At 42.4% G+C, this 72,089-nt stretch overlaps 5 protein-coding genes and 1 pseudogene across 5 annotated transcripts; all 6 read left to right on the top strand.

The window, feature by feature from the left end:
- The first annotated feature begins 8,267 nt into the window (after positions 1-8,267).
- LOC125411599 (olfactory receptor 1f45-like) lies at positions 8,268-9,215 on the top strand. The gene has a single exon (XM_048451800.2). It carries the CDS (start codon positions 8,268-8,270, stop codon positions 9,213-9,215), a length of 948 nt encoding a protein of 315 aa, XP_048307757.1.
- An 11,939-nt stretch (positions 9,216-21,154) lies between these two features.
- LOC125411612 (olfactory receptor 1f45-like) lies at positions 21,155-22,084 on the top strand. Its single transcript, XM_048451806.3, has one exon. The coding sequence runs from the start codon at positions 21,161-21,163 to the stop codon at positions 22,082-22,084; it is 924 nt and encodes a 307-aa protein (XP_048307763.3). The 5' UTR covers positions 21,155-21,160.
- A 9,503-nt stretch (positions 22,085-31,587) lies between these two features.
- Positions 31,588-32,551, top strand: LOC148120983 (olfactory receptor 1f45-like). The gene has a single exon (XM_087909605.1). It carries the CDS (start codon positions 31,628-31,630, stop codon positions 32,549-32,551), a length of 924 nt encoding a protein of 307 aa, XP_087765731.1. The 5' UTR covers positions 31,588-31,627.
- Positions 32,552-48,556: 16,005 nt separating this feature from the next.
- Positions 48,557-49,520, top strand: LOC148120982 (olfactory receptor 1f45-like). The gene has a single exon (XM_087909604.1). It carries the CDS (start codon positions 48,597-48,599, stop codon positions 49,518-49,520), a length of 924 nt encoding a protein of 307 aa, XP_087765730.1. The 5' UTR covers positions 48,557-48,596.
- A 14,086-nt stretch (positions 49,521-63,606) lies between these two features.
- Positions 63,607-64,539, top strand: LOC148120981 (olfactory receptor 1f45-like). Its single transcript, XM_087909603.1, has one exon. The coding sequence runs from the start codon at positions 63,616-63,618 to the stop codon at positions 64,537-64,539; it is 924 nt and encodes a 307-aa protein (XP_087765729.1). The 5' UTR covers positions 63,607-63,615.
- A 5,636-nt stretch (positions 64,540-70,175) lies between these two features.
- Positions 70,176-71,098, top strand: LOC148120980 (olfactory receptor 1E2-like; annotated as a pseudogene).
- The last annotated feature ends 991 nt before the right edge of the window (positions 71,099-72,089 follow it).

The raw sequence follows: 72,089 nt of genomic DNA, 5'->3' as shown, positions 1-72,089 counted from the left end.
AAGAAAACTAATTATTAGAAGGTTACTTTTGTCAAGATTCTAGAAATATTAAATTTTAGGACTGAGAACAGGGACGCCCAGGTGGACTCAGTCAGGCACATCTGTTCTTCTCATTAGTGCTGTGTCATTCCAAGTGTCCTTTGCAGTGGGAGGCCGAGGGGACCAACCCTAGCAACCACATAACATCTATCTCTCTGTCTCTCCTTCTAAAGGAGACTGAGGCCCAGGTGAGTTATTTTACTGATCTGACGTGATGCCCGGGTGTATCTTTAAGGGTCAGTGTAGCAGCTGGCACTGTGATTTGGGACTGTATGGCATGTATGAAAACTCTTTGGATATGCTAGATGTTCATCAACACCTAGTGAAGCATGAATCCAATTGTATATAATCAAATATGATTAAACATTTTGTGTAAACGGAGGCTACTCATTCCTTTCCCAACTGCCCAAATAAATAATCACTAAGAAACTATATTAATTACAGTACTGTTTGTCCTGTTATCTCAGGCTCCTTATTAACTAACTGCTACATCTTAAATGAACCCATTTCTATTAATCTGAGTTGACACAGGCTGTGGCTTACTGTCAAAGTTCTAGTGTCCTTCTCCTTCGGCAGCTACATGACATCTCCCTGACTCCGTCTACTCTCTTTCTGTATCTCTTCTAGCTTGGCTATATTCTGCCCTGCCACAGGCCAAAGTAGTTTCTTTATTAACCAATGGTAATGAAACATATTCATAGCATACAGAGGGGAATCCCAACTAGCTATTTATTTCAACAGAACAAATGCCATAGAATTGTTTAAAATGAGTTAATTTTCAAATACTAGCAAAAGAAATTACCGTAAAATTTTGCTCGAGGGCTGTTTATAATAACTGATGTTTCTATATATTAAAACATTTAATATGGTTGTAATCAACTTCTGGAATGATCAAAGATTTTATAGGCTAGAATTGAAAGCCTAGAAATACCCACAGGGCAGAATGGTGGAGCAAGAATGTACAGATGTTCATTCCTCACCCAAAGGAGGGACACAGAAAGCAACAGTCGTAATTATTTCAGAACTTTGAGTCTTGTTCGGTCAGTTATAATGACCAGAAATTTTTTCACGAGGGAGAGTCCTCAGTTTTGTGAACCACTAACCGTCTCTACTCACCAGCTCTGCTGAGCATGTGAGGAGAGCAGCTGCCACATCACAGGGCTCCATGGAGTGCTTTCCTAGCAAAATCTGTGATCGGATGGCCGGGTTGACCTAGCCGAACTCTGAGGCATACTCTGATCACAGCCATCTAGGCTGTAGTGGGTGCCACCAGCAGCCTTTGCAGGAGATTTCAGGGGCTTCTGTAAGAGGTAAGTTGTTAGGGCTCATTTTCAGTCTGAGCAATGCTTAGAGCCAATCAACAAATTACAGGTAAGAGAAGTCACTAGATCCTTTTCGTCCCTAGCCAACAGCTGGCTCCTTTTGACTTCATCTCAGGGTTGAAAAGTTGTAGATAGTATTGAGCCCATGTATCAGAAAAGGGGGGATATCAGACTGCAGGAAATGGTGAATCTGGGGACTATGCTAGATATGAGGGTGTCATCACCCTGCAGACGCCAGCCGATAAGGAATTCAGGGGTCAAGGAAGTGTAGCTAAGAATGTAAAATCTACTGTTTGGCACTAAATCCGCATGCCAGACATTTTTGCCTTTTCTTTTAGTAGACTTGCGACTCTGCGAGGTCCAAAGCTGAGCTGTCCACTTCACTGCTACGTCTCCTCCAGGACTCCCAGTATAAAGTGAGCATCATTATTTCTTACACTTTAACTCTTCCCCTGCCCTTTCTTTTTCCCTTCTGGGCCAGGCATTTAAACAGACACTGATTAAGTCACTACTCGACTGGAGACAGCCATCAGAAGCCTCAAGATTGCAAATAGCCAAGAATACTAAGCTAGAAAATGAGTTCACGGAAGTAAAACCTAGTCAGCTCTGCCGTCCTCCAACAACTGAAGTAGGAGCGGCTGCCAGGAATAACACAGTGTGTACCTACATCCCAGAGACAGTCAAAAGGGAATTAGAATCGTTTTTGAAACAGTTCATCATGTTGCTCAGTCTGCCCTTGAATCTGCTTTGGGTGATGACCTTGAGGTAACCTTGAACTTCGGATCCTTCTGCTTCTACCTCTCCAGTGCTGGGGTTACAGGTGTGCTTCATCTGGTTTTTGTGGCTCTGTGCATCAGACCTAGGACTCTGTACAGGCCTGGGAAGCACTTGGTAAGTTAGCAGTATTAGTCCCATCTCTACTGAGATCAATGTGACAAATTAGATGAAATGGTAGATTCCACGGAAAAAGAAAACTTTATCAAAAGGTGCCCACCTAAATAAAAAGAAACAACTTAGTCACTGTATTAATGGAATTTTAATTATATTTATATCTTCTAAAATCAAAACTCCAGGCATGGATAATTCTGTTGGTATTAATATTGATATTTCATAAACTGAGAAAATGCAACAGCACAAAAGCTTCCTATACATATATGAGGCCAGTATAGTCTTAATACTGAAAATTTAAATACTACAAGAAATCAAGCCACAGACTCACCAATATCATCAGCATCAATATGGATAAAAGAAAAAAAAAGAATGGAACCTATATCTGAGGGACCATTCATTAACGGAATTCATCATTTATCAAACATATCCATTGTAATGGATGGTATTGTGATCATAGGGATTGATACAGGAGAGAATGTAACAAGAGAAAAATTAATAATTATATAAATCTCTAATATATTCCAAATCAAAGGACTCCTCTACCTAATAAAGAGTTTTTATTAAACACATAGAACTAGAGCTAGCAATATAGTTCGGGTGTACAGTGCTTGCTTGGCACACCCAAGGTCCAATTCTCAGCAGGGCAAAAGAAAAGACAAAAAAACCCCATCTAAACAACAGCAACAAAGTACAACGTAAACGTATCTAAGATGAAATACTGAATATGCCTCAAAGGAAAGTAACATCCACAGGTCTTCTCCTCCAAAACACTGGAGTAGAAATACTACCCAGTGCAGCAATACAGGAAAAGATACATAGTGAAAAAGAAAAAAAAATCTCATCCTATCTGTAGATAATGTGACTTCCTTTAACATCTTTACAAATATTGTTTTTATTACTGCAAAGAAAGAAACAAACATAAAGTTTACCAAAAGTCTAATTCCGTAGGTAGGCAGGTATCCTGGTTTAGTTTCTGTGGCTGTGATAAACACCATGACCAAAAGTAGTCTGGGGCTGAAGGGTGTGTTTGTTGCACAGGTTAGAGTCCATTATTAGAGGAGGCTAAGGCAGGAACCCAAGGCAGGACCCTGGAACAGAAAAGGAAGCAGAGGCCACAGAGGACTGCCACCTGCTGGCTTGTTCAGCTTGCACAGGTCCACCTGCCTGGAATGGTATTGTCCATTGTACCTAAATCTATGAGCAATTAGGAAAATGTCATACAGGCATGCCATCAGCTCATTCTCATCTGGGCAGTTCTTCTGTTGAGGTTTCCCCTTCCCAGGTGACTCTGGACTGTGTCAAATGACAGCTGACGCTAACTACACAGTTAGCTAACAGACGGTGGCAGGACGTAAGTCAAAACTCATCATCTTGATACACAAGCAATATTTAACAGATGGAACATCATAGTTTCTTAAGTGATACATTACAATAATATAAAATCATTTGAGCTGGTGTCATCATGCAAGCCTTTAATCTGTCCTTGGGAAGCAGAGGCAGGGGAATCTCTGGCGTTCAGGACAGTCTGGTCTGCATAGCAAATTTCAGGCCAGCCAAGTCTAAACAGGGACACCCTGTCTCAAAAAATAAATAAAAATTATTTTTAAAATATGAAATCTAAGCTAGTACATGCAAGGTCTAAATGCCGAAAACAAACCAAAAGGAAACCTGACAAGTGGAGAAAAAGAGAAAGACTTCAAAACCCCTTATCTGCAGGAAATAATCTATTCTCAAGACAACACACAGGGTTTCCAGGAGTCAAACCACATCACACAGAAGAATTTGTTTTTCAAGATACAGACAAACTGTTATTACTTTTGCTATGGGAAAATGAACTAAAATTGCACAACTTGAAAAAGAACATGACTGGGGATTCCTATCACTGTATCTCATGACTTGCTAAAAAGTCACAGATGGTTAACAAAAGCATAGACACATAGAGCCATGGACCACATTTAATTCACCTGTATGCCCACTCACACATGACCAATGCACGTGATGCAAAGTTGCCCAAGCAATTCAATGGAGGGATATAATTTCTAGACAAATAGTCATAATAATTAAATAAACATATTAAAACTACTCAACACATCTCAGCTTCACATTATATACAAAATTAACTCAAAGTGAAACAGATATAACAAGAAAAGTTAAAATGATACATTTCTTTTCTTCTATAGTGCAACACCAGTTCTATGCCCTACAGGCTATGGGCAAGGAGCTGGAGATTGAAACACACACACACAGACAGAGACAGAGACACAGGTCATCCTTGAAACAAGAATGCCAAGAATGTCCCCTTGAATCAAGAATGCCAACTTTGTTGTATTCCAGGAGAGCTTATATAGGGTCTCCTTGACTAATGTCCATGCCCCAACTCTCAGCTGCAAGCCCACCAGAAACCACTCCCTGTCTTGTGCTCAGAGCAGCTGCAAGCATAGGAAAACAAGTTGTTTACAGGAAATTCAGGGTCTGGGGGTTCACAGTTCCCAACATTCTCCCATTCTTCTCTTTCTTTCTTTCTTTCTTTCTTTCTTTCTTTCTTTCTTTCTTTCTTTCTTTCTTTCTTTCTTTCCTCTCTCTCTCTCTCTCTCTCTCTCTCTCTCTCTCTCTCTCTCTCTCTCTTTCCTTTTTGGGGGGTTTTCTGAGACAGGGTTTCTCGGTGTAGCTTTGTGGCCTGTCTTGGAACTTACTCTGTAGACCAGGCTGACCTCAAACTCACAGATATCCTCCCACTTCTGCTTCCCGAGTGCTGGGACTAAAGGCATGTGCCATCACCACTTGGCCCCAAAATGATACATTTCTAGGAGAAGAAAATAAGAACATATTTTTGATTTTGAATTAGGCAAAGATTTTGTAGCAACATCATCAAAAGTATGATTCAAAACCACTTTTTAAATTACTAATTGTACTTTAGTATAATCCAAAAGGTGTCCTCTGTGAATATTTAAGAAAATGCAGGACTATGAGGGAAGAGGGAGGGGTCTAACAGCAGTGTAGGGGGAAGAACAAGGGAGACCAACAAGGGAAGAGAAGGGTGAATGTCGTATTTCCTTTGACATGGATACAGATTTAAATATATGTGTATATATGACCTGTATATGTGTGTATAATCATATATAAGACCTTAAAGTAGACAAAGACTACTTGAGGGAGGGGTTATTGGCAAGGAGGTAAGACAGGGATGTAGAGGATGATAAGGAAGGTGAACATGAGCAAAGTGCAGTGAAACACATTCTATCATACATATATGATATTATATGCATCAGAATGAAAGCCATTATTTCACTAAAACTAATAAGTTAATAAAGCAAACAATTAAAAACATTCCAGGGAAAGACAGAAAGCGCCTCTGTAGGCCCATTTTCCGAGTCTGGGAAGGATATAAACAGTGACTTCTTAGCGCATGCCCCTAATGAGCACTTCTGAGGCCTCAGCCCAAGGGGCTCTCTGCCTTGGCAGCGATTGAGAGCCAGTGCTCTCAAGGGATGGAGAATCTGCCTATTAGTTTCCAGCCATCCAAGCTTGACCAGAGGGAGTCACATGTTTCTCCAGTGAGGAAAAGTCCCTCGGTTTTCAACGCCAACTGTTGACTTTCTGTCCTCCAGGGTCAAGCATAGAACCAACAGAGATGGGGACTCTGTGGAGGTCCTGACAGCAGCAGAGAAAGGCAGGTGAGAGGGGCAGGGGAAGCAGGGAGGGAGGGTACCTTCACCTCCAACAGCAGATGGGTTCACATAGATTCAAACACAAGAAATGATATTGAGAAAAACAAAGACAGACCTACCCAGTTCCTCTGCATTTGACCAAGCTCAAAGGAGAAAAAGCCAGTGCTCCTTTATACAGGTCAGCATTTTCCTGTCAGGGTGCACTCCCTGCTGAGAGTGCAGCAAAAACACACCCAGGGTGGAAACAGAAAAGTACAAATTGCTAAACAGAGCACACAGCTACCCTTAACCATGGCTAGAAACTCAGAGCCAAGAACCTCATTTCCCTATGCCCTTGGATAGCTCAGGCACACAAGGAAACCTTATTTATTCTCTTATCTCCATGGTTGTGCCCATTGTTTGACCTCTTTTATCCTCTTTAGTGTCAACTATGCAATACAGTATCTCAGAGCCAGGCCACTTAGACGTCCTCCTGAGTCCCACAGAGGTGTCTTGGCTTGGACCTAAACCTGGGGATTAAGCAGACTTGATTTTATGGTCCAGAATAACTAACAATGATGCAGACATGCCTGCTGTCTCATACAGACATACATTTGCTCAAATGTATGGACAAAGCAGAGTACTGAAGTCACACAAAAGCACTATCTTTCAGTGAGGAGGTTGTGGAGGAGGTGGTGGTGCAGAATTCTATTACAGGGTATGCCCAAAGAACATCCACTCATTGAGAGGAGTTGGGAACATGCTGTGGTGTGGTGTGTGACTTCCCATGGAGGGTTAACTTGGTCGGGGCTTAAATCATGAAATGATATATTGTCTAACAACTCAGCCTCCTGTGGCCAATCTACATCAACAGAGATGCTGTGCCAAGAACATCCAGGCTAGTGGAAGTCCCACATGATTTTCAAACACGAGACTCCTCCCTTGAAATCCTACTACCCGTCTCTATCTCTGATAGCACTATGGGATCTAGCCAGAAGACCCGAAGCTAATGAATCCTGAATCAGTCCTCTCCTCTGTGCATGATGTCACCTGTCAATCCCTCAGCCCCCAAAGTCTTTTAAAATTATTCTTATTATGTTGATTTGTGTGTAAGAGTATGTGTGCACAGGCCATGGTACACATGTGGAGGTCAGAGAAGAACATGTTGGTTCTCTCCGTTCATCACCTGGGTCCTGCTGCTTGAACTCAGGTCGCCGGGCCTGATGGCAGATACTTTACCCACTGGGTCTTCTCCCTGACTTTCATCTCTCACCTTCTAAGGAGTATGTTAGCCATGTTTCAGTTTTTTCTAGTACTTCCCATCTTAACTCAGGTCTGGGTATTAATCCGGCTAGGTGACTTTACATCTCAGCATTTTGGCTTAATTCCCCTGACGTGACTCCCGTCAGTGGTTGACTCATTGCTTCCCTAGTCAGTCCTCTCAAAATGTTCACAAGTGCGCCCCGGTCCCAGCAGACAGACCATACCACACATAGCCATCTCTGCCTCTTTCCTTTTCCAAGGGAGACCAATTCCCCTTCGTCCCCATTTAAGCACCCCGAATCTTCACAGAGATGCAACAGTCACAGTCTTCAGCGGCTTTCCTTAACTGGACCGGTTTCTTAGTCTTGAAGCTTATTTTTAGCTACTCTGCATGAGTTTGCTCTTTTTCAGTTTGTAAATCTCTTTCTTCAAACAGAAAGAATATCCAGCGACTTGAGGCATCTGCTCTTCCTTGTCTGACCGCAGGGAGGAGGACAAATGCCTCGCACACAGTTCAGCGCATCCCAACAGTGGACAGGCGACAACGGAAGGGCAGGTAAGACTCTGAACAAAACTGTTAACTGGCCTCTTGACCCCACAAAGATTCCAGTTTCTGAAAAAAAATTAGAAAAATCACAGACAAAATCTTCAGGATTCTACTGTGGCATCAGATATAGATTTACCTCTGGGTTAAAGTTTTAATAATTGATAGTTATTTAAAGCATAGCATAAAGAGACGGGAACAATACATTTCCACTGACTTAAAGCAGTCACTTCCATTGGCTCTGTGAATTTGGATAAATCATCTCTCACCTCATGCTTCAGCTTTTTCACTTATAAAGTGCAGTGTGATTCCACAATTATCAGGCTAAGGAAGGGTTAGCACAGGAAAGACCCTACACATGCAAACAGGAGTGAAGAAGAACACAGCTATTGTAATCAGATCCTATTAAAATAACTATCCTCTTCTGTAAAATTGCTCAGGCAGACTACTCAGTTTTAGTAAATTCCCAGCCAACAATTAAGCTCTTCCAAATTTATGATGTTTTTGCTTAAGAGTTGACCTCCAATCTTACCTTGAGATTGAACTTTCTACCCCACAGATATGGGCAGAAAGAACCAGACGATAGCCACAGAATTCCTCCTCCTGGGATTCTCTGAACAGTCAGAGCAAGAAGAGGTTGTCTTTGGGCTGTTCTTGGGGGTGTACATGGTCACCATTTCTGGGAACCTTCTCATTATCCTGGCCATCAGCTGTGACTCTCATCTCCACACACCCATGTACTTCTTCTTGGCCAACCTCTCCAGTGTCGACATCTGCTTTTCCTCAGTCACCATCCCCAAGGCTCTGGTGAATCACATGGTGGGAAGCAAGTCCATATCTTACACAGAGTGTATGACCCAGATCTATTTCTTTATCACATTCATCAACATGGACAGCTTCCTCCTGAGTGTGATGGCCTATGACCGCTATGTGGCTATTTGTCATCCACTCCACTACACCCTGATGATGAGGCCCAGACTCTGTGTCCTCCTGGTGGCCATACCATGGGTCATCACAAACCTGCATGCTCTCTTGCACACTCTCCTCATGGTTCGACTCACCTTCTGTTCTCACAATGCAGTGCACCACTTCTTCTGTGACCCATATCCTATCCTGAAGCTCTCTTGTTCTGACACCTTTATCAATGATGTCACAGCCTTCACTGTGGGTGGGCTGACCTCTGTCCCACCATTCATGTGCATCATTGTCTCGTATGCCTATATCCTCTCCCATGTACTGAAGTTCCCATCCATTCAGGGGATAAGAAAAGCCCTGTCCACGTGTGGGTCCCACCTCACCGTGGTCTGCCTTTTCTATGGAGCGATCCTGGGGGTCTATATGCACCCTTCATCTACATACTCAGTGCAAGACATGGTGGCCACTGCCATTTTCACTGTGGTGACACCCATGGTCAATCCCTTCATCTACAGCCTGAGGAATCACGATGTCAAAGGAGCCCTAAAGAAACTCATATTTAGGAGACTCAGTTCTTCAAAATTCTACAGCTAGACAGTTTTAAAATGAAGAAGACTAATAATGGAGCAATAGAGGCTGTGTTGAGTATATTCATCTGTTCATCTTGCTGTGTGCAAATACAATGCCAATGAATAGTCATAAAATTATGAATTTATTGTCTACATCTAGAATGAATCCTGTGACCTTTATTTTAGAGAAAAACACAAGAGAGGGGGTTTAGATGAGTCTGTTTGCTGACCTCATGTAACGTCTCAATGTGCCTTCCATGGCTGTGTCTAGCAGTATTAAAAGATGCTAGTAGACATCTTTTAATGCTAGTAGGACTAATATTAAATGCTAATAATTTTTATTTAAATTTTAATGCTAGTAGTACATTAAGAGATGCTAGTATGACTTTGGACTCATATGCCTTCTGAGGGTTACATGAAATAATAAAGTTTTACAAATAATGTTTGCAGCATAATTTTGAATGAAATATATGCTAATAATTATTGAATAATTATAATATGTTACAGATTATCTCTGCATCAGATTTGTTTGTTTGTTTTAAGACAGGGTCTCACTATGTAACCCTGGCTGCCCTGGAACTTGCTATGTAGAGGAGACTGACCTTGAACTCACAGGGATCTGCCTTCCCCTACCTCCTGAGTACTGGGACTTAAGGTGTGTGCCATCATGCCTGGATTATCTCTGTACTATCTTACTTGAGGCTCGCACTTCCCTGTGATATAATCCTCCCATCTACAGTTCAAGGAAATTGAATCACAAAGAAATTAACCTGTCCAGGTCCATAGAATCACTAATGATGCTTAGAAATATCCAAGACTTTATTGAAATAGAAAAATAAATTACCAAATCCTGGGAAGCATGAAGGAAATAGAAAGACGAAAACATCCTATTTTGTTCCTGGCCCCAGTCTGGAGTGAAAGAATACATGGGAGTTGTTTGTGCAGGGAACGGTCAGCTATTGGGGACTGGTTCTGTTTCCGTTTCTGACCCTTTGATGAGCTGCATAACAAGCCAGCCGTGCAGGTAGAGGGCCAAGAATATGTCCTGGAATGCTCCCTGGGCCCACGAATAGCTTCTCAGGCAGGTACTTGGGTGACAGTGGGTGATGGTGAAGGACGACATGCTTGGTTCCTACTTTGAATCACGTCAGTGGTTACTCAAGACACGAGAACCTTTTTAAATGCTGGTGTGCGGTGTGTCAGACACAGAGTAACTGTAATGGGCAATCACTGTGATTGCAGTCTTCAGATTTCGTGGTGTTCATTCAGATGTAGCTCATCAATACGCCAGGCATCAGCAGAGAAGTCTGACAAAGATACTCACATTTGGGGTGCTTCTTGCTGCCAGGACTCCTGGGATGCACCCCTTCCCTCCCTGCCAGACAGTTCCTGAAGCATTAATTCACCATTTGGAGACAGCTCTTAGCAGCCACTCAAGAGCTCCCAGGGCGCCAGTTCAAACCAAGCTTTCTTCACACTTCCCCTCAGATTTCCCTCTGCGACTCATACAACACGAACCACGGGAAGAGCCGGGCGTAGGGACCCATGCCTATGATGCCAGCACATAGGGCACTGAGGCAGGAAGATGCAAGTTCATTGTCAGCTTGAGCTCCGAGGCTCTGACTCTTTCAACTTCTAGGACTGGGAAGGGAAGGAACTCTAGATAATACAATACTGGTCAAAATATGCCAGACACCATAAAGACTGGTACTAAGCTTTCATGGAAATAGATACTTATAATATATTCTGATAGAACACATACTATTCAGTACTTACAACATTTCTGTAACCAGTTTAGTGAATATGCAAAAAGGTTGGTTGATTTGAACAGGAAAGTTCAGAATCCGATCCAGGAGCAGTAGAAGTGGGTTGGAAATCTCTAGGGGCTGATATCCTGCATCATCTAACAGAAGGTAAAGCAGAATGCCAATCACACCACCAATTCAGAACTCCATTCCCTGCTCAAGCATGAAAAAACCCAGTATTGCTTCATGAGAAATGGCCATAGTTCTTTGGTAAGAGGGTGGCAGGCACGAACCACCCACTTCTCAATATTGCTCAGCCCGACTGTGTTTGCATAGACAGCAGTCCGCTTGCCCAGTGGGGCTGGATGTTGTCCCTGAGGGAAGGCTGTTAGTAACTACCTTGTCCCCGACATAGGCAGCAGAGACTACCCTTCCTGAGTGGTATTCACTAGGAGATTTAAAGGGACAGCAACGTTTCCCTATATTTCTTCCCAATTGTAACCAGGGCTTTATCAGTGCACTAGAAGAAAGCTTTGTTGGTGCACCAGCTTACTTCAGAGAAGGCGAAACAGCTCCTTTGAGGACCACACATGCTCATATGCACACACATGAACATATACACAGAGAGACATAAATGTTACACAGCAGTCACCAGACAGTAAACTAGCTTGGAAAATTGACAGGTGGACAGGTCCATTTTTTTTATTACTTTACAAATAATACCAATCAAAATTTCCACTTCCTCCCCTCCTCCCACTTCCCTCACACTCCTCCACTCACACTCCTCCCTCTCCCTCCATTCCTAAGAGAAGGCAGGGTATCCTGCCCTGTGGCAAGTCCAAGGCTCTCCCCTCTCCATCCAGGCTTAGGAAAGTATACATACAAATAGAAGAGGATCCCAAAAAGCCAGCACATGCAGTAGAAACAAATCCCAGTGTCATTATCATTGGCTTCTCAGTCTGTCCCAATTGTCAGCCTCATTCAGAGAGTCCAGTTTGATCCCATGCTTGTTCAGTCCCAGTCCAGCTGGATTTGGTGAGGCCCCATTAGCTCAGGTACACTGTCTCAGTGTGTGGACCAATCCTTTGTGTTCCTGATTTCTTTGCTCATATTCTTCCTCCTTCCACTCTTCAACTCAACCTTGGGGACAGGTCCATTCTTAAACAAGAAGAAATATCAATGACACCCCCAAGTTAGGAGGGATAGCCTAATACCACTAACACACATAGTACTCAGACACAGACAGGGTCTCACTGTGTAGGTCAGGTTGGCCTGGAACTCACAGAGATCTCCTGGCCTCTGCCTCCTAACTGCTGGGATTTAAAGGTGTACACCACCATGGCTGAAAAAAATAGAACTTTAATAAAAAGTAGATCCTAATAAATCTTAAATTAGCTTCATCACAAGTCAGTTGTTACAATTTCAAGACAGCCACTAAGAAAGTAACTTGAAAATAAACAGAAAGAGAGAGGAAGGGAGTCAAACTGGCATGCTACAAACAACTAACTTCTAAAAATATGGCATTGGTGAAAGATATGATGAGGGAGAAACTTATAAAAGAAATACCCAATGACATAAGTAGATGATTTGGTTTTTTACCAGTAACCACACTCAATATAAGTCGATGAATCACTCATATTAAAAGGTAGAGGTTAGCCTAGTGGACAAAATAAGATTCACTTGAATATGCATGTGAGGGGCTCTTAAAAATGGAGAGGCTCTAGAATAACTCTAATGGGTTTATTATCGCCTTGATAACAACTTAAAAACTAGACAAAGTATCTGGTGAAACTCTATTGGTGATTGGAGGTGAAAGAGGGAAACATGTGTGCCACACGAACAGAAAATTTATTTAAAAAATGACATGGTTTATGTTACCATTGGACAAAAAATACACTTTGGGACTATTTCCTAGCCTAAAAAGGGAAGTTTCTATTCATAAGAAAGACAGTGCAAGCTGAAAATGTATGTGCACTCAAAATTAAAGCTCAAAATGCATGTGAAATAAAAATTGACAGAAACAAAACTCTCTCAGTAATTGCACACATAAATTAAAAGGCCAGCAATGGTGGAAAAGAACTGAACACAGCATTAACCAGTTCAATATCACTTGACATGAAACTATACTGTACTTTCAAGTGTGTAACATGAGGGCTGGCTTGTTGGGGTTTCTGTCCCTCCCAGTACCCCAACAGCCGGCAAGCAACAAAGAAAAGCACACACAAGACTCCATATGGTTATACACTGATTGGCTCATTAGGTCAGGCTTCTTGCTAACTCTTATAACTTATATTAACCCATTATTCTCATCTATGTTAGCCATAATGGCTCCGTACCTTTTTCAGCTGGGCAAGTTACATGTTGCCTCTTCGGTGGTCTGTGCAGGAGTGGCAGAAGAAGCTTCCTGCTTCCCAGAATTCTCCTGTTCTCATTGCATCACCTCTACTTCCTGTCTGGTTGACCCACCTATACTTCCTGCCTGGCCAATCAGCATTTTATTAAAATATGATTGGCAGAATACAGATAATTCTCCTGCACCATTTCCCTCTCTTTTTTTTTAAACAAAGGAAAATACCCATAGTCCATTTGTTGGGAATGTGGGCGTAGTATTTCAGGCTATTTCCTGCTGGTTGGGGGCGCTGATAATCTTATGGGGACCTAAAGAAAATTTAGAGTTATAATCAAGTTCTGACTGGAGTATCCTGTGAGTCTTGATCATCTCAGGCAGCAGTCTTGAACCTGTTCTGGATGAAGAACTCAGACATCTGGGCCATCTATTCCTGTTGGAGATCTTTCAGGTGGCCTCCCTTGGTCAAAGGTGATTTTTCTTAACTCTGAATGAATCCAGAGCCTCTCGTTTTCTGTGGAAACAAAAGCAGAATCTCTTCTCCAAAGTAGCATACCTTTTGACTTCAATTTTGAAGCAAAGGTATTTTCAAAATATCTATCTTGGATTAATTCAGCAGCATTTATAAGCAAATATCTTTTAGCAGCTGTTGCTCCTTCCTCAGCATTCAAACAATTCAAAGAGAGCATAATAACACACAGTATCAAGATTCTCTCTGTATTTTCCATCTTTATGCAGCTTTATTTCAACCTCTATTTCTTTTATTTTTACTTTTAACTTTTGGCTTTTTGAGACAGGTTCTTTGTATATATCTTTGTCCTGGAATAACTCTGTAGACCAGGCTGTCCTTGAACTCACAGAGATCCTCCTGTCTCTGCCTCCCCAGTGCTGGGATTAAAGGTGTGCACTACCACACCTTGAAGTCACAGAGGTCAATCTACCTCTGCCCCCCAGGCATTGGGATTAAAGGTGTGTACCACCACACCCTATGTCTCCCTGTTTTTCTTTCTTTTTTTAATGACTTTAACCTTTAGCCTGCATATATTTTTAACATACTGTAAACCAGTTAGTGGTTTTCTTCCTCTTTGAATCTCTCTTTACTGTATATCTCTCTTTTTCTGATTACATGAGCCTTTAATTTACTAAGCAATATGGAGAGCCGTGGCTTTGACGGCTAGATCCAGTCCATTCCTTAGCTTTCCAGCCTCATGGCTGAGATACCAGCCAGAGCTGTGTTCACTGCCACAACTCTAAGACATTTCAAGGTCCTTGCTAGCAAGCAAGCTGTAGTATTCTCCTCACAGACCACACTCAGTCAGACTGCCTGCCTAAAAGAGTCAGAGTTTGCCCTGGCAGGATAGCCCAGAAAACCAGCATTTTAAAACAGTGCAGCTTTTTTCTTGCTACGACTGAAAACTGAAAAGCATGCGTTCAGCTTTTCATCAACACCGTTTAAGTTTTTTTTGTGGCAGGACCTCTTAAAAGAGCTGCAAGGTTTTGCAGCTAAAGCTGAGTCAGGAAGCCTCTCTTAGATGAGAGTGCTTGCTTGCCTCTAGCAAGCAGTGCAAACCTGAGAAATTGCTGCCACCAAGAAAACATGCTTTACTCTATTCTTTCCCAAGCTTTCTCAAGCTTTCTGTGGATTCAGTTATCCACATGGGCGCCATATGTAGTACGAGGGCTGACTTGTTGGGGTTTCTGTCCCTCCCAGTACCCCAACAGCCAGCAAGCAACAAAGAAAAGCACACACAAGACTCCATATGGTTATACACTGATTGGCTCATTAGGTCAGGCTTCTTGCTAACTCTTATAACTTATATTAACCCATTATTCTCATCTATGTTAGCCATAATGGCTCCGTACCTTTTTCAGCTGGGCAAGTTACATGTTGCCTCTTCGGTGGTCTGTGCAGGAGTGGCAGAAGAAGCTTCCTGCTTCCCAGAATTCTCCTGTTCTCATTGCATCACCTCTACTTCCTGTCTGGTTGACCCACCTATACTTCCTGCCTGGCCAATCAGCATTTTATTAAAATATGATTGGCAGAATACAGATAATTCTCCTGCACCACAAGTGGACACAGATCACATGACTTTACCGGGCTCAGGGCAAAGCAGATGGTTCAGTGGGGAAGAGTGCTTGCTCCGCAGGTTTGGGGACCTGAGCTGGAATCTTCACATCCCCAGACCCCACAAAGGAAGGCAAATGAGGCTGTGAATGCTCTAACCCCAGCTTTGCAAGACAGCAGCAGGTGGGTCCCAGGAGCTTACTGACCAGTAAACCCCCCTGAAATGGCAAGCTCTGGTTTAGTGAAAGACCTTATCTTAGGACAATAAACTAGAGATTTATAAAGGAAGACTGGTGTAGGAGGGTCATCTGTCTATGTGTTACTTTCATTGGTTAATAAAGAAACTGCCTCGGTTTTTTGATAGGGCAGAATTTAGATACACAGAGTAGACCAAACAGAATGCTGGGAGAAAAAAAGCAGAGACAGGCAGACACCATGGCTCTCCTCTCCAAGACGGACGTAGGTTAGACTCATCCCGGTAAGCCACAATCACTTGGTGATATACAGATTATTAGAAATGGGTTAATTAAGATGTGAGAGTTAGCCAAGAAGAGGCTAGATATAATGGGCCAGGTAGTGTTTAAATGAATACAATTTGTGTGTTGTTATTTCTGGGTATAAGCTAGCTAGTCAGGCGGTTGGGAGCTGGACTGCAGGAAGTGGCCCACTGCTCCTTTTACAGAAGACACTAGACATCCTGCTCTGTCATCCATGTGTGGACACATATGTGTATACAAAACACACACACGCAGACACACATTGCGTGCGTGTGCGCGCATGAATGCACACACACACACACACACACACACACACACACACACACACACCACAGCTCACATATTATAATTTTTGACCAAATAAAAGTCAATCAAGAAGAAATACCAGTAATATATCTAGAAGTAATACTAAATATTAGAAATTAAGGACAGACTCCTAAATTATGCATGGAAGAAATGGTAGTTCCCAGTAGCATTGCCAGGGATCCCAAACAAACCTAAGAGAGCTGCCAGAGTTTCTTCTCACACACCACACACATAAGGAGATGGGGCCTTATCATTCTCAGTGTCCCACCTACGAAATGACATCCACATTGTTTCTGAAAATGCTGAAAGGACCATTCTTACAATAAAAATCTCTTTGTCCAGTGACTACAACAAAGGCAAGAACAGGGGCAGGCACAGTAGAGAAGGAATCATTTGAGTTATTAGGTTGTCTTGACAGCCCCCGCCAGCCCTGATAATTCCCTGGAGATAGAATCTTCCCATCTTAACTTGCACAGGAAATGAGGAAAAAAATCAGAATCTCCCTGTGCTAAGAGATCTGAACTTGTTTTCTGATGCTCTGATAAAACCTCAAGACCAAAGCAGCTTAGAGAAGAAATAGTTCATGTTGTCTCACAGTTCCAGAGGGAGAGCCCTTAAAGCAAGGAAGGCAGGGCATGGCAGCAGGAACAGGAAGTTGGCTGATCACATTTTCATCCTCACACAGGAAAGAGCAAGCCAAAGTCTTTCTCTCAGATCAACAATAGAAACCTTCCTTCCCTTTAACCACACCATGGAGTGCTGATGTTTGCAGTTCTTACTGCTCCCCTCTGTATAGACTGAGATCTTTAATTCCAGCTCTTGGAAGCCTGAGACAAAAAGAAATAATTTCAAGGTCATCATGGGCTATGTGGTGAGACCCTGCAACAAAAGAGAAAAAAAAAAACAATTAAAAATGTATTAAATGTCTTTATGTTAATATCTACAAGACTTTTTTTTAAAGAATTACATTTTTCTTACTTTCTCTCTGTGTCTGTTCATGTGTTCCATGGTTGCATATGAAGGTCAGAAGACAGTTTTTAGGAGTGACTTCTCTTTTCTGATCATGTATGTTCTGGGGATCAAACAGACTTGGTGACAAATATCTTAACCTATTAAGCAATCATGCCCCCCTGACAAGACATCTTGACTTTTTCTAAGGGTCAAAAGATGAGAGATCCATGGTGTTGAACATTCAGAAGACTCAGTATCAGTAGAAAATGCATTACTTTTAAAACAGTAATTTTTAAAGCAGTAATGGATTTACTGCTGCCAAATCAAATACCTTTAAATTTCTTCTTGTACATGGATGGGCTTAGTCTAACAATTATATGAATGGGGACTAATAAAAAAGCAAAGTCATTTGGAGAAAGAGCAGTTGAAATACATGACAGGTAAAGATTAATATTGGGCATCTTACTGATTGTAATGAGATCTTTTTGTAAAAACCATTCATCAAATTGAGGAGATTTTGATTTGGAATTTTTACATAAATTAATATTTTTATAATCTGCCAAGTGCTGTTTCTACATCATTCACATAATTGTTTTAGAAGTCATTGCAGTGGGGCTTGGTAATTGATCCATACTGGATAGTGGGCTCCAATCTTGTTTTTAAGCCGTACCAATGATGACAACATTAATTGATTTTTGGTCTGATTTCTAGTAATGTATTCACTAGGTTTTGGTATCAAGCTGATGCTGACCTTAACCTCTACTGTAACTTGATAAAATTTTATATTGTATTGTTCTGTGATATGTAATATTTATATATTGTGATATTATGCATTATATATATTGTAAACACCATCTTATCAGACATGATTAACTATAAATAATTACCCAAGGATAGAGCTCTAGCAGTGAGCACTTGTATAATAACTGACTTTCTGAGAATCCTAATTTTTGTTGCCCAGACAGAATGCAAACTGTGAACACCTCACATGTGTCTCTAATTAGAACCTCTGAGAAATCCCCCCTAGGGGAGCACACAGTTGGCACCATCTTCATGGCAGCACCACCTCCAGGGATGGAACATCAGTTTATTCACTCCTAACCATCCAAGCTTGGCCAGAGAGAGCCACATGCCTCATTCTAGATGTTCTCTTCTTGGGGAAAAGGTCCTTCCCATCTCAGCTTCAAGTGTGGATTTCTCAAAACGCAGTTTCAACCATGGCACCAGCAGAGACAGAACTTTCCTGAAGACATCTGATAGCAGCCAAGAGCACTCAGGTAAGGAGGGTGGGGAATCAGAAGAAGGCACCCCCACAACAGGCAGACTTTCATGGCCTTGAGCCCATGGGATGACTTATAGAGAAAGAACTTCATTCAATCCCTCTGCAACTGACCAAGTTCAAAGGAGGAAATGTGTCTCATTCCTCCATGTCCATGCCTTGTTCCTACGTGAGGTTCTCTAACTAGGGACACAGGGGAAGCTGCTATGTGGGTAGAGGGAGCAGAAGAAATCAGAACAAGAGGGAGTTTGGAGGTTTAGGAACATAACTGCATGGAATTAAAAAGCTTTATCAGAAGCAGAGAGAGAGGGGGGAAACAGAGACATAGAGAGACACAGAGACACAGAAAGAGACAGAGATGTAGAGACACACACACAGACAGAGACAGGAAGAGACAGTGAAACAGAGACAGAATGTCATTATTTTATCCTGGTCCTCATATTTGTTCTGTGTCTGTCCCCTGGAGTGTGTGGTTGTATAATGAAGGTGTCTCCGACTGTGGCTGCTTGGATGCTACTGAAACCGGGCACTAGAGTGTTGACTGTTGATGGAGTCCACAGACAAAGCAGCCTTTAAGGTTCAGGGTCTCAAATCCTAGTGATGCAGACATGTCGTTACATTTGGCATCTCAGACACACCCCACAGTCCCTGTCTCACAGAAATCATTCAGCAAACCAGACTCACAGTTAGGTGTATGTACATATATGTAACATACATACATACATACATCATGAAGGTTCTTTTTTGATTAGTTGTGGCAGCTGCATTCTGTCTCATAAGAAAGCTTAAGGGGAAGTGGAATAAAATCCAAAAGCTGGAATTGAAGAGTCAATCAAAGAAAGGGGCATCCATGCATGGTCCTATGGAAGCTGTACAGCTAGGGCTTAACCTATGATATGTTAGTATTATTCCCAGCAACTGACTATTGCAATGTCCACCATCTCTTAATGCACAACATGAGAAAATATGGAATAACTGCAGCTTAATGCTGTCAGGAGTGATCCTCAGCTGTGGTCTTTCCCCACTGAAGCAAGTTGCCTTTAGATCCCATTGAGCCTCATTTTCTATTTCTATCTGCCTTTAGGATCATTAGCATCTACAGGCAAAGCTCTGTTTTGTTTGTTTTTTTTATGAACTATTGATCATTCTGTCTCTTATCTCTCTGCTTCCATAGTCCATTACACAGTGACCCATTAGAAGCTTATTCTAGCTTTATAAATTTTATTGTGTGTAGGTGTCTATGTGTGGGTCCATGTATGTTTATGGGTGTAGCTGCACATGTGTCACAGCACTCATACAGAGCTCTGTTTCTCACTTCACCATAAAAGCCCTGGGATAGAAGACGTGCTCTATGATATGGAGTTTTAGGTGGGTTCTGGGGATTTGAACTCAGGTCTTCACACTTACATGGCATGTGCTTTACCCACTGAGCCATCTCCCCAGCCCACATTCTAGCTCTTTGCTGCTGATGTTGTCACGCTGGTCTACATCCATGGCAACACTTTGGAAGTCACCTTGGATTCCCATCCCAGCGCTGTGGTTAGCTCCACTCTCACAGCAGCAGTCAGTTCGCTGTCTGGACCACACAAGCATCCTGTAACCAACGCCATCAATTTCCATGTCATGTTCTGTCCCTGCAGCCAGGCCATTTCTCCTGACACCTGTCTCCTCTCTTCCCCATGCCCCAGCCAGGCCTCTGATCACCCCAGGGCGACTCTCCTCCCTCCTCAGCTGTAATTGCCTTGCCTCCCTCCATGGGCCATTGCAGTCCAGATATTTTCCTGACCTCCTGACCATGGAGATGTCTTAGCCTGGGGACTGTCTTTGAGATGCACATGAATCTGCATTTTATCCACCTGAAAAACCTCTATCCTCCAGTAGCAGAACAATGCTCTTAGAATCTGTATGCCCCCCTCTTCTGTGTGCAGAAAGGGGGAACACTGCACACAGGGGTCTGGGCAATGGCTCAGGAGGTGACCACATCTTAGCAGATAGATTGCAAAGGCCCAACTGCCAGGCAGGTTTGTCAAAGCCTCTTGGTCTTCCCAATTGTGCTGAAACAGATAAATTACAGCAGAACCACTGGTTTATAATATATGACAACTAACAGTGACTTTATTTGATTAAAATTTAATAAATGGAAGCTAACAAAACATAAAAATTTCTGGGGACTTGGTACCTGCCTATAGTTCCAGCCGACTTAATGTTAAGGCAGGAGGATAATTTACACCCAGAAATTCCTGGTCAGAGAAAAGTTAATGTAAGAAAAATTGTGTGTGAGTGCGCTACAAGATATCCATGTGTGTGTTTGTGTATGTGTGTGTTGTGTATGGTGTGTGTTCATGAACCTAAGTTTGGTTGTGTTTGTGTATGTGTGAGTATGCATGTCTTTGTGCATACATGTGTAACAGAGAACAAGATTATTAGCTTGTTTTGAATTTTCACTGTTTGATCAACCTTTTTTACTAAAGAACTAGCTGTCCACTTCTCAGTTTTTTTCATTTTTACAGTTAAATGTAGTAGTCAATTCGTAGACTGAGTTAACTATTGTGTAAAATGTACATATATGTGTCACTAAGCAAACAACAGAATTAATAAACTCATACACATTAGAATTCTGTCCTTTCAAAATGGACCACTTGTTGCTATAAATATACATTGTAAAGGAATTTACTAGCAGTTAATTCTCAGCTAATGAGTAAAATTTTCTAAACTGCATCTTTTCTTCAAGTGTTGGTGAATGATTTCTCTATGTGCATCTGTCTTTCTTCTCCCGAGACATGGATGGTGACAATCACACGACAGTCACAGAATTCCTCCTCCTGGGACTCTCTGAAGAGTCAGAACAAGAAGAGGTTGTCTTTGGAATGTTCTTGGGGATGTATATGGTCACCATCTCTGGGAACCTTCTCATCATCCTGGCCATCAGCTGTGACCCTCATCTCCACACACCCATGTACTTCTTCTTGGCCAACCTCTCCAGTGTCGACATCTGCTTTTCCTCAGTCACTGTCCCCAAGGCACTGGTGAATCACATGGTGGGAAGCAAGTCCATCTCTTACATGGAGTGCATGACCCAGATCTATTTCTTGTTCGCATTCGGAAACATGGATAGCTTCCTCTTGAGTGTGATGGCCTATGACCGCTATGTGGCCATTTGTCACCCACTCCACTACACCCTGATGATGAGGCCCAGACTCTGTGTTCTGCTGGTGGCCATATCATGGGTCATCACAAACCTGCATGCTCTCTTGCACACTCTCCTCATGGTTCGACTCACCATCTGTTCCCACAATGCCGTGCCCCACTTCTTCTGTGATCCCTACCTTGTCCTGAAACTCTCTTGTTCTGATACCTTTATCAATGATGTCACAATCTTTACTGAGGGTGGAATGTTATTTATGACAGCATTTGTATGTATAGTTGTTTCCTATGCCTACATCTGCTCTAAGGTCTTGAAGATGCCCTCTGCTCAGGGGCTAAGAAAAGCCATGTCCACTTGTGGTTCCCACCTCACTGTGGTCTGTCTTTTCTACGGGGCGATCCTAGGAGTTTATATGCACCCTTCTTCCTCCTACTCACTACAGGATGCAGTGGCCTCTGTCATCTTCACAGTGGTGACCCCTATGGCCAACCCCTTCATCTATAGTCTGAGGAATCGTGACATCAAAGGAGCCCTAAGGAAGATAATTCTTAGGTCCTAGAATTTGTAATTTCTACAGCTGAGAGGATTTTTAGACATCATGAATATTTTCCTTTTATAGAGATTTCCAGACAGGTCTAGTGCTCAACCTGACCATGCCTGATTTTGTGGCAGATGTTAGTAATCATGCTTTTGATTGGGATGCTGACTAATGCTCTCTATCACACACTGAACTTTTTCTCTTCAAAGGGATGATTCTAAGATGCTCATTTCACAGATAAGAGAAACTGAGAACACTTGGAAATGTTTTGACTGGGATTGTGTTTAATATCCCCTGAGATACTGACTGCCACAATGATCAGAGGATTTTAAGAGATGGGATCACTTGACCCTATGACCTCAAGCAGAGCTGTGGCTATGCTAGTAAATGACCCACAGGAAGCTTAACTCACCCATGTTAGACAACTAGAGGTTGTTGGCAACTGAGGTGTTGGTGCTTCCCCTTTTCCCAACCTGAGGTCCCTGTCATCCATTCTACAGCCCACAACACTTCCTCTCCCCTTCCCTTCCCACCTAACATTTTATGTATTTTTTTTCCTCAGCATGACTTTTAGGAATGCCTAGACAGTGCCAGGGAGCCTTGGATAGTGGCTGTGATGTGTATGTCCCTTCATGCTATCATGGGCTACAGCAACCAGAGATTTTCTTATAAAGCTGAAGTGTTTAGAGTCACGGTCATGCCTATTATGTGTGGAGTTGAAATAATGTCAGGAATATAATTGGTACTCAGAATTTTGGAGTTGAAGTCCAAGTTTATTCAGGAACATGGGCCATAGTACCCAGAGTTCCAGTCTTCTAGTCGATAATATAGTTCAGTTGCGCACAAAGTAAGTTGTCTGTTATTTCTCTCATCCAGATAGTTTTGCCTGCCAATTTCTGGATGGGGCAGTGGTCACTTTTCAGTAGTTCAACACGGCTTCTAGGTCCTCACGTCTTTTCTCCCCCATTCTCCCTACTTACAGGTCCTTGCTGTCCTCACCCTCGGCTGCTTCCAGACCCTGTCCTGCCTCTGACTGTAGCGATCTGCATCCTGGGGAATTTCACCAATTTCTCTCCCTGCACATCTTTCTCCTCCACACAGGTGCCATTTGTTCCTCCTCAGCTGTCGCATGAGTCCTGTCACCCAACTCTCTCAGAACCATAGGGGATATAAAATATTTTTTCTTCATGTAATTTCATGTAATAGACTAATCAGTGATTTGGCACAGGATTTCCCTAGAGTCACTAAACTCTCCTTCTGGCCCTCATGAACCCAGAGTGTAGTACCCACAGGGTCCTGGTGACTCAGTCTCCAGTCTCCCCATGGTCTCCTCAACTCTGGTGACAGAAATGGCTCATCCTGTGTTTGTCACTGTAACATATAATGGCCTTTGTTAAGATAATATTGGAATCAGAGTCCTAGGACAGATGGTTACTGTAGTAGTTTGAATAAAAATGTCCCCCATAGGCTCTCACATTTGATGGAACTATTTGTGGAGTTTATGAGGTGTGGCCTTGCTGGAGGCAGTATGCCACTCGGGGTATGTGACACTTCTTTTTCACTCTCTCTGCACCATGCTTGCCTTTGAGGATGAGTTCTCAGCTTCCCCATCCTGCAGCTGCCATGGTTCCTGCTATGATAGACTCTTATTCCTCTGGAACCATTGGTCAAAATAAACTCTCTCTCCTGTCAGCTGTGTGGTCATGTGTTTATCACAGCAATGGTAAAAGAACTGCTGTAGTTGCTCTTCTGGGAGATTTCCTTTTCCTCTGTGCGGCAGGAATTGTTAGAGTAGGCAAGGAGTTAAGGAGCAGAGAGAACAGGCAAATTTTCAAAGGGACAACTTCAAAAGTTAAGATCATCTTCAAATTTAATTGACAAAGTTCCAAAACATAATTGAGCTGTGGAAAGCTGATAGCAATATTATATTAGGTTCTGTCATTCAGGCCAATTTGTTCTGGTTACTAAAGTGTTCTGTTTCTTTTTCTTTAAATCTTTGTTTATCTTCTGTAACTTCACACAAGATTATGGTGTGTTTGATTCATATGCAACTTAAAAAAAGGGAAAGATAAGATTTCCATATGGAATCCTCAAAATAACAAGTGAACAGCTGAGCACTAAACTGGCCCTAAGCCTGATGGGTAAACTGATGGCTGTAAATAAGATTAGCTGTGATAGTGTACATATAATATGAAAGGTATAATTCAAAGAAAAGCTAAAAATGACAAACTTGCTGCTGGTGCGGGACAATTGTCTCTATTCTGCCATTTATGTTGTAAATAAACGCTGATTGGCCAGTAGCCAGGCAAGAAGTACAGGTGGGACAACCAGATAGGAAGTAGAGGCGGGTCAATGAGAACAGGAGAATTAGGAAAGAGGGAACCTCCCTAAGCAGTACTGTCCAGACACAGAAGAAGCAAGATGTAACTATGCCGCTGAAAAAGGTACTGAGCCATGTGGCTAATACAGACAAGAATAATTGACTAATATAAGTTGTAAGAGTTAATAAGAAGCCTGAGCTAATGGGCCAATCAGTTTATAACTAATGTAGACCTCTGTTTGATTTCTTCAGGACTTAATGATTTTGGAAACTGAGTGGAACAGAAACTCCGACAACATGCTGCCATATATATGATTATCTGTCTCCTATTCCAGCACACATCTGGAGTTAGGGGCCATGAACAATAGTCTTGGGGTGACTGCAGTGGTAAATTATGAGAAAGAAAATGCAGTTATTTCTACACATGGTCGAGAAGGAGGAGCCTTTCCCACACCCAAGGCTCAATTCATTGTGGGCAGAGCACACTTCCTGCTAGGACCTATAGACTGGTCCTTGAGTCTTTTCTTAAAAGTAAAAAGTTTATTGCATTTATTATAGGTATTTATTCTTGGTCCCACTGTCTCCCTTCCTCCCTCCCTCCCTTTCTTCTTCTTCTTCTTCTTCTTCTTCTTCTTCTTCTTCTTCTTCTTCTTCTTCTTCTTCTTCTTCTTCTTCTTCTTCTTCCTCTTCTTCTTCTTCTTCTTCTTCTTCTTCTTCTTCTTCTTCTTCTTCTTCTTCTTCTTCTTCTTCTTCTTCTTCTCCTCTCTCTGTCTCTCTGTCTCTCTGTCTCTCTGTCTCTCTGTCTCTCTCTCTCTCTCTCTCTCTCTCTCTCTGTGTTGTGTGTGTGTGTGTGTGTGTGTGTGTGTGTGTGTCTTTGCCAGCATGCATGTGGAAGTCAGAGGATAACTTGTGGGATTCAGCCCTCTTCTTCTGTGAGAGATAAATCATTCTGGTCCATTTTCAGTATGGTACTCATCAGGGAATCCCACCCAGCAGGAGACACTGGGCTCCCATCTTCCCTATCAAGCAGCTGGTGCCTGCTTGCAGAGTGCTTTTGAGTTTACTCTAGGGTTGAAAAGTTGTAGTTGACTTTGTGACTGAGCCCTGCTATCTGGAAAGGGAGGGGGCATCTCAAACTCCAGGAGGATGGAGAGTTTGGTGGGGACTGTGCTAAGATTGTACCTCCCTGAAAAATTCACCCAATGAGATATTCAGGGGCAGGGAAACACAGTTGGGAACCTAAGTACCAGATTATTTCCCATTTTCTCAGGCTGATGCCTGCTTTTCAGGTTCATCATAGCTCACTTACTGCTCTGAGTCTCCAGTGATCTTTTTCAATGTTTTCTGATAATTTTATTTTATGTGTATCGTGTTTTGCCACATTTACGACTGGGCATTATCTCTGTACAATGTTCAGTGAGCAAGGAGGTCAGAAGATGACATCAGATCCCTTGAGACTGGAGTCACAAACAATTGAGCACTTGTGGGTGCTGAGAATCAAATCTGCATCCTCTGTTAGAAGTGCCAGTGCTCTTAACCACTCAGCCCACCTCTCCAGGCCCTCTAGGACTCTTAGTATGAAGTGAGGATCATCATTTCTCACACTGTTGCCACGTGGGTGCAGGGGACTGAATTTGGATCATCAGGCTTGCTAGTAATCACCTTGAACCAATGAGCCATCTCATTGTCTCTGGTTCTTTGGTCTTGTCCCAGCTTGCCTGCCCTGCCTACTTTACTATATTACTGAACTCTTTTGTTTTTTTCATGGAAGTTTCCTTGGCCTTCCTTTGGGTCTCTTTGGGTAATTGTTCAGGGACAAACCTTGAACCTTAGGCAGTCTTACCAAAAACCAAGGTATTTTTGAGCCTTCTTGTGTGTTTCCCCTGCTGTTCTTTCTCTGTCAATAGAATCAGCATTAGGGGAAGACATTATACTTTTCCCTTTATGTTAAAACAAACAGGTGGCTCATGGGTCCTTTGGTCAACACAGATAGCAGTGGTGAGTGGATGAGGAGCAGCCTCCTGTGTGTCAGCCTTGGCCCTTGAGGGTTTGTGACTACCGATGTGGACACATACTGTTCTGGTCCATGAGACCTAGAGTCTATTTTTTCTTTTTCTTTTCTCTTTTATCCCTTTTCTTCTTTTTGTTATTTAAGTTTTGGAGACAGGGTTTCTCTGTAGTTTTGGAGTCTGTACTGGAACTAGCTCTTGTAGACCAGGCTGGCCTCAGATTCACAGAATTCATCCTGGCTTTGCCTCCTGAGTGCTGGGATTAAAGGCATTCACTACCATGGTCTGGCTGAAGGCAGTATTTTTAAAAGTATACTTTATAATAGTATCATATATGAAACCAGTCCTGGTAGTGTGTCAGATCCAAAGGAAGCTCCAATTTCCCGACCTCTGGATACCATGTACCCAGAAATGAATTCAAACTGGACTAGAGCATTTCTGGCAGTTAGATAAAAGCCAGCCTTCCTCAGGAATTTGTGAAGTCAGTTCTCATGGACTGAAAGGGGTAATTTCTCTTATCTCTAGCTGAGGAGACATATGGCTACCTGTGGCGCCTATCAGCATACCAAAGCATGTGCTGCCTTCCAGGCTTCTCAGTATCCCTGTTCCTTGCTGGCATCCTACCCTCTCACCTTCTTCTCTACCCTAAACCCCCTCCAGCTCAGGCTCCCCTCCCCCAGCTGCTCATCCTCCTTACAGCTCAGCTCTCCTCACATCCTCACTCTTGCTGCTCTGCTCTTCTCCCTATGCTCCTTGGTCTCTGTCTGGTCATTCTCTCTTCTCTCACAGGTAGCCCTGGCCAGGTCCATTCTGCTGCCCACGTTCAGTCTACTGCTTCCTCTGTCTGCTCTGACCTCTTCCAGATCCTCTGTCTGTTCTCTCTCATAGCAGAGGAACCCTTCCTTCCCTTTAGCCACATCAGGGAGTGCTAATGCTTGCATTTCCTTTACTGCTCCCTTCTGTATTGAGTGAGATCTTTAATTCTGGCTCTTGGAAGCCTGAGACAAAAACATGGGATTTCAAGGTTATCAAGGTTTATGTGGTGAGACCATGCCACAAAAGAGAAAAGAAAGAAAACAATAAAAAAATATGCAGTGTCTTTATGTCAATAATATAAGATAATCTTTAAGAATTACATTTCTCTCTGTGTGTGTATGTGTTTGTGTGTGCGAGTGTATATGTGTGTACATATGTGTGTTTATATGTTCATGTGTTCCATGGTTGCATGTGAAGATCAGAGAACAACTTTTAGGAGTCAGTTCTTTCCTATGACCGTGTATGTTCTGGGAATCAAACAGACTTGGTGACAAGTGTCTTTACCTATTAAGCAATCGTGCTTGCCCTACAAGTCATTTTGATTTTTTCTAGAAGCTAAAGGGAGAAAAAGAAGAGTCAAATGACAAGAGATCCATTGTCTTGAACGTTCAGAAGACTCAGTGTCAGTAGAAAATACATTACTTTTAAAACAGTGGATGGGTTTACTGCTGCCAAATCAAATACCTTAAAATTTCTTCTTGTACATGGATGAGCTTAGTCTAACAATTATATGAATGGGGACTAATAAAAAAGCAAAATTATTTGAAAAATGAGCAGTTGAAATACATGACAAATAAAGATTAATATTGAACATTTTTCTGATTGTAATAAAATATTTTTGTAAAAACCATTCTTCAAGTTAGGGAGACCTTTGATTTTGGATTTATTGGTAATTTTTACCCTAATGAATAGTTTTACAATTTGCCAAGTGCTGTTTCTACATCATTCATATATTTGTTTTAGAAGTCATAGCAATGGGGTTTGGTAATTGATTCATACTGGGTAGTGGGCTCCAATCTTCTTTTTAGGCCATACCAATGATCACAGCATTAATTAATTTTTGGTCTGGTTTCTAGTAATGTATTCACTAGATTTTGGTATCAAAGTCAGCTGATACTGACTTTAACTTCTACTGTAACTTGATAAAATTTAATATGTATTGCTGTGTGATACATAATATTTATATATCATGATATTATGCATTATATATATTGTAAACACCATCTTATCAGACATGATTACTATAAATAATTACCCAAGGATAGAGCTCTAGCAGTGAGGACCTGTATAATAACTGACTTTCTGAGGATCATAATTTTTGTTGCCCAGACAGAATGCAGACTGTGAACACCTCACCCGTGTCTCTAATTGGAACCTCTGAGAAATCCCCCCTAGGGGAGTGCACACTTGGCTCAATCTTCATGGCAGCACCACCTCCAGGGATGGAGTGTCAATTTATCCATTCCAAGCTTGACCAAAGAGAGCCACAAGCCTCATTCTAGATGTTCTCTTCTAGGGACAAAGGCCCTTCCCTTCTCAGCTTCAAGTGTGGATTTCTCAAAACCCAGCCTCAATCATGGCACCAGCAAAGACAGAACTTTCCTGAAGACATCTGATAGCAGCCAAGAGCACCCAGGTAAGGAGGGTGGGGAATCAGAAGAAGGCACCCCCACAACAGGCAGACTTTCATGGCCTTGAGCCCATGGGATGACTTATAGATAAAGAACTTCATTCAGTCTCTCTGCATCTGACCAAGTTCAAAGGAGGAAAAGTGTCTCACCCCTCCATGTCCATGCCTTGTTGCTACACAAGGTTCTCTGCACTAGGGACACAGGGGAAGCTGCTATGTGGGTAGAGGGAGCAGAAGAAATCAGAACAAGAGGGAGTTTGGAGGTTTAGGAACATAACTGCATGGTATTAAAATACTTTATCAGAAGTAGGGGGGGAAGGAAACACAGACATAGAGAGACACAGAGACGCAGAAAGACTGATGTAGAGACACACACGAGAGATAGAGACAGGAAGAGACAGTGAAACAGAGACAGAATGTCATTATTTTATCCTGGTCCTCATATTTGTTCTGTGTCTGTCCCCTGGAGTGTGTGGTTGTATAATGATTGTGTCTCAGACTGTGGCTGCTTGGTTGCTACTGAAACCAGGCAGTGGAATGTTGATTTCTACTAGATTCCAGAGACAAAGCAGCCTTTAAGATTCAGGGTCTCAAACCCTAGTGATGCAGACATGTCTTCACATTTGGCATTTCAGACACACCCCATAGTCCCTGTCTCACAGAAATCATTCAGCAAACCAGACTCACAGTTAGGTGTATGTACATATATGTAACATACATACATACATACATCATGAAGGTTCTTTTTTGATTAGTTGTGGCAGCTGCATTCTGTCTCCTAAGGAAGCTTAAGGGGAAGTGGAATAAAATAAAAAGCTGGAGTTGAAGAGTCAATCAATGAAAGGGGCATCCGTGCATGGTCCTATGGAAGCTGTACAGCTAGGGCTTAGCCCAGGATTTGTTAGTGTTATTCCCACCATCTGACCATTCCAATGTCCACCATCTCTTAAAATACAGCACGAGAAAATATGGAATAGCTGCAGCCTAGTGCTCTGAGGAGTGAGCTATAGATGTGATCTTTCCCCACCAGAGCAAATTGCCTTACATACCATTGAGCCTCTTTTTCTATTTCTTCGATGGGAAACTATCTGCCTTCAGGAACATTAGCATCTATAGGCAAATGACTTTTTTTTGCTTGTTTTTATGAACTAATGATCATTCTGTTTCTCATCTTTCTGCTTGTATAGTCCACTGACACAGTGACTCAATAGAAGCTTATTCTAGCTTTATAAATTTTATGGTGTGTGTGTCTATGTGTGTGTTGATGTAAGCGTATGAGTGTAGCTGCACGTGTATCACAGCACTCATACAGAGTTCTGCTTCTCACTTCACTATAAAAGCACTGGGATAGAAGACGTGCTCTATGGTGTGGAGTTTCAGGTGGGTTCTGGGGATTTGAACTCAGGTCTTCACACTTACATGGCACGTGCTTTACCCACTGAGCCATCTCCCCAGCCCTCATTCTAGCTCTTTTTGCTGCTGTTGTTGTTATGCTGGTCTACATCCATGGCAACGCTCCGGAAGTTACCTGGATTCCCATCCCAGTGCTGTGCTTAACTCCACTCTCACAGCAGCAGTCAGCTCACTGTCTGGACCACACGAGCATCCTGTACCCAACGCCATCAATTTCCATGTCATGTGCTGTCCCTGCAGCCAGGCCATTTCTCCTGACACCTGCCTCCTCTCTTCCCCTTCCCCAGCCAGGCCTCAGATCACCCCAGGGTGACTCTCCTCCCTCCTCAGCTGTAATTGCCTTGCCTCCCTCCATGGGCCATTGCAGTCCAGATATTTTCCTGACCTCCTGATCATGGAGATGTCTTAGCCTGGGGACTGTCTTTGAGATGCACATGAATCTACATTTTATCCACCTGAAAACCTCTTTCCTTCAGTAGCAGAACAATAAATACACTTAGAATCTGTTTGCCCCCTTCTTCTGAGTGCAGAAAGGAGGGAACACTGCACATGGGGGTCTGGGCAGTGACTCAAGTGTGAGCTGCGGTGATCACATCTTAGTAGATAGATTGCAAAGGCCCAACTGCCAGGCAGGTCTGTCAAAGCCTCTTGGTCTTCCCAATTGTGCTGAAACAGAAAAGCCACAGCAGAACTACCTGGTTTATCATACATGACAACTAGCAGTGACTTTATTTGATTAAAATTAAATAAATGGAAGCTAACAAAACATAAAAATTTTTGGGGACTTGGTACCTGCCTATAGTCTCAGCTGGCTTAATGTTAAGGCAGGAGGATAATTTACACCCAGAAATTCCTGGTAAGAAAAAAACAACATGCAAGAAAAATTGTGTGCATGCCTGTACTACAGGACATCTATGTGTGTGTCTGTGTATGCATGTGAGTGTTGTGCATGTTGTGTCCCTGCACCGAAGTTTGGTTGTGTTTGTGTATGTGTGAGCATGCATGTCCATGTGTGTATATGTGTAACACAGAGAACAAGACTATTAGCTTGTTTGGAATTCTCACTGATATTGATCAGCAATTTTTGATATAGATCTATATGCCCACTCTGCAGTTTCTTCATGTGTATAGTGAAAGGCAGCATGCCACTTTCTAGACTGAGTTAACTATTGTGTAAATACAGCAATACCAGTAAATTCATATTTATTGGAATTAAGTCCTTTCAAAAGGACCACTCTTAATATAAAAATACATTGGAAGGGAATTTACTTGCAGTTACTTCTCACGAATGAGTAAAATTTCCAACTGCATCAATGTTTTCTTCAAGAGTTGGTGAATGATTTCTCTATGTGCATCTCACTTTCTTCTCCAGAGACATGGATGGTGACAATCACACGACAGTCACAGAATTCCTCCTCCTGGGACTCTCTGAAGAGTCAGAACAAGAAGAGGTAGTCTTTGGAATGTTCTTGGGGATGTACATGGTCACCATCTCTGGGAACCTTCTCATCATCCTGGCCATCAGCTGTGACCCTCATCTCCACACACCCATGTACTTCTTCTTGGCCAACCTCTCCAGTGTCGACATCTGCTTTTCCTCAGTCACAGTCCCCAAGGCACTGGTGAATCACATGGTGGGAAGCAAGTCCATCTCTTACACAGAATGTATGGTCCAGATGTACTTCTTGTTCACATTTGGTAACATGGACAGTTTCCTCCTGAGTGTGATGGCCTATGACCGCTATGTGGCCATTTGTCATCCACTCCATTATACCCTGATGATGAGGTTTAGGCTCTGTGTCCTCCTGATGGCCATATCATGGGTCATCACAATCCTGCATGCTCTCTTGCACACTCTCCTCATGGTTCGACTAAACTTCTGTTCCCACAATGCAGTGCCCCACTTCTACTGTGATCCCTACCTTGTCCTGAAACTCTCTTGTTCTGACACCTTTGTCAATGATGTCACAGTCTTTTCTGAGGGTGGAGTGATATATGCTATACCATTTGTATGCGTTGTTGTTTCCTATGCCTACATTTACTCTAAGGTCTTGAAGATGCCCTCTGCCCAGGGGATAAGGAAAGCCATGTCCACTTGTGGTTCCCACCTCACTGTGGTCTGTCTTTTCTACGGGGCGATCCTAGGAATTTATATGCACCCTTCTTCCTCCTATTCACTACAGGATGCAGTGGCCTCTGTCATCTTCATAGTGGTGACCCCTATGGCCAACCCCTTCATCTATAGCCTGAGGAATCGTGACATCAAAGGAGCCCTAAGGAAGATAATTCTCAGGTTCTAGAATTTGAAATTCCTAGAGCTGAGAGGATTCTTAGACATCATGAATATTTTCCTTTTTATAGAGATTTTCATACTGGTCCAGTGCTCATCATTACCATGCCTTTGATTAATGATAGATGTTTGTAATTATGTTTTTGATTGCGATGCTGACTGATGCTCTCTGTCACACACTCTGAACTTTACCTCTACAAAGAGATGATTCTAAGATGCTCATTTCACAGAAAAGTGAAACTGAGAACATTTAGACATGTCTTGACTGGGATTGTGTTTAATATCCCCTGAGATACTGGTTGCCACAATGATCAGAGGATTTTAAGAGATGGGATCACCTGACCCTATGGCCTCAAGCAGAGCTGTGGCTATGCTGGTAAATGACCCACAGGAAGTTTAACTCACCCATGTTAGACAACTAGAGGTTGTTGGTAACTGAGGTGTTGGTGCTTCCCCTTTTCCCAGCCTGAGGTCCCTGTCATCCATTCTACAGCCCACAACACTACCTCTCCCCTTCTCTTCCCACCTAACATTTCATGTATTTTTTCCCTCAGCATGACTTTTAGAAATGCCTAGACAGTGCCAGGGAGCCTTGGATAGTGACTGTGATGTGTATGTCCCTTCATGCTATCATGGGCTGCAGAAAGTAGAGATTTCCTTATAAAGCTGGAGTGTTTAGAGTCACGGTCACGCCTATGACATGTGCACTTGAATTAATTCAGGAGTATAATTGGAACTCAGGACTTTGGAGTTGAAATCCAAGCTGATTCTGGAACATGGGCCACAGTACCCAGAGTTCCAGCCCTCATCTAGACCATAGTAAAGGTCAGGAGTGCACAATGTCAGTTGGCTGCTCATTTCTCTCTTCTAGATAGTTCTGTCTCTCATCTCCTGGATGGGGCAGTGGTCACTCTTCAGTAGCTCTCCCTCATGGCCTCTGGGTCCTCACGTCTTTTCTCCCCAATTCTACCAACTTACAGGTCCTTGCTGTTCTCACCATCAGCTGCTTCCAGACCCTGTCCTGCCTCTGACTGTAGTGCTCTCCATCCTGGGGAATCTCACCACATTCTGTCTCTCCCTGTACATCTCTCTCCTTCACACAGGTGCCATTTGTTCCTCTTCAGGTGTCAAATGAGTCCTGTCACCCAACTCTCTCAGAAACACAGGAGATATAAAATATTCTTTCTTCATGTAATAAAGACTAATCAGTGATTTGGCACAGGATTTCTCTAGAGCCATTGAACTCTGCCTGGCTCCTCATGAACCTGAGTGTAGTACCCAGAGGTTCCTGGTGACCCTTGGAACAGACTACAATCTCCCCATTCTCCTCCACTCTGGTGGTTGGAATGTTTTATCTTGTGTATCTCACTACAAAATATAACAGCCTTATTCAAGATAATATTGGAATCAGAGTCCTAGGCCAAATGGTTACTGTTGTAGTTTGAATAAAAATGTCCCTCATAGGCTCTCATATTTGAACTCTTGGTCCCCAGATGACGGAACTATTTGTGGAGTTTATGAGGTGTGGCCTTGCTGGAGACAGTATGTCACTCAGGGTATGTGACACTTTTTTTCACTCTCTCTGCACCATGCTTGCCTTTGAGGATGAGTTCTCAGCTTCCCCATCCTGCAACTGCCATGGTTCCTGTTATGATGGACTCTTATCCCTCTGGATCCATTGGTCAAAACAAACTCTCTCTCCTGTCAGCTGTGTGGTCATGTGTTTGTCACAGCCACTGTAAAGGAACTGCTGCAGTCGCTCTCCTGGGAGATTTCCTTTTCCTCTGCGGGACAGGAATTGTTAGAGCAGGCAAGGAGCTAAGGAGCAGAGAGAGCAGGCAGATCTTCAAAGGGACAACTTAAAAAGTTAATATCATCTTCAAATTTAATTGACAAAGTCCCAAAACATAACTGAGCTGTGGGCAGGTGATAACAATATTATATTACGTTCTGTCATTTGACCCAATTTGGCCTGGTTACTAAAGTGTTCTGTTTCTTTTTCTTTAAATCTTTGTTTATCTTCAGTAACTTCACACATGATTCTGGTGTGTTTGGTTCATAAACAACTTAAAAAAGGGAAAAATAAGATTTCCATATGGAATCCTCAAAATAACAAGTGAACAGCTGAGCACTAAACTGGCCCTAAGCCTGATGGGTAAACTGATGGCTGTAAATAAGATTAGCTGTGATAGTGTACATATAATGTAAAAGTTATAAAGTCAAGAAAAGCTAAGGACAAACTTGTTGCCATATATATGATTATCTCTGTTCTATTTCAGCATTCATCTGGAGTTAGGGGCCATGAACAACAGTCTTGGGGTGACTGCAGTGGTTAATTATGAGGAAAGGAATGCAGTTATTTCTTCACAGGTTCGAGTAGGGGGAGCCTTTTCCATACCCAAGGCTCAATTCATTGTGGGCAGAGCACACTTCGTACTAGGAACCATAGGCTAGTCCTTGTGCCTTTTTTTAAAAATAAAAAGTTTATTGCATTTATTATAGGTATTTATTCTTGGCCCCTCTGTCTGTCTCTGTCTCTCTCTTTCTCTGTGTCTCTTTGCCAGCATACATGTGGAAGTCAGAGGATTGTGGGATTCAGTCCTTTCTTTCTGTGAGAATTAAATCTTTCTGGTTCATTTTCATTATGGAGCTCTTCAGGGAAACCCACCCACCAGGAGGCACTGGGTTTCTATCGTCCCTAGCTAGCAGCTGGTGCCTGCTTGTCTGAATGCTTTTGAGTTTATCCTAGGGTTGTAGTTGACTTTGTGACTGAGTCCTGCTATCTGTAAAGGGAGGGGCGCATCTTAAGTCCCAGGAGCACAGGGAGTTTGGTGGGGACTATGCTGAGATTGTACCTCCCTGAAAAACTCAGCTAATGAGATATTCAGGGGCAGGAAACACAGTCGGGAAAGCTAAGAACCAATTTCTTTCCCCAATTTCTCAGGGCTGATGCATGTTTTGCAGGTTCATCATAGCTCACTTACTGCTCTGAGTCCCCAGTGCTCTTTTTAAAATGTTTTCTGTTAATTTTATTTTATGTGTATGGTGTTTTGCCGTATGTATGTCTGTGCATTATCTGTGTACAATGTTCAAGGAACAAGGAGGCCAGAAGAGGACATCAGATCCCTTGAGAACGGAGTCACAAACAATTGAGTGCATGTGTGCTGAGAATCAAATCTGCACCCTCTGTTAGAACTGCCAGTGCTCTTAGTCACTCAGCCACTCTCCAGGCCCTCCAGGACTCTTACTAGGAAGTGAGGATCATCATTTTCACCCTCTTGATATGTGAGATCAAGGGACTGAATTTGGGTCCTCAGGCTTGCTAGCAATCACCTTGAACCATTGAGTCATCTCATTGTCCCTGGTTCTTTGGTCTTGTCCCAGTTCACCTGCCCTGCCCACTTTACTATATCACTGAACTCCGTTGTTTTTTTTTTTTTTCATGAAAGTTTCCTTGGCCTTCCTTCTGGTCTCTTTGGGTAGGTTCTCCAGTAACAAGCATTGAATCTTAGGTAATCTTACCAAAATCCAGGTATTTTTGAGTCTTCTTGTGTATTTCCCCTGCTAGTCTTTCTTTGTCAATAGAATCTACTCAAGTTAAGAGCCTATCAGCATTAGGGGAAGACATACTTTTCCCTTTATGGTATCACAAAAAGGTGGCTCATGGGTCCTTTGGTCAACACAGATAGAAGTGGTGACTGAGCAAGGAGCAGCCTCCTGTGTGTCAGCCTTGGTCCTTGAGGGTTTGTGACCTACAGACCTCGACACATGCTGTTCTGGGCCATGAGAACTAGAGTTTTTTCTTTTCTTTTCTTCTTTTTGTTTTTAAGTTTTGGAGACAGGGTTTTCTGTAGCTTGGAGCCTGTCCTAGAACAAGTCTTGTAGACCAGGCTGGTCTCGAACTCACAGAGATCCCCCTGCCTCTGCCTCCAGAGTGCTGGGATTCAGGCTTCTTGAGAAACTACTTTTAAGAGATATTCCTCTGGGCTTTGTGGAAGATGCCTTTAATCCCAACATCTCTGTGAGTACTAGACCAGCTATGGCCACATAGTAAGACCCTGTTTCAAAAATGAAATCAAAGCAAAAATTATTTTTGTTTTTTGCATGTGAATGTTTGACCTTGTCCTATGGCAATATACTGGAGATTGACAGAGGAAAGCAGCAGACATCCTCTTCTGGCTTCCAAATGTGCACATGCAGGAGCACACACCCAAATACACGTTTGTATATGTCACATGCACACACACACATATAATCATGATACATGCATACTACATACCACACAGCTCATATATTATGATTTTTGACCAAAACAAAGTCAAACAATAACCAATAACTTAGCTAGAATGTAATTCTAAATATTTAAAAAAACCAAATAACATACTCCTAAATTATGCATGGGACGAACGGCAGTTCCCAGTAGTGTTGCCAGGGATCCCAAATAATCCTAAGAAAGTTGACAGAGCTTGAGAGGGAAGTTTCTCCTCACATACCACATGCAGATGTGGCCTTATCATTCTCTGTACCCCATCTAGGAAATGACACCCCAATTGCTTCTGAAAATGCAGACAGGACAACAATTCCAATAAAAATCTCTGTGTCCAGTGACTACAACAAAGGCAAGAGCAGGAACAGGCACAGTAGAGAAGGGATCATTTGAATTATTAGGTTGTCTTAAGAGCCCCCACCAGCCCTGATAATTACCTGGAGACAGAACCTTCCCATCCTACCTTGCACAGGAAATAAGAAAAGAAAGCTGAACTTCCCTGTGCTCAGAGATGAGATCTGACCTTACTCTTCTGATGCTGTAATAAATCCTCAAGGCGATAGCAACTTAGAGAAGAAACAGTTCATGCTGTCTCACAGTCCCAGAGGGAGAACCATTAAAAGCAACGAAGGCATGGCTTGGCAGCAGGAACAGGAAGTTGGCTGATCACATTTTGTCTACACACAGGAAGCAGAAAAAAGAGAACAGGAAGTGGGGCGAGGCTATTAACCCTGAATGCCCACCCCCACTGATGTACTTCCTTTAGCAAAGATGTATCTCCTAAAGGGAACCACCAACTGGGGACCAAGTGTTCAAACACAACAGCTTATGGAGTTGGCTTCTCATTCAAACCACAGCACGATCATTACCACCTACTTCTGTGCCCTTCTTTCTTTCCTCCAACTTGTAAAGAAGAGAGAGCCAGACATACAAAAAGAATGTCACTGTATTTCCCACAGGATTCTGAGACCTCACACAAACCTCTGGATGCTCAATGAAGACATCTGGGGATGCATAGACTCTTTTTTTAAATAGCTCTGGTGTGGGAGAATTATCTGTATTCTGTCAATCATATTTTAATAAAACGCTGATTGGCCAGGCAGGCAGTATAGGCAGGAAAGCCAGACAGGAAGTAGGGGTGGAGCAAAGAGACTGGGAGTATTCTGGAAGCAGAACCTCCCTAGCCACTCCTGTGCAGACCACCGAAGAGGCAACATGTAAGCTGTCACACTGAGAAAGGTACTGAGCCCATGTGGCTAACATAGATAAGGATAATGGGGTAATATATGTTATAAGAGTTAACAAGAAGCCTGACCTAATGAGCCAATCAGTTTATAATCTTATGGAGTCCCGTATGTGATTTTCTTTGGGGTTTGCCGGCTGGGGGGTACCGGGCAGGACGGAAACCCCAACAAGCCGGCCCTCATGCTACATATGGCGCCCAGACGTGGATAAATGAATCCACAGAAAGCCTGAGAAAGCTTGGGAAAGAATAGAGTAAAGCATGTTTTGTTGGTAGCAGCAATTTCTCAGGTCTGCTCTGCTTACTAGAGGCAAGCAAGCACTCTCATCTGAGAGAGGCTTCCTGACTCAGCTTTAGCTGCAAAACCTTGCAGCTCTTTAAAGAGGTCCTGCCGTGAAGCACTTAAACCGTGTTGATGAAAAGCGGAACACATGCTTTTCGGTTTTCAGTCATAGCAGGAAAAAAGCTGCGCTGTTTTACAATGCCGGCTTTCTGGGCTGTCCTGACAGGGTAATCTCTGACTCTTTCAGGCAGGCAGTCTGACTGAGTGTGGTCTGTGAGCAGAATGCTGCAGCTTGCTTGCTGGCAAGGACCTTGAAACGCCATAGAGTTGTGGCAATGAACATAGCTCTGGCTGGTATCTCAGCCATGAGACTGGAGAGCTGGGGAGTGGGTTGGATCTAGCCGTCAAAGCCACTGCTCTCCATATTGCTTAGTAAATTAAAGGCTCATGTGGTCAGAAAAGGGAGATAAACAGTAAAGAGAGATTCAAAGATGAAGAAAACCTCTAAATGGTTTATAGTGTGTTACAAATAAATTCAGGATAAAAGTTAAAGTTCTTAAAGTAAAAAGAGAGTAGTTAGGTGTGGTGGTACACACCTTTAATCCCAATGCCCTGGGAGGTAGAGGCATATTGACCTCTGTGACTTCAAGGGACAGAGGTAGAGATTGACCTCTGTGACTTCAAGGTGTGGTAGTGCACACCTTTAATCCCAATGCCTGGGAGGCAGGGACAGACATATCTCTGTGAGTTCAAGGTGTGGTAGCATACACCTTTAATCCCAGCACTGGGGAGGCAGAGACAGGAGGATCTCTGTGAGTTCAAGGACAGCCTGGTCTACAGAGTTATTCCAGGACAAAGATATATACAGAGAACCTGTCTCAAAAGCAAAAAGTAAAAGTAAAAATAAAAGAAATAGAGGTTAAAATAAAGCCACATAAAGATGGAAAATGCACAGAGAATCTTCATGCTGTATGCTATTATGCTCTCTTTAAATTGTTTGATTGTTGAGGAAGGAGCAACAACTGCTAAAAGACTTTTGTTTATAAATGCTGCTGAACTAACCCAAGATAGAAATTTTGAAAATACCTTGGCTTCAAAACTGAAGTCAAAAGGTATGTTACTTTGGAGAAGAGATTTTGCTTTTGTTTCCACAGAAAACGAGAGTCTCTGGATTTATTCAGAGTTAAGAATAATCACCTTTGACCAAGGGAGGCCACCTGAAAAATCTCCGATAGGAACAGATGGCCCAGATGACAGAGGTCTACATCCAGAACTGATCCAAGACTGCTGCCTGAGATGATCAAGACTCACAGGATACTCCAGTCAGGACTTGATTATAACTCTAAATTTTCTTTAGGTCCCCATAAGATCATCAGCGCCCCCAACCAGCAGGAAGTAGCCTGAAATACTACGCCCACATTCCCAACAAATGGACTATGGGTATTTTCTTTTGTTTAAAAAAAAAAAAGAGGGAAATGGTGTGGGAGAATTATCTGTATTCTGTCAATCATATTTTAATAAAACGCTGATTGGCCAGGCAGGCAGTATAGGCAGGAAAGCCAGACAGGAAGTAGGGGTGGAGCAAAGAGACTGGGAGTATTCTGGAAGCAGAACCTCCCTAGCCACTCCTGTGCAGACCACCGAAGAGGCAACATGTAAGCTGTCACACTGAGAAAGGTACTGAGCCCATGTGGCTAACATAGATAAGGATAATGGGGTAATATATGTTATAAGAGTTAACAAGAAGCCTGACCTAATGAGCCAATCAGTTTATAATCTTATGGAGTCCCGTATGTGATTTTCTTTGGGGTTTGCCGGCTGGGGGGTACCGGGCAGGACGGAAACCCCAACAAGCCGGCCCTCATGCTACATAGCTCAGTTCTCTTTATAGTCAGTTTTCTCCTTCCTGAAACATAGAAGGTAGCCATGAAACTGTGAAGCATTTGTTTAATTAATATTCTTTAGCAATAAGTATCGGGAGTCAGATACCAGTAAGAACCCGAATGATCAGAGAAGTGACCAAGAAGCCACCAGTGACCTCCTCTCCTGTTCTTCAATCTAAAAGGGCTGAGATCCTCTCTCAGCCCTCTCACCTTACTACTTCCTGTCTCCCATCTCCTCAGTCCTTCAAGATCTCTATTCTAATTTTGGTCAGCTAGTGACTGTCATATGCCTGCTCCCCAAATACCAGGGTACTTTAGAGGACTTTAGAGCTGATTCCCCCCTTTCCTGATCTCTCTCTGGCCTCTAACGAGGAACATCTATTTCACCTGCCGAAGAGAATATGGCAAGTTTTTCTCTGTCCCAGGCTTAAGCATTTAACAGCTCAGAATGCACCTGTCGTAGATCCTCTTCTCTCCACCTGCCCTGTTAACCTTGTCCTCCTCAGCAGGGCACTGGTCCAGTACTGATGTCACTCAGCGACGGATATTGGAAGCTGCAGACGGTAAGCAAAATTATCTTTATAGGCAGAGTATAAGAAAGATTTTTAAAGAAACAATGTCAAATTAAATCAAATATTTAAAATATTACTTTGAGATGTGTTATATATGTTTTTGCTGTGGAACATTTGTTTAACGAGCAAAGATGTGTTGCATTCTTTTATGTTGCATTTATTTAACTCTGTGAAGCTGTATTACTTTGCTTGTCTAAATCACCTGTTTGGTCAAATAACAAGCTGAATGGTCAATAGCAAGGCAGGAGGAAGAATAGGCAGGGTTGGCTGGCAGATAGAAAAAAAATGGAAGGAACCATCTGGGAGGAGATGGAGGAGAAAAAGAAGGAGGAGAGGAGGACTCTACATACCAGCCTTCCAACTACACAGCCAGGCGTGGAGTAGGAGTGAAAGTAAGATATACAGAAGTAAAAAGAGGATAAATCCAAGAAATAAAAAGTAGATGGGATAATTTAAGTGAAGGAAAGTTGGCTAGAAATAAGCCAAGCTAAGGCAGGGCGTTCATAAGGTATAATATGTATGTATATTTATTTGGTAGCTGAGTGGATGGTCCCTCAACAGCGTAAAAGAGCCACAAGGATAAAAAAAAAAAAAAACTAACTACAACAAAAGTTAGAAATGATCCAACAGTTATGAGTATTTTCAATTAAGAAATGGCCATCAATAGCCATCATATCCATGGACAACATCCATTTACAAGATAGAACGTGTAAGGAGGTCACACTTACGATAAGAACGCGCTGTGTGGAGCACACAAGAATACAGTTAACAGTAAAAGTGAGCAGCTTAAGGACACTGCAGAACACAGAGACAGAACTGCACAAGGGGATGCTGCTTCCTAATAAACAGCTGATTCCAGCACTCCAGAGAAGAGGCTTTCTGTTTGTCTCTAACAGAAAATGACAACAGAAATACAAGACAATTTTATCAGGCTACTAGGATTAGCGCTAGAGTTGCACAGAAAGAGATGTCTCTATTTACATATAAATCCTCATTATAAACTCCTGTCGTCAAAGCAGAGAATAGTCCAAACACCCACAGACTAGAGCATGAAGTACAGATTCAGACACCAGAGCACAGTGATGGACGGGAACGTTTTGGGATTTGTCATCCCAGGTGTCAACTACGAAGCAAAGAGCCTGTGATAAGTAGCTATTTCAGAGCTCCAGAGCCTACTCATAGTATGACAATAACCTGGGACTCTCTGAAGTAAAGGCTGGAGCTCTTTGAAGGGAAAGAAGCATGAAGCACTCTCCCCATTCATAAGTGTGTCGAGCAGTCCACTTCCTGAAACAGCTGGTGATAGAGGGGGTCCGGGCCCTTTCTCTTCCAAAATTAGTGTGTGGATGTTGTGGGATATTAGTATGAGATGTATTACATCTTAAGCTGTGGAATATTTGTTCAATGCTGCAAAGATGTGTTGCATTCTTTATGTTTTTGTTTAACTCTGTAAAGCTGTGTTACTTTGTCTGCCTAAAACAATGGATTGGTCTAATGAAAAGCTGAAGAGCAAATAGCTAGGTAGGAGAGAGAAATAAGCAGGGCTTCTGAATAAATAAGAGTAGAAATCTAGGCTCTAGAGGAGAGCAGGGAGCAAGAAAAGAAGACTAAGCCAGGGTCAGCCACTCATCCACAGAGCCAGCAAGGGTAAGAAGGAAACTAATATGTTTAGAATTAAGAAAGGTAAAATGCCCAGACACAAAATATAGTTAAAGAGAAACAGAGTAATTTAAGTTACAAAACATGACTAGAAACAAGCCAAGGTAAGGCCAGGCACTCATAAGTAAAAATAAATATCCCTGTATTTATTTGGGAGATGGGTGGTGGACCCCCAAAGATAAAAAACCAAAAGAAACAAACAAACCCCACTACAGGTATATGTTTTGATTGCTCTGGAGGACCCCAGAGAAGGGCAGGGATGGTAGCCTCTCTGGAACCAAGAGTGACAATGTCTTATCAGAACATGAGAGGATTATCAGCTTTCCCTCCTGTTCCAGTGTTTGCAACCAGGCACTTAAGGAAGTCAAAGGGAGGATGCTCCACCTGAGAAAGGGCTTTTTACAGTCAGTCAGTCAGTCAGTCAGTCAGTCAATCAACCAATGAAACCCCAAACCTTACAGTGAACATTTTATTTAAGAAGAAAGATTAACCTTCTCTTCTCTAACGCTGGGGACAAGGTTAGAGGTATGTTCTGATAACCCCAAATCAGCACATCACTGGAGTCCTATCTAATGTTGTAAGAACCAAATGATGAAAAGATTGAAGTGAAAAATAAGACCATTAATAGCATTCGCTGGATATAGAAAGTGCCAAGGAACATGCCAAAAGCCAAACAAAATGCAAATAAGCAATCAAACACATAAAATCACAAGAACTTGGTCACACCTCAGGTTTTAAAGATCATCATGTTAAATCAATCATCAACACTAAATTGTTTTTCTATATGCTCATAATGAAATTGAAAGTCAGTATTTTTTTTTTTTTTGAGACAGGGTTTCTCTGTAGTTTTTGGTGTCTGTCCTGGAACTAGCTCTTGTAGACAGGCTGGCCTCAAACTCACAGAGATCTGCCTGCCTCTGCCTCCTGAGTGCTGGGATTAAAGGAATGTGCTACCACTGCCCAGCCGAAATCAGTATTTTCTAAAGTGTATTTTATTATAGTATCATAAATGAAACCAGTCCTGGTACTGTGTCAGATCCAAAGGAAGCTCCAATTTCCCTACCTCTGAAAGATGGTCCATGTATCCAGAAATGAGCTCAAACTGGACTAGAGCAGCCTGCCTCAGGAATTTGTGAAGTCAGTTCCCTTAGGCTAAAAGGGGTAATTTCCCTTATCTCTAGCTGAAGGGACAGATGGTTACCCATGGTGTCCACTAGCATAATCAAAGAGCATGCTGGCTTCCAGGCTCCTCAGTATCACAGGGACCTGTCCCACATGTCCTTGCTGACACCCTACCCCCTCACCTTCTCCTCTACCTAAACCCCCTCCAGCTCAGACTCCCTCCCCCTAGCTGCTCATCCTCCTTACAGCTCAGCTCTCCTCACATCCTCACTCCTGCTGCTCTGGTCTTCTCCCTGTACTCCTTGGTCTCTGTCTGGTCATTCTTTCTTCTCTCACAGGTAGCTTTGGCCATGTCCATTCTGCTGCCCACGTTCAGCCTACTGCTTCCTCTGTCTACTCTGACCTCTTCCAGATCCTCTGTTTGTTCTTTCTTAGCAGAGGAACTCTTCCTTCCCTTTAGCCACACCAGGGAGTGCTAATGCTTGCATTTCCTTTACTGCTCCCTTCTGTATTGAGTGAGATCTTTAATTCTGGCTCTTGGAAGCCTGAAACAAAAGGATGGGATTTTAAGGTTATCATGGCCTATGTGGAGAGATCCTGCCACAAAAGAGAAAAGAAAGAAAGCAATAAAAAAATGTATACAGTGTCTTTATGTCAATATATATAAGACAATCTGTAAGAATTACATTTCTCTCTCTCTGTGTATGTGTTTGTGTCTGCATGGGTATGTGTGTGTGCAACGTACATTTGTGTATGTTCATGTATTACATGCATGCATGTGACGGTCAGAGAACAACTTTTAGGAGTCAGTTCTTTCCTCTGACCGTGTATGTTCTGGGAATCAAACAGACTTGGTGACAAGTGTCTTTACCTATTAGGCAATCGTGCCTACCCTACAAGTCATTTTGATTTTTTTCTAGAAGCCAAAGGGAGAAAAGGAAGAGTCAAATGACAAGAGATCCATGGTGTTGAACTTTCAGAAGACTCGGTGTTGGTAGAAAACACATTACTTTTAAAACAGTGGATGGATTTACTGCTGCCAGATCAAATACCTTAAAATTTCTTCTTGTACATGGATGAGCTTAGTCTAACAATTATTGGATTGGGGAATGAGAAGAATAGCAAAGTCATTTGGAGAAAGAGCAGTTGAAATACTTGACAAATAAAGATTAATATTGGGCACCTTACTAATTGTAATGAAATCTTTTTGTGAAAACCATTCTTCAAGTTGGGGAGACCTTTGATTTGGGATTTATTGGGAATTTTTACACTAATGAATACTTTAGAATTTGTAAAGTGCTGTTTCTACATCATTCATATAATTGTTTTAGAAGTCATTGCATTGGGGCTTGGTAATTGATTCATACTGGATAGTGGGCTCCAATCTTGTTTTTAGGCCGTGCCAATGATGACAACATTAATTGATTTTTGGTCTGATTTATAGTAATGTATTCACTAGATTTTGGTATCAAGCTGATGCTGACCTTAACTTCTACTATAACTTGATAAAACTTTATATTGTATTGCTCTGTGATATGTAATATTTATATATTGTGATATTATACATTATATATATATTGTAAACACCATCTTATCAGACATGATTAACTATAAATAATTACCCAAGGATAGAGCCCTAGCAGTGAGGACCTGTATAATAACTGACTTTCTGAGGATCCTAAGTTTTGTTGCCCAGACGGAATGCAGACTGTGAACACCTCACCTGTGTCTCTAATTAGAACCTCTGAGAAATCCACCCTAGGGGAGCACACACTTGGCTCCATCTTCATGGCAGCACCACCTCCAGGGATGGAGCATCAATTTATTCACTCTGAGCTTGACCAGAGAGAGCCACATGCCTCATTCTAGATGTTCTCTTCTTGGGGAAAAGGTCCTTCCCTTCTCAGCTTCAAGTTGTGGTTTTCTCAAAACCCATTCTCCACCATGGCACCAGCAGAGACAGAACTTTCCTGAAGACATCTGATAGCAGCCAAGAGCACCCAGGTAAGGAGGCTGAGAAAACAGCACAGGGCACCCTCACAGCAGGCAGACTCTTATAGACTAGAGCCCATGGGATGACTTATAGAGAAAGAACTTCATTCAATCTCTCTGCATCTGACCAAGTTCAAAGGAGGGACAGTGTCTCACTCCTCCATGTCCATGCCTTGTTCCAACATGAGGGTCTCTGCTCTAGGAACACAGTGGAAGCTGTATTGTGGGTAGAGGAAGCACAAGAACAGAATGAAGGTTAGACGGTTAGGAGCTTAACTACATGGTATTAAAAAGCCTGGTCTGAAGAAGAAGAGAGAGAAAGCTAGAGAACGAGCGAGCGAGCGAGAGACAGAGACAGAGAGTGACCAAGACACCGACACAAAAACACAGAGATATACAGAGATATAGAGACACACACAGAGACAGGGAGAGACAGTGAAACAGAGACAGAATGTCATTATTTTATCCTGGTCCTCATATTTGTTCTGTGTCTGTCCCCTGGAGTGTGTGGTTGTATAATGAAGGTGTCTCAGACTGTGGCTGCTTGGATGTTACTGAAACCTGAGAGTGGAGTGTTGACTTCACCTGAGTCCAGAGACAAAGTAGTCTTTAAGGTTCAGGGTCTCAAACCCACAGTGATGCAGACATTTCTGTACATCTGACATCTGAGATACACACGACACTACCTGACTCATAGAAATCATTCAGCAAAACAGACACACAGTTAGGTTTACGTGTGTGTGCGCGTGCACACACACACACAAGTATATGTATATGTATATGTATATATGAAAATATATGCATGCATATATACATACATATATCCTGAATGTTCTTTTTTATTAATTGTGGCAGCAGCACTCTTTCTCATAAGGAAGCTTAAGGGGGAAGTGAAATTGAAATCCAAAAGCTGGAGATGAAGAGCCAATCAAAGAAAAGGACATCCATACATGACCTCACATGTTGCACTGGGGTCCAGTGGACACTGTACAGCTAGGGCTTAACCAATGATATGTTAGTGTTATTCCCAGCATCTGATCATTCCAATGTCCACCATCTTTTAATGCACAGCATAAGAAAATATGAAATAACTTCAGCTTAATGCTGTCAGGAGTGAGCCTTAGTTGTGATCTTTCCCCACTGGAGCAAGTTTCCTCCACATTCAATTGAGCCTTTTTTCTATTTCTTTGAAGGGAATATATCTCCATTAGGAACATTAACACCTACAGGTAAAGGACAGTTTGTTTGTTTTTATGAACTATTGATATTTCTTTTTCTAATCTCTGCTTCTATATTCTAGTGACCATGTAACCCATTGAAAGCTTATTCTAGCCTTGTATATTTTATTGCATGTGTGTCTATGTGTGTGTACATGTATGTTTATGGGTGTAGCTGCACATGTGTCACAGCACTCATACAGAGTTCTGCTTCTCACTTCACCATAAAAGCACTGGGATAGCAGATGTGCTCTATGGTGTGGAGTTTCAGGTGGGTTCTGGGGATTTGAACTCAGGTCTTCACACTTACATGGCATGTATTTACCCACTGAGCCATCTCCCCAGCCCACATTCTAGCTCTTTGCTGCTGCTGTTGTCATGCTGGTCTGCATCCATGGCAACACTCCGGAAGTTACCTGGATTCCCATCCCAGCGCTGTGCTTAGCTCCACTCTCACAGCAGCAGTCAGCTCGCTGTCTGGACCACACGAGCATCCTGTACCCAACGCCATCAATTTCCATGTCATGTGCTGTCCCTGCAGCCAGGCCATTTCTCCTGACACCTGCCTCCTCTCTTCCCCTTCCCCAGCCAGGCCTCTGATCACCCCAGGGTGACTCTCCTCCCTCCTCAACTGTAATTGCCTTGCCTCCCTCCATGGGCCATTGCAGTCCAGATGTTTTCCTGACCTCCTGACCATGGAGATGTCTTAGCCTGGGGACTGTCTTTGAGATGCATGTGAATCTGTTTTTTATCCACCTGTAAAACCTCTTTATTCCAGTAGAAAAGCAATGCACTTAGAATCTGTATGCCCCCCTCTTCTGAGTGCAGAAAGGGGGAACACTACACACAGGGGTCTGAACAGCGGCTCAAGTGTGAGCTGTGGTGACAACATCTTAGCAGATAGAATGCAAAGGCCCAGCCACCAGGCAGGTCTGTCAAAGCCTCTTGGTCTTCCCAATTGTGCTGAAACAGAAAAGCCACAGCAGAATCACATGGCTTATCATACATGACAACTAGCAGTGACTTTTCATTTGATTAAAATTTAATAAATTGTAGCAAATATAACATAAAATTTTCTAGGGGGTTGGTACCTGCCTATACATACCCAAGAATCTGTATACTTGGGTATTTAGATTCTACGTGGTTTATTTTTCGATTGGAGATAAAGGATTTACAGGTGGATGAAGTGGAGATTCATGTGCATCTCAAAGACAATCACCAGCTTTAGTGCTATCCAGATGGATGTTAAGGGAGGAGGATTTTTTTCAGATCATAAATTCCTGGTCAGACAAAAGAATACGTAAGAAAAATCGTGTGTGTGTGTGTGTGTGTGTGTGTGTGTGTTTGTGTATGTATGTGTGTGTTGTGCATGTTAATATACATGTATGTGTTTGTGTTTTGTACATGCAAGCATGCATGTCTATGTGTGTAATGTGTAACTCAGAGAACAAGACTATTAGCTTGTTTTGAACTCTCTTGCTATTGACCAGTGATTTTTGATATAGCACTTAGCTTCCCACTCCTCAGATTCCCCATGTATAGAGTGAAGTGGAGTATGCCAAATTATGATTGAGTAACTACTGTATGAATTGTAATTTATGAGGTACTAAGCAAACAAGAGTAAAATCAATAAACTCATAGTCATTAGAAATCAATTCTTTCAAAGAACCACTATTTGTTTTAAAAATGCCTTGTAAGGGAATTTACTACCAACTAATTCTCAACTAAAGAGTCAAAATTTCCAAACTACATAGAAGATTTCTCCAAGTGTTGATCAATGATTTCTATATAAGTGTCTCACTTTCTTCTCCCGAGACATGGATGGTGACAATCACACGACAGTCACAGAATTCCTCCTCCTGGGACTCTCTGAAGAGTCAGAACAAGAAGACGTTGTCTTTGGAATGTTCTTGGGGATGTACATGGTCACCATCTCTGGGAACCTTCTCATCATCCTGGCCATCAGCTGTGACTCTCATCTCCACACACCCATGTACTTCTTCTTGGCCAACCTCTCCAGTGTCGACATCTGCTTTTCCTCAGTCACCGTCCCCAAAGCACTGGTGAATCACATGGTGGGAAGCAAGTCCATCTCTTACACAGAATGTATGGCCCAGATGTACCTCATGTTCACATTCAGCAACATGGACAGCTTCCTCCTGAGTGTGATGGCCTATGACCGCTATGTGGCCATTTGTCACCCACTCCACTACATCCTGATGATGAGGTTTAGGCTCTGTGTTCTCCTGGTGGCCATATCATGGGTCATCACACACCTGCATGCTCTCTTGCACACACTCCTCATGGTTCGACTCACCTTCTGTTCCCACAATGCAGTGCCCCACTTCTACTGTGATCCCTACCTTGTCATGAAACTCTCTTGTTCTGATACCTTTATCAATGATGTCACAGCCTTTTCTGAGGGTGGAGTGTTGTTTATGACACCATTTGTATGCATTGTTGTTTCCTATGCCTACATCTGCTCTAAGGTCTTGAAGATGCCCTCTGTCCAGGGAATAAGAAAAGCCATGTCCACTTGTGGTTCCCACCTCACTGTGGTCTGTCTTTTCTATGGGGCAATCCTGGGAATTTATATGCACCCTTCTTCCTCCTACTCACTACAGGATGCAGTAGCCTCTGTCATCTTCACAGTGGTGACCCCTATGGCCAACCCCTTCATCTATAGCTTGAGGAATCGTGACATCAAAGGAGCCCTAAGGAAGATAATTCTCAGGTCCTAGAATTTGAAATTCCTAGAGCTGAGAGTATTCATTGACGTCATGCATAGTTTCCATTTTATAAACAGAGATCCAGACGGGTCCAGTGCTCAGCATGACTTCACCTGGTATTCTTGATAGATGTTTATAATTATGCTTTTGATTGGGATGGTGACTAATGCTCTCTGTCCCACACTCTGAACTTTATCTCTTCAAAGGGATGATTCTAAGATGCTCATTTCTCAGATAAGAGAAACTGAAAACATTTGGACACAGTCTGCCTTGGGATGTGTTTAATATCCCCTGAGATACTGGCTGCCACAATGATCAGAAGATTTTAAGAGATGGGATCACCTGACCCTATGACCTCAAGCAGAGCTGTGGCTATGCTGGTAAATGACCCACAGGAAGTTTAACTCACCCATGTTAGACAACTAGAGGTTGTTGGCAACTGAGGTGTTGGTGCTTCCCCTTGTCCCGGCCTGAGGTCCCTCTCATCCATTCTACAGCCCACAACACTACCTCTCCCCTTCTCTTGCCACATAGCATTTCAGGATTTTGTTCCTCAGCATAGGATTTATGGGTACCTATGAAGTACTATGGGAGCCTTGGATAGTAGTTGTGATCTCCCATAAAATGTGTATGTTCCTACATGTTATCATGGGTTGCAGGAAGCATATATAGCTGAAGTATTAGATTCAGGGTTGCGCTAGGAACATGGGAACTTGAATTAATGTCAATTATAATTGGAACTTAAGACTTTGGTGTAAAGTCCACGGTTATTCTAGAATATGGACCATAGTAACCAGAGTTCCAGCCCTCTTCTAGTGTATACTAAAGGTCTAGTGTCCACAATGTCACTTGTCATGTTCTGTCCTCACATCCAGATAGTTCTGCCCTCCATCTTCTGGGTTGGGGCAGTGGTCACTCTTCAGTAGCTCTCCCTCATGGCCTCTGAGTCCTCACTCCGTTTCTTCCCCGACTCTACTGGCTTCTGTGTCCTTTCTGTCCTCACCACCAGCTCCTTCTGACTCTGTCCTGCCTCTAACTGTAGCGATCTGCATCCTGGGGAATCTCACCGATTTCTCTCCCTGTACATCTCTCTCCTCCACACAGATGCCATTTGTTCCTCCTCAGATGTCAAATGAGCCTTGTCATCCAACTTTCTCAGAATCACAGGAGATGTAAAACATCCTTTCTTCATGTAATAAAGCCTAATCAGTGATTTGGCACAGGATTTCCCTAGAGCCACTAAACTCTCCTCCTGGCCCCTTATGAACCCAGAGAGTACTACCCACAGGTTCTTGGTGACTCTTGGAACAGAATACAAGATAATTTTAGAATCAGAGTCCTAGGCCAGATGGTTATTATGTGGTTTAAATAAAAATGTACCCTATAGATTCTCATATATGAACTCTTGATCCCCAGTTGATGGTGTTTCTTTGTGGGGTTTAGGAAGTGTGGCCTTACTGGAGGCAGTATGTCACTCGGGATTTGTGACACTTCTTGTTCATTCTCTCTGCACTGTGCTTGCCTTTGAGGATGAGTTCTCAGCTTCCCCATCCTGCAGCTGCCATGATTCCTGCAATGATGGACTCTTAGCCCTCTGGATCCATTGGTCAAAATAAACTCTCTCTCCTGTCAGCTGTGTGGCCATGTGTTTGTCACAGCCACTGTAAAGGAACTGCTACAGTCGCTCTCCTGGGAGATTTCCTTTTCCTCTGAGGGACAGGAATTGTTAGAGCAGGCAAGGAACTAAGGAACGGAGAGAGCAGGCAGATCCTCAAAGGGACAACTTAAAAAGTTAATATCATCTTCAAATTTAATTGACAAAGTCCCAAAACATAACTGAGCTGTGGGCAAGTGATAACAATATTATATTACGTTCTGTCATTTGACCCAATTTGGCCTGGTTACTAAAGTGTTCTGTTTCTTTTTCTTTAAATCTTTGTTTATCTTCAGTAACTTCACACATGATTCTGGTGTGTTTGGTTCATAAACAACTTAAAAAAGGGAAAGATTAGATTTCCATATGGAATCCTCAAAATAACAAGTGAACAGCTGAGCACTAAACTGGCCCCAAGGCTGATGGGTAAACTGATGGCTGTAAATAAGATTAGCTGTGATAGTGTACATATAATATGAAAGTTATAAAGTCAAGAAAAGCTAAGGACAAACTTGCTGCCATATATATGATTATCTGTGTCCTATTCCAACACACATCTGGAGTTAGGGGCCATGAACAACAGCCTTGGTGTGGCGGCAATAATAGTTATACAGAATGGACTGCAGTTATTTCTTCACAAGGTCGCAGAAGGGGAGCCTTTTTTATACCCAAGGCTCAAGTCATTATGGGCAGAACGCACTTCATGTTATGACCCACAGGACTGTTTTTTTTTTAGCATAAATTGTTTATTGCATTTTATGTACTTACTCTTGCCCCATCTGTCTCTATGTCTATATGTGTGTGTATCTCTTTGTCTATCTCTGACTCTGTCTCTCTGTTTCTGTCTCTCTCTCTGTGTTGTGTGTGTGTGTGTGTGTGTGTGTGTGTGTGTCTTTGCCAGTATGCATGTGGAAGTCCTAGGACAATTTGTGGGATTCAGTTCTCCTGTGAGAAATAATCATTCTGGTCCATTTTCAGTATGGTGCTCCTCAGGGAATCCCAACCACCAGGGGGCACTGGGTTCTCATCTTCCCTAGCTAGCAGCTGGTGCCTGTTTGCAGAGTGCTTTTGAGTTTACCTTAGGGCTGAAAAGTTGAAGTTGACTTTGTGACTGAGCCCTGCTGTCTGGAAAGGGAGGAGCGCATCTCAAGTCTAAGGAGGATGGGGAGTTTGGTGGGGACTCAGATTATACCTCCCTGAAAAACTCAGCCAATGAGAAATACAGGGGAGGGAAACACAGTCGGGAACATAAGAACCAGATTCTTGCCTAATTTTCTCAGGGCTGATGCCTGCTTTGCAGGTTCATCATAGCTCACTTTACTTCACTGAGTCTCCAGTGATCTTTTTCAATGTTTTCTGATAATTTTATTTTATGTGTACGGTGTTTTTCCGTATGTATGTCTGTGCATTATCTGTGTACAATGTTCAAGGAACAAGGAGGCCAGAAGAGGACATCAGATCCCTTGAGACTGGAGTCACAAACAATTGAGCCCATGTAGGTGCTGAGAATCAAACCTGGGTCCTTTGTTAGAACTGCCAGTGCTCTTAATCACTCAGCCACCTCTTCAGGCCCTCCAGGACTCTTACTATGAGGTGAGGATCATCATTTCTCACACTGTTGCCATGTGGGTGCAGGGGACTGAATTTGGGTCATCAGGCTTGCTAGCAATCACCTTGAACCACGGAGTCATCTCATTGTCTCTGGTTCTCTGGTCTTGTCCCAGTTTGCCTGTCCTGCCCACTTTACTATATCACTGAACTCTTGTTTTTTTTTCATGATAGTTTCCTTGGCCTTCCTTCTGGTCTCTTTGGTAGGTTCTCCAGGGACAAGCCTTGAATCTTAGGCAATCTCATCTAAGAACCAGGAACTTTTGAACCTTCCTGTGTGTTTCCCCTGCTCGTCTTTCTCTGTCAATAGAATCTACTCAAGTTAAGAGCCTATCAGCATTAGGAAAAGACGTTATACTTTTCCCTTTATATTAAAAGAAACAGGTGGCTCATGGGTCCTGGGTCAACTCCACTGGAAAATGACTGGGCACCAAGTGCCTCCTCCTGTTTGTCAGCCTTGGCTCTTGAGGGTCTGTGACCTACATACCTGGATACCACTGTTCTGAGCCATGAGAACTAGAGGCTTGTCTTGACAAACTCTTTTTTAAAAGGTTTATTCTTCTGGGCTTGGTGGAAGATGCCTATAATCACCCCTGTGAGCTCTAGGCCAGCTATGTTAACATAATGGGACCCTGTTTCGAAAATGAAAACAAAACAAAATATTTTCATTTTGTGAGTGTGAATGTTTGATCTTCTCTCAAGGCAACAAACTGGAGATTGATAGAGAAAGGCAGCAGAAACCCTGCTCTGGCTTCCACATGTGCCCATGCAAGAACACACACCCAAATACATGTATGTGAATGTAACACATACATACACACACAAGACAGGCATACTATATACCACACAGCTCATGTATTATGATTTTTGATCAAAACAAAATCAAACAAGAAAAATACCAATAACTTAACTAGAATGTAATCCCAAATATTACAAACCAAAAACACACTCCTAAATTATGCATGGGAGAAATGACAGTTTGCAGTAGTGTTGCCAGAGATCCCAAATGAGCTGCCATGGATCAGAGAAGGACAGTTTCTCCTCACATACCACATGCAGATGGGGCATTATCATTCTCAGTGTCCTATGAAATGATATCCACATTGTTTCTGAAAATGCTGACAGGGCCATACTTACTATAAAAATCTCTGTGTCCAGTGACTACAACAATGGCAAGAGCAGGGGCAGGCACAGTAGAGACCAATACCACCTACTTCTGTGCACTGCTTTCTTGCCTCTAACTTGAAAAGAAGAGAGAGAACCAGACATACAAAAGGAATGCTACTGGATTTTCCAAAGGATTCTGAGATCTCACACAAATTTCTGGATGCTCAGTGAAGACATCTGGGGATGCATAGGCTCTTTTTAAGTAGTTTAGTTCTCTTTATAGTCAACTTCCTCCTTTCTGAAACAAAGAAGGTAGCCATGAAACTGTGAATCATTTGTTCAATTAACATTCATCATCAATAAGTATCGGGAGTCAGATATTGGGATAAGAACCGGAATGATCAGAGGAGTGACCGAGAAGCCTCCAGTGACCTCCTCTCCTTCTATTCCTCAATCCAAGAGGAGTGAGAGCCTCTATCAGCCCCGACTTACTACTCCCTGTCTCCCATCTCCTCAGTCCTCCAAGATCTCTGTGTTTTATTTTGGTCAGCTAGTGACTGTCATACGCCTGCTCCCCCAAAATCATGGGCTTTTACAGAACTTTAGAGCTGATTCCCCCTTCCCTGATCTCTCTCTGGCCTCTGATGAGGAACACCTAGTTTATCTGCTGGTGAGAAAATTTCAAGTTTTTCTCTGTCCCAGGTTAAAGCAGCTCAGAATGCACCCTTTGCAGATCCTTTTCTTCCCCATTTTCCTGCCCTGTAGGCCTTGTCCTGCTCAGCACGGGCACCGGTCTGAACTGATGTCACTCAGCGATGGATATTGGGAGCTGCAGAAGTAAGCAAACCTATCTTTATAGGCACAGTACATGGTGCATAAGAAATATTTAAAAAAACAATGTCAAAGTAAATCAAATAGTTAGAATATTACTTTAAGATATGTTGCATTTATTTATGTTGTGGAACATTTGTTTAATGATGCAAAGATGTATTGCATTCTTTTATGCTACATTTGTTTAACTCTATGAAGCTGTGTTACTTTCCTGTTGAAAACACCTGATTGGCCTAACAAAGAGCTGAACAGCCAATAGCAATGTAGGAGTAAGAATAGGTGGGGCTTTAGGCAGAGAGAATAAATAGGAGGAGAAGTCTGGGAGGAGATGGAGGAGAGAAGGAAGGAGATGAAGAGGAGGACTCCAGGGGTCGGCCTTCAAATTGCACAGCCAGCCATGGAGTAAGAGTGGAAGTAAGATATACAGAAGTAAGAAGAGGATAAATCCAAGAGACATAAAGTAAATGGGATAATTTAAGTTAAAGAAAGTTGGCTAAAAATAACCCATGCTAAATTGGGGCATTCATAAGTAATAATAAACTCTATGTGTGTATTTATTTGGTAGCAGGGTCCCCCAAAAGATTAAGAGAGCCAAAAAATAAAAAATAAAAAAGCTAACTATATCAAATTTAGAAAAGATCCAGTAAGTTATGAGTATTTTCAATTAAGAAATGGCTATCAATAGCCATCATATCCATGGGCAATGACCATTTGCAAGACAGAACGTGTAAAGAGGTCACACTTACGATAAGAACGCGCTGTGTGGAGCACACAAGAATACAGTTAATAGTAAAAGTGAGCAGCTTAAGGACACTGCAAAGCGCAGAGTCAGAACTGCACAAGGGGATGCTGCTTCCTAATAAACAGCTGATTCCAGCATTCCAGAGAAGAGGCTTTCTGTTTGTCTCTAACAGAAAATGACAACAGAAATACAAGACAATTTTATCAGGCTATTAGGGTTAGCGCTAGAGTTGCACAGAAAGAGATGTCTCTATTTACATATAAATCCTCATTGTAAACTCCTGTCGTCAAAGCAGAGAATAGTCCAAACATCTACAGACTAGAACATGAAGTACAGATCCAGACACCAGTGAACTGTGATGGACGGGAACGTTTTGGGATTTGTCATCCCAGGTGTCAACCACGAAGCAAAGAGCCTGTGATAAGTAGCTATTTCAGAGCTCCAGAGCCTACTCACAGCACGACAATAACCTGGGACTCTGTGATGAAGTAAAGGCTGGAGCTCTTTGAAGGGAAAGAGCTCGGCATACATGAAGCACTCTCCCCATTCGTAAGTGTGGCAAGCAGTCCCCTTCCTGAAACAGCTGGTGATAGAGGGGGCCTGGGCCCTTTCTCTTCCAAAATTAGTGCGTGGATGTTGTGGAATATTAGTATGAGATGTATTACATCTTAAGCTGTGGAATATTTGTTCAATGCTGCAAAGATGAGTTGCATTCTTTTATGTAGCCTTTGTTTAACTCTATAAAGCGGTGCTACTTTGCCTAAAACACCTGATTGGTCTAATGAAGAGCTGAAGTGCCAATAGCAAGGCAGGAGAGAGCAATAGGCAGGGCTCTAGGCAGAGAGAATAGATAAGAGTAGAAATCTAGGCTCCAGAGGAGAGCAAGGGCCAAGAAAAGGAGAAGAGGAAGTCAAGGTCAGTCACTCAGCTACAGAGCCAGCCAAAGGTAAGAAGGAAAGAAAGATGTATAGAATTAAGAAAGGTAAAATGCCCAGACACAAAACATAGAGAAACAGGATAATTTAAGGTAGAAAACCTGGCTAGAAACAAGCCAAGCTATGGCCAGGCATTCATAAGTAAGAACAAATCTCTCTGTATTTATTTGGGAGATGGGTGGTGGACCACCAAAGAATAAAAAACAAGAACAAACAAACACACCCAACTACAAGTGTATGTTCTGATTGCTCTGGAGGACCCTGAGAGAAGGGCAGGGATGGTAGCCTTACTGAAACCAAGAGTGACAATGTCTTATCAGAACATGAGAAGATTATCAGCTTTTCCTCCTGTTTCAGTGTTTGTAGCCAGGCACTTAAGGAAGCTAAAGGGAGGATGGTCTACCACAGAAAGGGCTTTTTACAGTCAATCAATCGATCGATAGATCCATCAAACCCAAAATCTTGCAGCAAACATTTTATTTAAGAAGAAAGACTAAACCTTTTCTCCTCTAACCCTGGGACAAGGTTAGAGGTAAGTTCTAATAACCCCAATTCAGCATTTTGCTGGTGTCCTGTTTTATTGTGCAAGAAGAAAAAGATGCAGAGAATGAAATGGAAAATAAGATCATTAACAGCATTTGCTGGCTATAGAAAAGGCCAAGAGACATGTCACAACTCTACCCAAACCTAACAAGCAAACAAACACATAAAACCCACTAAAAATATGGTCAGATCTTAGGTTTTAAAGGTCATAGTGTGTAATTTCAATCCTCAAAACTAAATTGTTTTTCTATATGGCTGTGCTGCCCATTAGCATAATCAAAGAGCACGCCGGCTTCCAGGCTCCTCAGTTTCACAGGGACCTGTCACACATGTCCTTGCTGACTTCCTACCCTCTCACCTTCTCCTCTACCCTAAACCCCCTCCAGCTCAGACTCCCCTCCCCTCAGCTGCTCATCCTCCTTACAGCTCAGCTCTCCTTACATCCTCACTCCTGCTGCTCTGGTCTTCTCCCTATGCTCCTTGGTCTCTGTCTGGTCCTTCTCTCTTCTCTCACAGGTAGCCCCGGCCATGTCTATTCTGCTCCCATGTTCAGTCTACTGCTTTCTTAGTCTGCTCTGGCCTCATCCAGAGCCTCTGGTTGTTCTAAACCTCAGATCAATAGAAATCTTCCCTCCCTTTAGCCACAGTATGGAGTGGTAAGGCTTGCACTTTCTTACTTCTCCCTTATGTACAGAGTGAGATCTTTAATTCCAGCTCTTGGAAGCCTGAGACAAAAGGATGGGATTTTAAGGTCATCATGGTGAGACCCTGCCACAAAAGAGAAAAGAAAGAGAAAAAATAAAAAAATGCAGTGTCTTTATGTCAATGTCTGCAAGACATTTGTAAAGAGTTATATTTCTGTCTCTGTGTGTACGTATTTGTGTGTGCATGTGTGTATGTATGTGAGTGTGCACACATGCATTTGTATATGTACATGTGTTCCATGCTTGCATGTGAGGGTCAGAGGACAACTTTCAGGAGTCAGTTTCCTCCCTTTGACTGTGTATGTTCTGAGCATCAAACAGACTTGGTGACAAGTGTCTTTACGACTGAGCAATCGTGCTTGCCCTACAGATTATTTTGATTTTTTCCCTAGAAGATGAAGGGAGAAAAAGAAGAGTCAAATAATGAGAGATCCATGGACTCAGTATCAGTAACAAATACATTACATATAAAACAGCAAATGGATTTACTGCTGCGAAATCAAATACCTTAAAATTTCTTCTTGTACATGGATGAGCTTAGTCTAACAATTGTATGAATGGGGGCTGAGAAGAACAGCAAAGTCATTTGGAGAAAGAGCAGTTGAAATACATGACAGATAAAGATTAATATTGGGCACCTTACTGATTGTAATGAGATCTTTCTGTAAAAAACATTCTTCAAGCTAGGTGTTGGTTGCATATGCCTTTAATCCCAACACTTGGGAGGCTGAGACAGGCAGATCTTTGTGAATCTGAGGCCAGCCTGGTCTGCAAGAGCTTGTTCTCCGACACACAAGGATGTTACACAGAGAAACCCTGTCTCAAAAAACAAACAAACAATGAACCATTTATCAAGTTGAGGAGACCTTGGATTTAAGATTTCTTGGAAATTTTTACACTAATTAATATTTTTAGAATTTCGTCAAGTGCTTTTCTACATCATTCATATGAATGTTTTATAAGTCATTATAATTGGGTTTGGTAACTGATTCATACTTGATATAAGGCTCCAATTTTCTTATTAGGTAATACCAATGATGATGATATTAATTGATTTATGTCCTGATTATTTTTAAAAAGTTTTTTATTGATTTCATTGAGCTATACATTTTTCTCTGCTCTCCTCCCTTTCTCTCCCCTCCCCTTCAACCCTCTCCCATGGTCCACATGTTCCCAATTTACTCAGGAGATCTTGTCTTTTTCTACTTCCCATGTAGATTCGATCCATGCATTGTCTCTCTTAGGGTCCTCATTGTTGTCTAGGTTCTCTGGGATTTTGATTTGTGGGCTGGTTTTCTTTGTTTTATGTCTAAAAACCTCTTATGAGTGAGTACATGTGATGTTTGTCTTTCTGAGTCTGAGTTACCTCATTCAATATGATGTTTTCTAGTTCTATCCATTTGCCTGAAAACCTCAAGATGTCATTATTTTTCTGCTGTGTAGTACTCCACTGTATAAATGTATCACATTTTCCTTATCCATTCTTCAGCCGAGGGCATTTAGTTTTTTTTTCTGGCTTTGACAAATAATGCTGCTATGAACATAGTTGAGCTCATTTCCCTGTGGTATGATTGAGCATCCTTTGGATATATACCCCAAAGAGGTATTGCTGGGTCTTGAGGAAGGTTGTTTCATAATTTTTCTGAGAAATCTCCATAGTGATATCAAAAGGAGCTGTATCAGTTTACATTCCCATCAGCAGTGTAGGAATGTTCCCTTTATCCTACAACCTCTCCAGCATAAGTTGTCATCAATGTTTTTGATCTTAACCATTCTTACTGGTATAAGATAGAATCTCAGAGTTGTTTTGATTTGCATTTATCTGATGGTTAAGGATGTCAAATATTTCCTTAGGTGTCTTTCAGCCATTTTAGATTCCTCGGTTCTCTGTTTAGGTCTGTACCCAATTTTTTTTTATTGAATTATTTGTTCTTTTAATGACCAATTTCTTGAGTTCTTTGTATATTTTGGAGATCAGCCCTCTGTCCAATGTGGGGTTGGTGAAGATCTTTTCCCGTTCTTCAGGATGCCATTTTGCCTTGTTTACTATGTCCTTTGCTTTACAGAAGTTTCTCTGTTTCAGGAGGTCCCATTTATTAATTGTTTCTCTCAGTGTCTGTGCTACTGGAGTTATATTTAGGAAGTGGTCTCCAGTGCCAATGCTTTCAAGTTTCCATTTTATCTTCTATGAGATTAAGTGTGGTTGGCTTTATGTTGAGGTCTTTGATCCATTTGGTTTGAGTTTTGTGCATAGTGATAGATATGGGTCTATTTTCATTCTTCTGCATGTTGATATCCAGTTATGCCAGCACCATTTGTTGAATATACTTTCTCTTTTCTATTTTATGCTTTTTCTTTGTCAAAAATTAGGGGTTCATAGGTGTATGAATTGATATCTGGGTCTTCTATTCGGTTCCATTGGTCCTCCTGTCTGTTCTTATGCCAAAACCAGGCTGTTTTCAGTACTGTGACTCTGTAGTAGAGTTTGAAGTCAGGGATTGTGATGCCCCAGAAGTTCCTTTATTGTACAGGATTGTTTTGGCTATCCTGTTTTTTGTTTTTGTTTTTTTGCCCTTCCTTATGAAGTTGAGTACTGTTCTTTCGAGATCTGTGAGGAATTTTGCTGGAATAGTGATGAGCATTTTATCAAATCTGTAGATTGCTTTTGGTTAAATTGTTGTGGCCTGATTTCTAGTAATGTATTCACTAGGTTTTGGTATCAAGTTGATGCTGTCTTTAACCTCTATTGTAACTTGTTAAATAGAGGTTAAATAATATAAATCTTATATTGTGTTGCTGTTTGATACATAATATTCATTTATTGTGATATTTAAATATAGTTGTAAGAACCATATTATCAGACATGACTGAATATGAATAATTAACTAAAGATAGATCTCTAGTAGTGAGCACTTGTGAAAAAACTGACTTTCTGAGAATCCTAATTTTCGTTGCGCAGACAGAATGCAACTGTGAACACCTCACCTGTGTCTCTAATGAGAACCTCTGAGAAATCCACCCTAGGGGAGCACACACTTGGCTCCATCTTCACGGCAGCACCACCTCCAGGGATAGAGCATCAATTTATTCACTCCTGGTCATTCAAGCTTGACAGAGAGAGCCATGTGCCTCATTCTAGAAACAAAGGCCCTTCCCATCTCAGCTTCAAGTGAGGATTTCTCAAAACCCAGCCTCCACCACGGCAGCAGCAGAGACAGAACTTTCCTGAGGACATCTGATAGCAGCCAAGAGTATGCAGGTAAGGAAGTTGGGGAATCAGAAGAGGGCACCCCCACAGCAGGCAGACTCCCATAGACTTGAGCCCATGGGATGACTTATAGAGAAAGAACTTCATTCAATCCCTCTGCATCTGACCAAGTTCAAAGCAGGAAAAGTATCTCACTCCTCCATGTCCAGGCCTTGTTGCTACATGAGGTTCTCTTTACTAGGAACACAGTGGAAGCTGCTATGTGGGTAGAGGGAGCAGAAGAACAGAATGGAGTTTAGCTGTTTAGAAACATAACTGCAAGGTATTAAACAGCCTGGTCAGAAGGATATATATGTGGAGAGAGAGAGAGAGACATAGAGACATAGAGACACACACACACACACACACAGACAGAAACAGCAAGAGACAGAAACAGAGACAGAATGTCATTATTTTATCCTGGTCCTCATATTTGTTCTGTGTCTGTCCCCTGGAGTGTATGGTTGTATAATGAAGGTGTCTCAGACTGTAGCTGCTTGGATGCTACTGAAACTGGGCAGTGGAATGTTGACTTTACCTGAGTCGAGAGACAAAGCAGCCTTTAAGGTTCAGGGTTTCAAGCACTTAGTGATGCAGATGTGCCTATACATCCAGCATTTAAACACACCCCACACTCCTCAACTCACAGAAATCATTCAACAAAACAGAAACGTGTATGTGTAAAGTTTTTTTATAATGGAAATTGCATTCTGTTTCCATAAGGAATCTTAAGGGGAAGTGGAATTAAATCCAAAAGCTGGAGTTGAAGAGCCAATCAAAGAAAGGGCCATCCATGCGTGAGCTACCATGATATACTGGGGTCCTCTGGAAGCTGTACACCTAGGGCTCAACCCATGATATGTTAGTGTTATTCCCAGCAATGTCTACTATCTCTTAACGCATGATGCAAGAAAATACAGAATAACTGTAGCTTAATGCTTCTGAGTGAGCCTTAGCTATGGTCTTTCCACACTAGAGCAAGGTGCCTTTCCATCCCATTGAGCCTCATTTTCTATTTCTTTGATGGGAAACTCTCTGCCTTCAGGAACATTAGCATCTTCAGGCAAAAGTCTCTTTTGTTGGTCCTTACGAACTATTTATCTTTCTGTCTCTCATCTCTCTGCTTCTATAGTCCACTGACACAGTGACCCATTAGAAGCTTATTCTAGCTTTTTATTTATTTATTTGTTTGATGTGTGTGTGTACATGCATGTTTATAAGTGTAGCTGCACATGTGTCACAGCACCCATACAGATTTCTGTTTCTCACTTAACCATAAAAGCACTGGGATAGCAGACATGCTCAATGGTGTGGAGTTTTAATTGTGTTCTGGGGATTTGAATTCAGGTCTTCACACTTACATGGCATGTGCTTTACCCACTGAGCCATCACCCCAGCCCTCATTCTAGCTCTTTTTGCTGCTGTTGTCAAGCTGGTCTACATCCATGGCAATGCTCCGGAAGTTACCTGGTTTCCCATCTCACCGCTGTGCTTAGCTCCACTCTTACAGCAGCAGTCAGCTCGCTGTCTGGACCACATGAGCATCCTATACCCAACACCATCAATTTCCATGTCATGTTCTGTCCCTGCAGCCAGGCCATTTCTCCTGACACTTGTCTCCTCTCTTCCCCTTCCCCAGCCAGGCCTCTGATCACCCCAGGGTGACTCTCCTCCCTCCTCAGCTGTAATTGCCTTGCCTCCCTCCATGGGCATTGCAGTCCAGATGTTTTCCTGACCTCCTGACCATGGAGATGTGTTAGCCTGGGGACTGTCTTTGAGATGCACGTGAATCTGCATTTCACCCACCTGTAAACCTTTTTTTCTCAAGAAAAACAATGCAATAGACTCTGTTTGTCCCCCTTTGTGAGTTTAGAAAGAGGGGAACACTGCACAAAGGGGTTTGGCCAGTGGCTCAGGTGAGCAGACAAACAACTATGTGATGTGATGAAAACATCTTAGCAGCAGACAGAAAGTGAAGGCCCAACCACCAGGCAAGTCTGTTAAAGCCTATTGGTCTTCCCAGTTGTGAGGAAACAGAAAAGTCAAAGCACAAACACCAGGTTTATAATCGATGATGCTTTGTAGTGAATTTTCATTTGATCAAAATTTAATAAATGATAGTGAATATAACATAAAAATTGCTGGGGTCTTGGAACCTCTTTATAGTCCCAGCCAGTTGGATGTTAAGGCAGGAGGATTATTTAAGCCTGGAAATTCCTGATCAGACAAAAGAAAATGTAAGAAAAGTTTTGTGCATGTCTGTGCTACAAGATATCTATGTGTGTATTTGTGTATGTATGTGTGTTGTACATTTTGTTGTGCTCATCCACCTGAGTGTGGTTGCGTTTGTGTATGTGTGAGCATGCATGCCATGTGTGTGTGTTGTAACACAGAGAACAAAACTATTAGTTTGTTTTGAACACTCACTGCTATTGATCAGCAATTTTTGATAAAGTACCTAGCTGCCCAGTCCTCGGGGTCTTCATGTGTTCAGTTAAATGTAGTAGCCAATTCCTAGCCAGAATTAACTAGCAAACAAGAGAATCAATAAACTCATGGTCATTAGAATGAATACAGTCCTTTCAAAATGTACTGAAATTGTTATAAAATTTTTTAAAGGGATTTTACTTGCAGTTACTTCTCACTAATGAGTAAACTTTTCCAATGGCATCAATGTTTTCTCTAAGTGTTGGTGAATGATTTCTCTATATGAATCTCACTTTGTTCTCCAGAGACATGGATGGTGACAATCACACGACAGTCACAGAATTCCTCCTCCTGGGACTCTCTGAAGAGTCAGAACAAGAAAACGCTGTCTTTGGAATGTTCTTGGGGATGTACATAGTCACCATCTCTGGGAATCTTCTCATCATCCTGGCCATCAGCTGTGACCCTCATCTCCACACACCCATGTACTTCTTCTTGGCCAACCTCTCCAGTGTCGACATCTGCTTTTCCTCAGTCACTGTCCCCAAGGCACTGGTGAATCACATGGTGGGAAGCAAGTCCATCTCTTACATGGAGTGCATGGCCCAGATCTATTTCTTCTTAGCATTTGGCACCACAGACAACTTCCTCCTGAGTGTGATGGCCTATGACCGCTATGTGGCCATTTGTTACCCACTCCACTACACCCTGATGATGAGGCCCAGACTCTGTGCCCTCCTGGTGGCCATATCATGGGTCATCACACACCTGCATGCTCTCTTGCACATTCTCCTCATGGTTCAACTCACCTTTTGTTCCCACAATGCAGTGCCCCACTTCTACTGTGATCCCTACCTTGTCATGAAACTCTCTTGTTCTGATACCTTTATCAATGATGTCACAGCCTTTGCTGAGGGTGGAATGATATTTATGACACCTTTTGTATGCATTGTTGTTTCCTATGCCTACATCTGCTCTAAGGTCTTGAAGATGCCCTCTGTCCAGGGAATAAGAAAAGCCATGTCCACTTGTGGTTCCCACCTCACTGTGGTCTGTCTTTTCTATGGGGCAATCCTGGGAATTTATATGCACCCTTCTTCCTCCTACTCACTACAGGATGCAGTGGCCTCTGTCATCTTCACAGTGGTGACCCCTATGGCCAACCCCTTCATCTATAGCTTGAGGAATCGTGACATCAAAGGAGCCCTAAGGAAGATAATTCTCAGGTCTTAGGAATTTCAAATTCTAGAGCTAAGATGACTCCTAGATGTCATGCATTTTTTTTCCTCTTTAAAGAGATCCAGATGGGTCCAGTGCTCAGCATGACAATGTCAGGGATTCTTTTTTTATTTTTAATTATATATATATATATAATAAAAATATTAAAAAATTCTTTAGAAAATTAGATTCTCATACTTTTCCTTCACAATTAAATTTCTGGAATATCAGAGGTAATAATCTTGATAGATGTTTGTAATCATTCTTTCGATTGGCATGCTGACTGATATTTTCTGCCACACACACACTGAACTTTACCTCTTCAAAGGGATGATTATAAGACACTCATTTCCCATTTTTTAAAGAAACTACCATACTAGTTTCCAAAGCAGCTGTACAAGTTTGCACTCCCACCAGCAATGGAGGAGTGTTCCCCTTATCTTACATTCCCTCCAGCATAATCTGTCATTAGTGTTTTCAAGTTTAGCTATTCTGACAGGTGTAAGATGGTATCTCAGAGTTGTTTTGATTTGCATTTCCTTGATGTCTAAGCATGTTGAGCAATTCTTTAAGTACCTTTTGGTTATGTGAGATTCCTCTGTTGAGAATTTTCTGTTTGGATCTGTATCCCATTTTTAATTGGATTATTTGGTATTTTGATATCTAGTTTCTTGAGTTCTTTGTATATTTTCGAGATCAGCCTTCTATCAGATGTGAGGTTGGTGAAGATCTTTACCCATTCGGTCAGTTGACATTTTGTCTTATTGATCCTGTCCTTTGCCTTCCAGAAGCTTCTCACTTTCAGGAGTTCCCATTTATTAATTTTTAATCCCAGTATCTGTACTAATTGTGTTATATTTATGAAGTGGTCTACTGTGTGAATGTGTTCAAGGCTACTTCCCATTTTCTCTTCTATAAGGTTCAGCATAACTTGATTTATGTTGGGCTGGAGAGATGGCTCAGCCTTGGCAGGCTAGACTCACAACCAAAAACACAGTGTGTTGAAAGTTATCTCCAGTCATTTGTGACTTTACTGTTTGTACTGTAAGCATCTGATGTACTGGAGTCATACAGTTAATGAATACATGTCTTCCCCACACAGTAAAAAAAAAATGATCACAGTTAAAATGAGCAAGGATTTTAATTGAGTGATAATAGAAATAAACTCCATAAAATGTGTGGGATGTTCACAGGGAGAATTTGTCCTTTTAAATGCTTGCATTAACAAAATTACAAAAGCATGGGATAAGTACTTATGTTGGAACTAAGTTTCTTTCTCTCTTATCTCTTATTTCTTTGACCCAAGCAGACAGAATGCAAACAGTATGCACTGAGCACATGCCCTAATGAGGACCTCTGAGGAGTCAACCCTCGGGATGCCCAATGTGACAATAAACCTCTCACCCCCATGGGAATCCTGATCTCCAGGGACAGAGCCTGCATCTCTTTGTCTTCTCTCCACTATCTAGGCTTCACCATAGACAGCCAGGCACATCACTCTAAATGTCCTTGAGAGAAGAGCTCCCTCAGTTCTCACACTATGCTGTGAATTTCCCATCATCCAAGTCCAGGATGGAACCAGCAGAGACAGGGATTCTATGAGAGCCTCAGAGAGCAGCAGGGAGAAGCTGGGGACACAGGTTAGGGACTAGTCCATCAAACAGCAGACTGATACCCAGAGACAACTACATAAGGTGTGACACTAGGGGAGCACCCCTCCAAACCTTTCTGTAGCTAGCCAAGTGCCAGAAGAAATGTTTCTGAAGACAACTGGGGTTAGCTGTGCTGTGACAACAGACCCCTATCATCAGCCTTTCCTGGAAAGTGAGACTCTTCTCTAACACATGCAAACTTGTCCTATTCTACACCAAATCTCCACGTTTGTGCCAGTTGCTTCTCTGTGCTCGCTGACTGTGAGCTGTGATTTCAGAACGAAGGGTCTGAGACCCAAGTACTTTGGATACTGTTCTGAGACCCATAAGGAAAGTAGGCTAGTCTGGAAACTACTTATTTTCATTGTGCAGTCCAGGGATCCAAGCTCAGGGACACAGCTCTCAGATATCTCTGGCTCAGTCTTTAGCATGGCTCACAGGATGCTAATGAATGAAGGAGATGTCAACTTGCTTAATCCCACAAACAGATCACTGTCAATGATAGCAGGGCTGTCTCTCTACAAGGAAGCTGCCATGGATGCTGACTTCTACTTCAGAGGACGCCTGCCGGTTTCCAGTCAGAGGGAGAGCAGTTAGGTGTGTGACATGTCTGACACACTGCTTTTCTGAGGAAGTGCACCTTTCTCAGGTGTCACTGTCACTGTCCAGCAGGAAACCTGCCTGTGCCAGGCCACCTCCTGTAACAAATACTATAGTAGGAGAGAAAGGAGTGTTTCACCTTCTTCAGATTATGATTTTAGGATCGATTTCAAGTATGTAGGGCAATTCCTCTGGACTGCATTTCCTCTCTTCTTTTTGTTTCTGTTCTAGGAACCGTCTGTCCTTAGTCCAGGGACTCTTCCATGTGTCAAACTTCCTCCTTCACCCCTTGCATATACAGTTGCCATAAGTCATCAAGACCCCAGGAGCACAGTCTAGGTTTCTCTAAACCCATGTACTCCATATACAGTCGCTTTAGAAGTTATGCTAGGTTCAAAAACAAAGTATTTCTTGGGGGCTATAGAGACCGCTTAGTGTTCAAGAGCACTGCCTGCTTTTCTGAAAGCCGGTGCTGGGTTTTCAGCACTGACATGAATGTGTAACCCACACGGTGAGTCACAGCCATCCACAATTATAGTACAAAGGAATCCAGTGCCCTCTTCCTACACTGCAGGGCACAGGCATGCACTTGGAACACATACATAGCTGCAAGCAAAACACTTATACACAAAATATAATGAATAAATCTAAGAAACATTTTAGTGATTTCTCATCTCAGCACTTTTCCCTTAATTTCAAGAATTTCATCCCTTTGGGACTAGTCACCACACACAGAGCCAGCAGCATCTCTAAACAGCCCATTAGATTCTCCTTCTGTGGAGCTCTGCCTGCCAGTCAGGTCCCATCACACAGAGCAGTGCTGCTCAGCCTTCCTAATACTGCAACCACTCAGCATACTTCCTTATGTTGTGGTCACCACCACCCATAAAATTTTCTGTGTTTCTACTTCATAACTGTAATTTTGCTACTGTTATAACTTGTAGTGTAAATGTCTGGTATGCAGGATGTCTGACATGTGACTGCCAAGAAGTCATGACCCACAGGTTGAGAGCCACTGACACCATGGCTCTGGCTCTTTGTGTGGCTTTGACCACCTAGGCAAATAGTACTTTCCTTTCCTGGACTAACACCTTGGTTTCTCCCAGGAGCACTGCAGCCCAAATCCATTTCACAGAGAGGGTTTATCAGAGCAGGGTTGACTTTGAGACAGACTTTATTAAATTGTTCCTTATCATTCTGTAATTGCTTTTCCTCTCAGAAAAATACTCTCTGGTATGCTCACAGCAGGCTTTACTTCTCTGACTGCAGTGAAGAGGTGGGAAATGCTTACACTGGGGCTCTTGCGTGAGTTCAGTACCAGATAAAATGCCAAGAAAGCCACTAGGCAGGTTTCTCGGAGGCCACACAGTTTCCAGCTCTCTGAGAGTAGGAAAAAGACAGAAGTTCGGGATTACAGTATAGAAACCACTTGCTCCTTGGTTAAAATTTTCAGAGATGAAAGTTATGAACATGCAGACTAAAGAAAAATACTCTAAGTCTGTCTTTAACTTTTTATTCCATTGGCTCCATAAACATGGTCCAGTGACCTAACAGCCCCATCCTAAATTTCTTTTTTTTTCAAAAAAAAGAAAACAAACTATTTTTTTTATTATACATACCAATCCAAGTTCCCATTCCCTCTTCTCCTCTCTTTCCCTCCACATACCCTCCCACCCCACCCCCAATCCTCAGAGAGAGTGAGGCACATTACATTGGGGAAGGTCCAATGTCCTCCCTACTATACATAGGCTGAGCAAGGTATCCATCCAAAGAGAATAAGTTCTCAAAAAGCCAGTACATGCAGTGAAGATAAATCCTGGTGCCACTGTCAGTGGTCCCTCAGTCTGCCCCAGCCATGCAACTGTCAGCCACATTCAGAGGCTAACCCTGTCATGGCTCCCTCATTCAAGATATCTCTTTCCTTGCTCTCATCTCTGTCTTTCCTCTTTCTCAACTATCCCATTCTCTCAAGTTCTCCCCAACCCTCCCCTTCTCTCCTCTTCTTCCCCTTTCACCCTTTCCTTTCCTTTCCTTTCCTTTCCTTTCCTTTCCTTTCCTTTCCTTTCCTTTCCTTTCCTTTCCTTTCCTTTCCACCTTCTTTCCCTTTTCACCCCTCACATGATCCCAATTTTGTCAGGTGATCTTGTCTGTTCCGACTTTCCAGTGGATCTATATATTTTTCTTTGGGTTTGTCTTATTACTTAGCTTCTCTAGGATCATGAACTGTAGGCTTAATGTCCTTTGTTTATGGCTAGTATCCACTAATGAGTAAGTACATACCATATTCATAATTTTGGGTCTGGGTTATTCCACTCAGGATAGTGTTTTCTAATTACATCCTTTTGAATGCAAAATTCAAGATGTCATTTTTTTTTTTAACCACTGAGTAGTACTCTAATGTGTAGATGTGCCACACTTTCTTTATCCATCCTACCACTGAGGGGCATCTAGGTTGTTTCCAGGTTCTGGCTATTACAAATAATGCTGCTATGAATATAGTTGAACAAATGCTTTTGTAGTATGATGCATCTTTTGGGTATATTCCCAAGAGTAGTATTGCTGGATCCTGAGGTATGTCAATTCCCAATTTTCTGAGAAACCACCACACCGATTTCCTAAGAGGCTGCACAAGTTTGCATTCCCACCAGCAATGGATGATTGTTCCCCTTACTCCGCATTCTCTCCAGCATAAACTATACTTGGTGCTTTTGATCTTTTTATCATCTGTAAATTAAATTCAGTCCCTCGATTATTAGAAAAAGGTAAATATTATGTCAGAAATGTTCAGCATTGGAACTTAGCAAACAGGTATGTAGGTCAGAAAGTATGGACACAAGAATACATTGTTGGTGAATTTAGCAGGTGTTTTATTGGAAGATTCTATGATATTGGAAGTGTATTTGTATTTATTCATCACCAACCAGAAAACCATTGATAAAAAGAAACTTTTTGCTTAAATCTTGGCAAATGATGTTACTGACTGATGATACTTTCTTCCCCACAGATGGTGTGTGAGAATGGTCTGTATTCTGTCAATTATATTTTAAATAAATGCTGATTGGCCAGGAGCCAGGCAGGAAGTTTAGGCAGGACAACCAGACAGAAAGTAAAGGCGGGTCAATGAGAACAGGAGAATTCTGGAGAAAAGGAAGCCCATTTCTTGGCAGTTGTGAGCCCATCACCAAAGAAGTAAGATGTGACTGCTTCGTTGAAAAAGGTACCGAGCCATGTGACTAGCATACACAAGAATAATGGGCTAATATAAGTTATAAGAGTTAATAAGAATCCTGAGTTAATGGCTCAATAAGTTTATAGTTAATGTAGATGTCTGTGTGATTTCTTTGAGACTTAATGACTGTGGGAACCGGGCAGGACAGCAAACACAGTCAACACACAGACATGGGTGGAGACAATGAGACCACAGTTGCAGAATTCCTCCTCCTTGGACTCTATTCAAATTTAGAGCAAAAGATCATGTTTGGGCTCTTCTTGCAATGTACATGGTCACCATAACTGGTCAACATCCTGGCTGTCACCTGTGACCCTCATCTCCACACACCCATGTACTTCTTCTTGGCCAACCTCTCCAGTGTCGACCTCTGCTTTTCCTTGGTCACTGTCTCCAAGGCACTGGTGAATCACATGGTGGGAAGCAAGTCTATCTCTTACACAGAATGTACGGCCCAGATGAACCTCATGTTCACATTCAGCAACATGGACAGCTTCTTCCTGAGTGTGATGGCCTATGACTGCTATGTGGCCATTTGTCACCCACTCCACTATACCCTGATTTTGAGGTCCAGACTCTGTGTCCTCAAGGTTGTCCTATCATGGGTCATAACTCACCTGCATGTTCTCTTGCACACTCTCCTCATGGTTCGACTCACCTTCTGTTCCCACAATTCAGTGCACCACTTCTTCTGTGGCCTGTATCCTATCCTGAAGCTCTCTCGTTCTGACACTTTTATTAATGACCTGATGGTCTTCACTGTGGGAGGAGTGATATTCCTGACACCATTTTCTTTTGTTGTTTCCTATGCTTACATTTTCTCTAATGTTCTGAAGATGCCCTCTACCCATGGGATAAAGAAAACTCTGTCCACATGTGGGTCTCACCTCACTGTGGTCTCTCTCTACTACGGGGCAATGCTGGGGGTCTATATGCGCCCTTCATCCTCATACTCACTACAGGACACGGTGATCGCTGTCATCTTCACTGTGGTGACACCACTGGTCAATACCTTCATCTACAGCCTGAAGAATTGGCACATGAAAAGAGCCCTAAGAAGATGATTCTCAGATGTCAGAATGTTAAATTTTAGAGCTGAGAGGACTCTCAGACACCATGCATCTGTTCATCTATGTAGAGAAAATGATGCAGAGATTGGTATGAAATTAATGCATGACATTTCCTGTGACTAATATCAAATGATCGTGGTTGTATTTGTAAATCTGAAGCTGACAGATTCTCATCTTCATAAATGCAGTAATTTACCGTCTGTGAATAGGGCCTATATTGAGGGAGCTCATTTCACAGACAAGAAACTCTGGAATAACTGGGTGTGCTGTGGTTTGTGATGCTCCCTCCCAATCTGTCAGATGCCTGTTCCCACAAGAACTGGGGCTTTTACAAGACTTTAGAGCTGACCCAACCCCCTTCTCTATTCTCTCCCTGATGAGGAACATCTAGTTCACCTGCAAGTTTTTCTCTGTCCCAGGCTTAATAATGTCTTCAATATTTCACGGCTCAGAATGTACCCTTTGCAGACCCCCTGATCCCCTCCTGCCTTGTTGTCCTTTTGCTCCTCAGCATGGGCCTGGGTCCAGGACTGGTGCCACTCAGGGATGGACACTGGAAGCTGCAGACAGTAAGCAAAACTCTCTTTATAGGCAGAGGACCTGGTGGCATAATAGAGATTTTTAAAGAAACAATGTAAAACTAAATCTAATGTTGTAAAATATTATTTCATGATGTGTTACATTTGTTTTTGTTGTGGAACATTTGTTTAATAATGCAAAGATGTGTTGCATTCTTTCATGTTGCATTTGTTTAATTCTGTGAAGCTGTGTTACTTTGCCTTTGTTAAATACCTGATTGATCTAATAAAGAGCTGAATGGCCCATGGTAAGAAAGGTGAAAGAATAGGCAGAGCTGGCATGCAGAGGAAATAAGTAGGAGGAGAAATCTAGGAGAGCGGATCAAATAAGGACAAGAGAATTAAAAAAGGAGGACTCTAGGGGGCCACCTACCCAGCCTCAAAGCCAGCCACAGAGTAAGCATGAAGGTATACTTACGGTCATAAGGAAATGAAA

The sequence above is a fragment of the Myodes glareolus genome, chromosome 9 (assembly GCF_982192425.1).
Source record: "Myodes glareolus chromosome 9, mMyoGla1.1, whole genome shotgun sequence".
Lineage (NCBI taxonomy): Eukaryota > Metazoa > Chordata > Mammalia > Rodentia > Cricetidae > Myodes > Myodes glareolus.
The sequence above is the reverse complement of the archived record's forward strand: the minus strand, read 5'-3'. Positions and strand labels throughout refer to the sequence as shown.

Bases quoted from the DNA above. Each gene is read 5' to 3' on its own strand.
- LOC125411599 (XM_048451800.2), top strand. From the start codon at position 8,268: ATGGGCAGAAAGAACCAGACGATAGCCACAGAATTCCTCCTCCTGGGA.
- LOC125411612 (XM_048451806.3), top strand. From the start codon at position 21,161: ATGGATGGTGACAATCACACGACAGTCACAGAATTCCTCCTCCTGGGA.
- LOC148120983 (XM_087909605.1), top strand. From the start codon at position 31,628: ATGGATGGTGACAATCACACGACAGTCACAGAATTCCTCCTCCTGGGA.
- LOC148120982 (XM_087909604.1), top strand. From the start codon at position 48,597: ATGGATGGTGACAATCACACGACAGTCACAGAATTCCTCCTCCTGGGA.
- LOC148120981 (XM_087909603.1), top strand. From the start codon at position 63,616: ATGGATGGTGACAATCACACGACAGTCACAGAATTCCTCCTCCTGGGA.